Source organism: Gossypium hirsutum, chromosome D11, assembly GCF_007990345.1.
Source record: "Gossypium hirsutum isolate 1008001.06 chromosome D11, Gossypium_hirsutum_v2.1, whole genome shotgun sequence".
In the NCBI taxonomy this organism is placed as follows: domain Eukaryota; kingdom Viridiplantae; phylum Streptophyta; class Magnoliopsida; order Malvales; family Malvaceae; genus Gossypium; species Gossypium hirsutum.
The window spans coordinates 63,339,042-63,411,130 of record NC_053447.1 but is presented as its reverse complement, the minus strand read 5'-3'; the positions used below and the strand labels follow the sequence as shown (position 1 = coordinate 63,411,130).

Here is a 72,089-nt window from a genome sequence, read left to right as displayed (position 1 = left end):
AGCTGTAACGGGCCATTTTTGCCCGGGCCCAACAAAAAACAAACCAAAATAAAATAACAGAATCTGTTACAGTCCAATTACAAATTTAAAAGCCCAAAACAAAAAAAAACCCAATGGCCCAGGCCCAATAACCTAAACAAAATTTTCAGTAAAGAAACCTAAAATCCCCAGTCGGGCAACAGCCTTCACGTAGCCATGGCAACGCGAACGTCGCCCAAGAACTGACGCCTCAGGAGTACCTCTCCCAACTGTCGGCCACCTACAAAATAGAAAGTAAGAGACAGAAGCAAACACAAAAGAATAGAACGCAAGGACACAAGAACAGTAGATGAACAATGGCAAAAACAGTAGAAAGAAAGTATGTAATCCGGCTATAAAGGCTGGCTTCGAAATGTAATTTTTTGGATACAGGAGAAAAATAGCAAGAGAAATACAAAAAACAAAAACAACAGAGAGCAAAGATCAAAGGTAGTCTATTTCTTTTATTTTCAAAAAAAGAAAAGAGAAAGTAATAAATAAAAATAGAAGTTTACCTGTCGCTCCGTCTCCTATTGTTGTCGAAGACCGATTGTTTTCTTCTTTTTTTGTTTTAGGGAATTTTTGGTCTTACATCGAAATTTTTTAGTTTTTCTTTAAAAAGGTGAGGGGTTAAAAAGGCCGCCTTTTTCGGCCACCGGAGGCGACGATCGTGGTCACCGATGACTGGTGGCCATGGTGGTTCACGGCGGCTCAAAGTGGCCGAATTTTGGAGATTTCAGAGGAAAGAGGTTTTTTGAGTTTTTTCATAAGGCTAGGTCTAAAATTTTTTGTTTCGAAAATTTTTTGTATTTATAGGGCTACCACACGACGTCATTTTGGGCTTGACCCTCAAACACCCAAAACGATGTCATTTTGAAGCATAAACCGATCCGATCCAACCCACTCGGATCCGCGTATTTTTTAAAGGGAGGTCTAATTGCGCCTTTAGCCCTTCCGCTTTTTCTTTATTTTTCAATACAGTATTTTTCATTTTTTTAATTTATACCCTATGATTTTAATTTTGTTTCGATTCGGTCCCTTAAGGAACGACGTGTTTTGGGACAGGGAATAATTTTCCAGTTAGTCCCTCCTCTTTTATGCGTATTTAATTTTAGTCCTTATTCAGTTTTATTATTTAATTTATTATAATTTATACCTTTAATTCCATTTAGATTTCAATTTAGTCCTTTCATTCAATTAATTTCATCCTTTTATATTTTTTTATCTATTTATTTATTTATTATTATTTTACTTTTCAAATACCTAAATTTAATATTATTCATATTTGTTATATCTATTTATTTGTTTATCATTCTTTTACTTTTCAAATACTTAAATCTAATTTTTTATATTTTTTATCTATTTATTTATTATTCTTTTACTCTTTAAATATCTAAATTTAATATTATTTATATTTGTTTATCATTCTTTAAATTTTTAAATACTTAAATTTAATATTTTTTATATTTTTTATCAATTTATTTATTTATTTATATTCTTTTACTTCTAAAATACTTAAATATAATATTATGTATATTTGTTTTATCTATTTATCTATTTATTTATTATTCTTTTACCTTTTTAAATATTTAGATTTGATATTACTTATACTTCCCTACCTTTCATTTTCATTTTTTATTTTAAGTTACGTTATTTATTTTGTTGTTAATGCCATGAACTAATATTCTTATTAGTGCTATATTTACATTATTATTGTAGTATTTATCCATTTATTTGATATTTATTATTCTAATATAAATGTTATACCCACATGGTCATCTTATATTATTTCGCTGTCACTATATCATACATTAAGTTTAAGCATTTATCCATGTGTATATTATGCCTGAATAAATTAAAAACACGTCACTTTAAGTGCTGCGTTTGTTTTTTTCACTCGATGCATGAAAAAGGAAAACTTTTAAATCTAGCCAAATATTCGTTATTTTGAATTTAGAAAAGTCATGTTCCTAACTTACGGAATATGACTTCCTTCTAAAACCGAGATAGTCGAATATTTACTTTAAAATAAATAAAAATGAGATTTAAGTAATGATCAATTGGTGTTTATTCTCGTTTTCGAGGATTTAATGCATTGTGTCCTAACTTACAGGACATGATCATCTTTCTCGCTTAACTAGAACTAAGCCATTTTCGTGAATATTACTTTAGTTAGGTGGTGTCTTAATACAAAAAGGATCCTGTTTTTAAACTCTTTTCAAATTTTTAATTCGCGACACTAAGACATTAATTAATCAACTAGGTATCAATTTTGGGCGTTACGAGGGTGCTAATCCTTCCTCGTGCGTAACTGACTCCCGAACCCATTTCCTAAATTTTGTAGACCAAAAAATTATTATTTTAGTTAATCAAACCGTTTATTAAAGCGATCAAATTACGAGGTGACCCGATCACATCTCATAAAAAAGATAGGTGGCAACTCCCATTTTTCGTTTTTTTTAATAAAAGTCGATTTCAAAAAAGTCTCAACAGCTATTAAATGGATTGATTTAGCCCTATACTATTAAAAAGAATAAATTAAGTCCAAATTGTAACAGAGCTAACATTCACTGTATAAAAAATGTCTTGAAAAGTATTATTTTTAATTGCAATCCAATTCCAAATAAAATATTTCATTTGAAGAACCATAAAAACTTTATAAATATCAACTTTGTTAAACAATGAATAATATTTTGATATAGTGAATGTTAACTTTATTCCAATTTGACTCTCTTTGATTCTTTTGAATAGTAGGACTAATTTGATCAAGTTCTTATAAATAGAGGGACCTCTAAGATAGGTACATTATCTGTTAAACTATGATTTTGGTCTCTTTACAATACTAAATTTAGGAATTTCTCTTCTATACAATATAATTTGACCCTCTTACTTTGTATATGATTATTAATTAGTCCAACTTGTTTTTGTCTCAGCCAAATAGTTTGAGCAAGAGAGAAGGCATTCTGCATCCGCTGTTGAATGCTACATGAAAGAATATGGAGTTTCAGAACAAGAAGCAAGCATTGAATTGAAGAAGCAAGTGGAGAATGCTTGGAAAGATATAAACCATGAGTTGATGTTTAGTGAGACATCCAAGGCTGTTCCAATGTTGGTTCTTATGCGAAGTCTCAATCTTACAAGGGTGATTGATTTTCTTTACAAGGATGGAGGAGATCCGTACACACATTGTCGAAATAGAATATTGATACTCGCAATAAAAGAGAGAAAAATAGAACACAGAGATTTTACGTGGAAACCCTTTCAAAGAAAAAACCACGGGTAGAGTAGAAGAAAATTCACTATGTTGAATTTGAATAATTACATTGAGTATAGATTGCGTCTATTTATAGGTTTAGAAAACCTTATTCTAATCAACCTCTCATAGAAGTAATGCAATAAGGTTGAAACACCTTATTTAAATCAATATCAAACAGAGAAAGAAAACACCTTATTCACCCTCTTGGATCCCTATCTTGCCACTTGTATTTTATTTTAATAAGAATTTGGGTCACAACTCTAACACACATGTTGAAAAATTTTCTAAAGATTAGATCACTTCTTTGCTCATTGATCCAGTCTCACTCTCAGCTTGAGGAATTAAGAATTTTTCTTATCTCACGATCCCTTTTATGTTTGGGTTTCGTTTAAGTGACTTATACTTCTGTCATGTTGTAAGGTGATTTATAGATCTTGATATTTCTTTTAAGTGTATAGCTTTGTGTTATTGGTATGTGTCATATTCTATTTAAGTTGTTATATAGATCCTAGCATCTCAGTACTCTATGGTATATGTTTATGTTATCATATTTTGTTTAAGGTGTTTTTTAGAGACTGAAACCTCAATAACTCTTGATATATGATTGTGTTATTTTTACATGTCGTATTGTATTTAAGGAGTTATATAGATCTTGGCACCTCAATATCTTTGTGTTACTTTTACGTGCAATTATGTTTAATAGATTATGTAGCTCATCAATGTGTCGTTACATAATTTCATGACAGATGATTAAAATCATCCACCTTTCTTCCCATCTTCGAAGGCCACTCTACCCTCCAATCATATTCCCTGAGTAACCATTACCAAAATGCCATAAGGTGTTGGTAGATGCATTCAATGCAATGTGTGGAATGAAAAAATATTCTCTTTCCTTCTTTAATTATCTATTGAAATAGATCATTTGATGGGATTGGTCCAAGCACCTCACAAAATGCTTCAAATTTGACATATCTCCAATCATATTCCCTGAGTAACCATTATCAAAATACCATAAGGTACTGTTGGTAGATACATTCGTTGCAATGTGTGAAATGATAAAAATATTCTTATTCTTACTTTAGTTATCTGTTGAAATAGATTAATCGATCGGACTAGTTGAATCAACTAATTATATTAAAATTTTAATATTAAATATAATAAATATTAGATAAATATGTATTTGATTAACTACAATTGAACTGTTTGTCCACTATGGGTAAAATTAAAAAACTCTATATTGTGGTTAGACAGCTGTTTTGTCTTTATATTATATTAAAAACTAAAAATTAACTAAAGGTTAAAAGTTGAAATCTAATCACATATATTATTTTTTTGGTTAAAATATGTCATAAATTCTTACATTTCATGAATTTTTAATTTAGTCACTATCTTTTTATATTTAGAAATTTTGTTCCTCTATTTTTCATATTTCAAAATTTTAGGTCCAAATGTTAATATTGTTAAAGTTATTTTGTTAATGGCTACTAAGTGAATTTTTTTTTTTCAAATATCACACCAACAAATTTAGCTAAAAGAAAAGATTAACGGTGTTAACAATTGGACTTGAATTTTGAAATTTGAAAGTAAAGGGAATAAATTCCTAAAAAATAAAAGTACAGAGATTAAATTTTAAATTTATGAAAAGTACAGGGACTTATGACATATTTTAACCTAATTTTTATTGAAATTTTAAAATAAAAAGGTTGAAAATCTCTTGTTGTTTCAGATTTTAAGTATTTTTTGGTTGATTTTTTATTATTAGAAAATCAAGCAATTTGATGATTATTCTGGATGGAACGAACTACAAATTCTTAGATCAAGAGGTTGGACAGACTACTATGATTCATTTTTTCAACATAAATGAGGCCATCCTTAAATAGTGGCATCCAGCTATATATTATTTTAAAATTTAAATGGTTTAAATATACTAAGTCTATATATTATTTTAGAATTTAGTCCCACAAATCATTATAAGACCAACGTGGATATCAAGCAATCCGAGATAACCAAACCAAGATAGCAAAAACCATCGTGGCTGCATGGACAACAATAAAAACCACATCGACTAGCACAAGACCATCCTTGAAACAAATATTGGTTTATAAAAGTTGTATAAGCGGTGGGATTCATGTTTATGATGGGCCTAGAGATTTGATATTACTGCTTGGTTTAGGAGTAAGGAGTTTTATTTGTACGTGTGTTTCGCATTTGGTCTTGGTGTGTTTTGGAGTTGTCTTAGGTTCGTTTTGTTTCGGGAATACGTTAGCTTGGATTTTGGCATTTTCTTGTGTTTTGCTTTAATCTCGTTAACTTTATGCAAGCTTTGTAACCTTTGGGTTATAAATAAAATTTTGATTTAACCAAAAACAAAAACCTAATATACTTTATTTCCTTTAATATTAGAAACAAAAATACATCTTAAAACACATCTTAAGACCACAGAGGATTAGCTAAGCATCGCCTTCAGTACCTCCAATAGAAACAAATCTAGCCTTCTCATCCAACAAAAACCATCAAAAACAAAAAGCATCAACTTTTATTAATACAGAAGAGACAATACATAATAAAACAAGGAGCTCACTTTTCTTGTTTTGGATTTGGGAATTAAATCTGATAATGCACCTTCATTAAGTTTTATTAATACAAAAGAGACATTACATAATGCAAACTTAAACAACTGGAGCTACTTGAATTTAAAGCAACATGACCAACACTAAAACACAACGACAATGGACGCAAACACAAACACAATCCCAGTGACACTAGACAGCTCTAAAACTCCAGCACATGCCAAGAGATTGAAGAGCACCATAAAACAAAACACTGACAAATAATTATTTATTTTACAAATCAGCTGACAATAACTTGAGTATAAGAGAATAATCTTCTGAATGTCACTTTTCAAAAGTGAGTACATGTTCATTTCAACCTTAAATTCTTGATCAAATTGGGATTGTATCTATCAGCAAAGCAGTGATGCTAGTTTTTGCTGACTCCCCAACTTCCGTATAAGCATCTTCGCCCGTGTAAAGGAGATCAATGACCCTTGCAAGGTTTAGAATTCGATTAAGAGCCGATGTTGGTGCTGCTGTTGGTTTCAAAAACTCTTCATTTATATCCTTCCAAGCATTGTTTATTTGCTTGTATAACTCATCGTATGCCTTTTGCATTGACACCCCATATTGTTTCATGTAACACTCCACTGCCGAGGAAACATGTCCTCTCTCTTGCTCAACCTACAATAAACATAAATTAATTTGGCTTAACGTAGAGCTGTCCATGGTTAGATTGAGCCAAATCAAACTCAGATAATAAAAATAAACAAATAAATTATTGTACCTTGTGGCCAACAATATCACTCATCAGCCTACAAATAATGCTTGAAGCTCTGATAATCTTAGGGTCATTAAATGCCCAATTGAATGTCTCTTTTGTTATGCTCTCTTCCATGCCAACAAAAGATGAAATCGTTATAAACCAATAACCACAGGAAACTAATGCAATCGGCATATACTCCTCCATTGTTGGTATGTAATTTTCATGCAACCATTTGGCCTCAACAAAGTAAACTTGAGATTGTCGTTTCATCTATTAACAAAAAAAAGAAACAAAAAGTTAACAAAAACCAACTAATGTAGCTGATTAAGATTGCAAAATAATATTTTTTTTTCAAGAAAAAAAAAGTAGAGATCATATATACTGCTTCTATGGCCAGTTGGACTCGATATGCTTTTCCTTCTTTGGACATCAAATCTTCCATATCTTTATAAACATTTAAGGTTTCACTATACCACAATTTCATGTAGTTTGGAAGTTGATCAATGCAGCTAGTATCCCACCTACAATATATCATTCATGCAAATGGTCAATTCTCTCTATTATTCAATAAAAAACATTTACTTTTAATGATTTGAAGTAAAGGCGGATATATGTTTAGAATGACCTTTGGATTGCTTTTGTAAAGATTTCAAGTTCTTCATATGTGCCATATGCATCATAAATATCATCCAAAATTGATACGAGGCATGTCACTTTGGTCACAAAAGTTCTAGCAATGGCATAGTGGGGTTCAAAGTATACACCCAACATCCAAAAATAACATTCCACACATCTATCCCTTATAAAAGGAAAATTGGTTGCAACATCTAAACCTTTCCACCACCTAAAACAAGAAAAAGGAAGAAATTATGATACATATATATTATTAGTAGACCTGTGTATTGGCTAGGCTATGAATAAGGGTTTTATTGGGCTTCACTTATGGAAACCTCTAGTACTATCGATTACCTGTTTATCTTGTTTATCTCCATCTTGTGTAAATGTTGTAAGATTTTGAAATCTAACTTTGCAAATTTCATCAAATTTTCATCTTGGGCACCGTATGCCTCATATATGGAAATGTAGCTCCTAGCAATCAACCTCGGCAAGCTCTTGCGAAGGGGTCGCTTTAGAGCATTAGCAATTTGTGTGGAGAGAGGATAGTCTACCGTAGTTTCTACCAACTTCAGATGAAATGTAGTGAAGGAAAGGGCTTCTTCTAATATATTTTCCCCATGCAGTTGAAAGTGTGCAGCTTCATACAATTCTAGCATGCCTTTCACATCACCAATTAAAGATTCTTTGAAATTTCCTTTCTCATCTTTGAATTTGTTAAATGTCTCTGCTTAATCGTCAAACAATTTTGAGACGCAATTTGTAAATGTAATTTTTTTTTTTAGTGAAAGAATGCTTATGAAAATAGAAATAGAAACAGAAATGAATTTTAAACTGAAAATTATTATTGCTTAACCTGAATGAACATTAAGATGATGTATTTATACTCAAATAGAACAACTAGTTATGAAAATTGTTTAACAGAAGTAGTTGTAACAGACTAACAGTTCACAACTTCTAATAGGAAGGATTGCGACTTTAAAATCTAATCATCTTTTAATTCAATTATAATTTTATTAAAAATATTTTGCAAATTTGAGTTGTCAAAATCAAATTTGTATTCGATAATAAAATTGGTTCATTCAATTTTACAATAACTTTAAATCTAATGCTTGGTTCAATTACAATCTAATATTTAAAATATCAAGTTGAGTCAAAATGGTGTGTTGGATTCAACAATTTCAATCCATAGACTGGTTAAACCAATTGATTATATTTAAAAAACTTTAATATAAAATAAGTATTAAATATAATAACCATACCACAGTGAACATCGAAACCATGCTCTCTTAGCAGGCGAAATCGAACAGCAGTAGTGTAAAGATCATCACCATCAACCTCAATATGATTGCAATGATGATGGTATATAATTTGCAAGGCCTCTTCTATCTCTTTCTCGAAATGGTAAGCCACACCTAAGCGTTGGACTGCATCAATTATATGCAACTTTTGGAACGATTTATCCATATTTACCACTAACATTCTCCTCACTTCTTGCTTCAGTTCTTCGTACTCTTGTTGAGTTCCAGCATCCAGTTCCTATTCAAATCAGAAGCTTTATATTAATTTTAAATTATTCACATGCATGTATCCGACACATTGAAATGAGAACAGATGTATGTCTCTTCAATTACGAAAATAGTTTTTAAAAATTGAATACATTTGTATGAAACACAAATTAGAACTTACATCAAATATAGGTATATGATGTGACACAAACACAAATTAAAAGTGATTATCATACGTCCGAACATACCATTTCAGAAGTAGAAGAGAGGAAAATGTCCCCCCAAAAGCTAGGTCTAAAGTTGGCCAAATGACGATTTTCCTTGGACGTGTTACCATCATGAGATGGAACAAGATTCGAAGAAATTTGAGAAGACATTTTTGTTTAGTATGGTAAAAGCAAGTTTGAGTTTTGTGTGATACAATTGCTTTTATGAGCAGCTTGTATTTATAGGCACCATCCTTTGAGTTCTTTCACCTTACTGCATATTGATTTTAGATTTCTAGATGACTTGTGATTTTACTTTCGAAGTTGATGACTTGTTTGTTTTGGTTCTACGTAATATTCTTTTACTTTATTGATTACGAAGTTAGACTTATTAAGTACAATGTGAAGATTTTCAACATTCAAAAGTTTTAGGTTTTATTCAACATTGATAATGTAATTTATTTATTGCGTATAAAACTTATGCAGCATCATTATATTTAAATATAATATTTTTTAAGGGAAAAAAACAAGGGTTTTACTAACTCAAGTCATTAATCAGCAATTACACGCTGCCTTCACGTGGTTTTAATGAAAGATATCGCTTTCAAATTGCACGACAGTTTTCACGTGGTTTTAATGGAAAATATCGTCTTCAATTTGCTTTAAACGTATAATTTTTTTTGGTATAATTTATATTAGAATATTTTAAAATATTTAATTTTTAGATATCAATAAAATAATACATCATCAAATTTTAAGGGTATATAAATATTATTTTATATTCAATCACATATAATATCATCTCTAATTTAATTTAACTTTAATTAAAATAATTAAAATTTTAGAGAAAATGTTGAAACTATATGCCAGAAAAAAAACTTAAATCAATAATTAAAATTTAAAAAATGATAAAAAAATCATATGCTCGAGTTGAGAAAAAAAACCCTAAAATCAACAATTAAAAATCTAGGAAAAACACTTGTAAAAAAAAATCAAAATTTGAAATATTATAGAAATTAAAAGAATTAAAAGTTGACTACATAAAAATAAAACGCGATTTGAAAGTAAAGAAATAAAAGACGATTAAATTAAAAAAAAAACCTAAAATGATTTAAAATTTATAAAATGAAAATTTTATTCATATATGCTGTTAACACTGTATCCTCTTGTTTTGTTGAATGTATATAGCACTTACTATCACTACATTGACTTATAAACTTCTTGTTTTGCTTTTCTTTTTCCTATTTAAAATTTATATATAAAATAAATAGTGTTTAAATATATTCAAATTTATATTTTAAATAATAAATAACATTAATATTGAATCAATTTATGCTTTTACTTTTGTTCATCACAAATTAATAATATATATAATTTCTTACACTTTTTCATGAATTAAGTTGGATCACAACCTGGTTTCAAGACATTAATTAGATACGCACAAGATACGCGTAAGGCTCAAACATATTAAAGTTATCTTTTTATATTAAATATTTTTTCTATTATTTAATACGAATTTGAGTAATTGCAATGCCCCTAAAATTTTTGTTTTTGAATTATTAAAAAGAAAAAGGTAAAGTGATCTCAATTCATTCTAAAAATCACATTATTAATTGTATTTTAAGGCTATACTTATAATCAATTTCATATTATGTTGCTCAACATTTTCAATTTTTTTTATCTAACATTTATGTCAAATACAGAATGAAATGAAAATAAATATATAATTTTCTTTTGAAAGAATATATAATCTTTCAAATATATATATAAAAAAACCTTTCAAATGGTAAAAGTATCATGGAGTCCCTTGTACTAGGAGTGAGATTTCATTTTGCACCCTCTACTTAAAATGGACAAATCAGTCCCTATACGTTAGATTAAAGAGCAAATCGGGCCTTCTGTTAACAAATTTATCCATTTTTACTGTTAAAAATTGATCCCTATACATCAGCATGAGGTATATGTGGCATAAGTGTCTGGTTGTTTCATCAACTATGGCAGTTTTTAACATAAAAATAGATAATTTTTTAATGTGAAATGACCAATTTGCTATAATTTTAACATAAAAATATATAATTTTTTAACATGAGGTATATGAGGTACAAGGGAATTCACATCATCTATACATCGATAATGACGGTAGAACGATCACAAAGCAATAAGAACGATCGGCCTTTCGCCCCCACAAATTTTCTTATTTTTTCACTATATTTATTTTTTAACAAAAGACGAGATTCAGATCACACAATTTCAAACAACATCATTTCGACATAAAATTTTATTAATACAATAGAAAAAATACATAGTCAATACCTAAACAACTCAAACTAAACAAGCACTCAAACATAGGAAAAGGTTGCCAAGCAGAACATTATTTATTTTACATATGAGGTGACAACCCGATAATAAGAGACTAAATTTCACACGGATACCACTTTTCGAAAGTGATTTTGGGTTTATTCAAACTTTTAAATTCCTGAATCAAATTGAGATTGGATCAATCAACAGGGCAGTGATGCTAGTTTTTACTGAATCACCAACACGCGTATAAGCATCTTCATCCTTGTAAAGGAGATCTATAACCCTAGTAAGGTTGAGAATTCGATTAAGAGCAGATGTCGGCACCACCGTTGGTTTCAAGAACGCTTCGTTCATATCCTTCCAAGCATTGTTTATTGGCTTGTAGAACTCATCGTATGCCTCTTGTGCTGATACCCCATATTGTTTCGTGTAACACTCCACAGCCGAAGGAACATGTTCTCTCTCTTGCTCAAACTGCAATAAATATAAGTTTTAAATAAATGCTTTAAAAAAATCGAATCGAAATCAACCCGAACACTACAATGATGAAAATAAATGGCTAACAACATCATCCATCAGCCTACAAATAATTGTTGAAGCTCGAAGAATCTTTGGTGTATTAAATGCCCAAGTGAATGTCTCCTTCGTTATGCTATCCTCCATGCCGACAAAGGATACAATTGTAAGCATTGGATAACAAGTAGAAACAAATGCAACAGACAAATACTCCTCCACCGTTGGCATATAATGTTCATGCAGCCATTTGGCCTCAACAAAGTAGGCTTGACATACTTGTTTCATCTATTGACAAACAAACAAATAAAGAAGTTAGCAAAAACAAATTAATTTAGTTTATTGAAATTACAAATTAAGAATGTTTGATCATATATACCGCTTCTTTTGCGAGTTGGACACGATATGATTTTCCTTGTTCGGACATCAAGTCTTCCATATCTTTAAAAACTTTTAAGAGCTCACTGTAGCACAATTTCATGCAGTCTGGAAGTTGATCAGGGCAATTGATATCCCACCTACAATATGTCATCAATTCAAATGGCTAGCTCTCTCTATAATTCAATCAAAGAAATTTTACCTTTGCCTGTTTAATTACCTTTGGATTGCTTTTGTAAAGATTTCAAGTTCTTCATATGTGGCATATGCATCATAAGTATCATCCACAATTGATGTCAACGATATTACTTTGGTCATGAAAGTTCTAGCAACAGAGTAATGAGGTTCAAAGTATACTCCCAATATCCATAAGTAACATTCCACCAATCTATCTCGTATAAAGGGAAAATTGGTTTCAACATCTAAACCTTTCCACCACCTAAAATAAGAATAAATATATATTATTTATAAACCTGTGTATAAAAGGTTCTTATTTGGATGAAAACCTTGTGGCACTATAGATTACCTGTATATCTCACTTATTTCCTTCATGTGCAAATGTTGTACCATTTTGAAATCTAACTTTGCAAATTTCATTAAATTTTTGTCTTAGGTACCATATCCTTCATATATGGAAATGTAACTCCAAGCAACCAACCTTGGTAAGCTCTTAAGAAGGGGTCGCTTTAGAGCATTAGCAATCTGTGTGGAGAGAGGATAGTCCACCGTAGTTTCTGCCAACTTTAGATGAAAAGTGGTGAAAGAAAGAGCTTCTTCTAATAGATTTTCCTCGTGTAGTTGAAAATGTGCAGCTTCATACAATTCTAGCATGCCTTTCACATCACTAATTAAGGATTCTTTGAACTTTCCTTTCTCATTTTTGAACTTGTTGAAGGTCTCTGCTCAATCCAATCAAATTTGAAACATTACTTTCCTAAATGAAGTCATGAAAACTGAGAAAAACATAAAAGCAAGTATTCCAACTTTAAAATTATTGGATTTCACCTCTTAAATATAGTTGCATGTATGAAATTTTTATAATTATATATATAATAAATTAAAGCATACCGCACTGAACATTGAAGCCATGCTCTCGTAGCAAACGAAATCGAACAGCAGTAGTGTAGAGATCTTCATCATCATCAATCTGAATATGATTGCAGTAATGATCATATATAACTTCTAGGGCATCTTCTATCTCTTTCTCAAAATGGTAAGCTACACCTAAGCGTTTGACTGCATCAATTATGTGTAATTTTTGGGATGGTTTGTCCATATTTGTCACCAACATTCTCCTCACTTTCTGCTTCAATTCTTCATACTCTTGTTGAGTTCTGGCATCCATATCCTATTTAAGTGTGAAAAGTTTTCAATTAAATTTAAAGTATACATTTTCATTCGTCCATCATATTAGAATGAGAATAGAGATGAGAGAGTTGCAAAATTCAACTCTAACCTTTGTGAGTGTTTTATTTCTCAATGTCACCCACAATATTGCAATGACTAACAGTCAACAATTTTGCTACCCATTTCAGGTTAATTTTATAAAAACAAATTATATATATATGTATATATATATATCAAAAAGAACTAATCAAGAGCTTCCACTAAACCTTAACCGAAACAACCTCGGCACTAGCTAAACCTAACATGTCCTAGATTTACCACCATCACTAAAACTCAGTATTAGATTTATTTACGGGTTGAGTTATTTGTTCAGGCCTTCAGGCCCATCCAAAAATTGAGAGAGTTTGGACAAAAAAATTAGATCCGTTTAAAATATGGGTCGAGCTCGGACCTTAAATGTTCGAGCCCGAGCCCAACTTGGCCATGCCCTTTTTTAAAGTTTGTAATATGTTATGTTATTTTTATATATTATGTAAGTTATAACACATAAAATTAAATCTATAGTAATATATATTACTACTATAATATAAACATTAAAAAATGTTAAGATAACTATACCTAAAATTTTAAGAAATAAAATATTTAAATATTAAATATTAAATATTAAATTAAAATAAATATATTTTTAAATAGAAGCAAGTTTAAAATGGGCTTGAATTTGTCATTTACAAATATAAGCGGGTTTGAACAAAATTGTAAGCCCATAATTTGGGCCAAGCTTAGGCAACCATGTTTAGGCCTGACCGGAATCCAACTCAGCCTGGCCCGGCCCATAAACACCTCTACTCAATACCAAATGGAGCCTCCACTTTCATATTTTTTTAAAAGCAAGATAAATAAATATTTTTAAAATTGTTGATAAACTTTTTAAGAATTTATCTTTTCTTAATTTTAATAGTTTTTAATTTTTTTTAAAAATTTATATATTTTTATAATCTTTGAATTTTTAAGTTTAAAAAAAATTAATGTCAAATCATCAATGCCATATCATGCTACATTAGTAGAGTTATCAACTTACGTTGGATAAAATATTGATTATTAGCTTACTAATGGTTTCCATTACTTTTGGACTTAATTGAAAATTTTTGCAACAATGAGGGTTAATATGAGGAAAAAAAAGTTAAGGGCTAAAGTGAAGAAATCCTCAAAGGTTAGAGGCAAATCTAACAATTCTGCTAATTATAGTAGACATAAGATAAAAAAAAATCATAATGGGTTAACGTGAAAAGACTAATTCAAGTAAATAGATGGAGTTTTTTATAAATAGTGAAATGAATAGAATTATTGACGTGGAGAGATTATAATTCAAGCAATTAAATAGGGACACATCATCACTTAACAGTGGAAACAAACAGAATTTTTAACGTATAATGATTGATTTACCTATTTTTTAGTAGAAAATTCAACTCGTAACATATAAATTTTCATGATAGTTTTACCTTATATCACTAATAAATAAATAGAGAGACCAAGTCCTAGTAAGGTAGATAAATGTCTAGTCTCATACAAAGAGGTTTTCACACGTAGAAACATACCATTCCAGGAGGAGTAGAGAGGAAAATATCCCCCCAAAAGCTAGGAACAAAATCGGCCAAATGGCGATTTTCCTTGGACATTGATGGGACAAGGTTTGCAGACATTTTAGAAGACATCTTGGTCTGAGTTTTGTATGATCCAAATGCATTTATGAGTTGCTATTTATAGACATCGTCACTGATTAATCGATAATGCATGGTTTTCAGGAAACTTAAATTAATATATAGTAGATCCTTGGGTCGATTTGATTGATATCTTTGTTGGCGTTTAGTGTTAAAATAATGTAATTAAAATTTTTGTATTAGCACAAATAATTTGATCTACTATTGTTTAAGAAATTATTGTTTTTTTAAACCAGTCCATCCGTCAAGAATTTTTATCTTATTTTTAAAGTTGTAGCCGGATTGATCCGTAAACTATGGCTGTATGATTCTTTAAATGTGTGAGTTTAAATTTCTATTTTATCAAAAAAAAATTGTTTTTTAATCACTGTACCGTCACACCAATACTAATTTCCACCTTTTTTTTTCTTTTTAAACTTTTTAATATGTTATTCTAGATCTTATTTTTCATCAACTTCGTTTTTATTTTTTCCATTATTTTTTAATCTTTGTACCACTGACAGATTAATTGTATCTATATTAAATAAATATTTAAGTTTAATTTAAAATATAATAACTTAATTAAATAAAATAATTGAAACGATAATAATATAAAGAAATTTCAAAAATCATGTATTTAAATTAGTTATTAAGAGAAAAAAAAGTACAATAAGAGATCAAAACCTGATTATTAAACTAACATCAAAATCACAATTTTCATTAAAAATTGAAAAATTTTCTATTTTGAAATAAAATATCTTGAAATTCAAATGACAAAAAAAAGGAAATAGTTATTTTAAATTTATTTGATTAAAAAAAGTGATAATATAATTTATTTTTAATTTTAAATTGTGATCATTTAAAGATTAAATAAAATTTTGATTTTGATTTTTTTAACAATTCATTCTAATATTTAATTAAATAAAGAAAATAATGTTAAAAAAATTTTGTCTATCTATTGAAAGGTTTGACTTTGGCTTCAAATTTTATTGGATGAAAAAATATAATTGTGTTATAATATAGTAGGAAATTGAATCACATGCCTATGTGTGGAAACTATATATTTAGAACACAAAGGTTTGTTTAATAATATACAATAAATAATGAAACATATGGTTTGAAACTAAATAATAACATATGAAATATGTACGATATTAAAAATGAAAGGAAATAGATTAAATTGTGAGTAAAACATAATTCAAATACGTAAACACATCATATTAAGAATATTAAATGCACTACAATTGTTTATCATGGTGTTGTCATCAATTTCGAGTTATGTTGAGTTAACTTGTGGCACCAACTCAATCAACAATATTTTTAATATATGCAATTGATGGAGATAATAAAATGTATATAATAAAATTAAAATGTATAAAAAATATCAAAATAAAACTTTAGTTATGTGATATATAAGTTCAAATACCACCATATGTATATTTTTACCCCTTTTTTTAAATAAAAATCTATAATATCCTTAAATAATATAATTTAACATAAATACAATAAGATATAAATATAAGATCTCTAATTGGTGTCAATGTGGACCGACATGACACCAACTCAATCATAATATAGCTACTGAATGGAATTCGCATAATGTGTGTGAGATATACATTCGGATTTGATACTCCATACCCGAAGGAACTTCAGACTTGGTCTAAGTTGCCAACTGGGCTTTTAAAGCCCAAAAAAGGGTTCCAAGGTGCTAATGCCCGTCCCCTGCCACCAATCCTCTGTGTTTCCGCCGCCCTTTGTTTTTAGTTTTCTCTTTGCCAAACAGAAACTCCATTTTCTTTGCCAAAAGCCGGAAATCAAACCAAACCCTTCCAACTTTCCGGCTAAAAGCAAATTCAGTGGAGAATGGTATCACCTGAAAACACCAATTATTGGTCTAGCTTTGATTATGCAACCTTGATCAATGATATCCCTGCCCCTAACGGACCTTATTCCGGATTTTCTTGGCCCACTCGGCCAATCAATGCATCTTCTAATGTTTTCAGGTATGCCCAAAAAAATCCCTCCTTTACTCTCTTTTTTCCCCTAATTCAGTTAGGGTTTTGAAAAGCTTATTTGAATCTTTGATCGATTGATGTTGTTTTTATATATATTATTTTGATCATCTAGTGTGATTTCATTTTGTTCAACCTGATTTGGGTTTCTTCGAAATTGTGATCAAGTTTTTTTTTTTTTAATTTTCCACCGTTTCTTTCACGTTAAAGTTATTGCTTGTAAAATAAAGTGAGGGTTTCATTAAAAAAAATCGTATAGCTCTATATTTCTTAGGGAATATGATTGTTTAGGTTAGCTTGGTGTAGTTAAAATAAGGTTATTAGCTTATTTTTCTGTATATTTAGTGTCCTGAGAATTGATTTTTTAAGTATAGGTTGTAAAGTTCATCAAATTTTCATCTTAACCGAAGGTTGTTAGTGTTTTTAATCTAGACAAGGAGATGGTATGTGTTTCAAACAAACTATTAAGTTGGGCATTTGGTTAAGTTATGGTGCCTGTTATGCTATCCAATTTGACAGTACGCAGCTCGAGTGCTCAAGTTGTCATTGGTTTTATGGCGTTGTGATCTCTGTAGTTGTAATTAATGACCATTCATGCTCTCTTGGGTCGTAGTTCATACATCCTACCTCATGTTATTTTTCAAAGTATGGATAAATAATTATTATTTAGACACTTTAGGTACATGCCGACACATTTCAAAAGGATAAGCATAACCACATTTGAGTTCAGGATCGTTGTTGGATGTTGAATCGGAGATTAAAATTAAGTACCTAAAAACAAAACCATACCCTAAGTAAAACTCAGTGGTATTTTTATAATCTGAATATTTAAAGACAAGATAATATAATATGCACATTTTAATTATAAGTACAATTGAATATTAAAAACCACATTTATTCATACAATGACATTAGTCATTCAATGTTCAATTCATAAATACATCATTCATACCATACTCAATTCTAATCATTTGCTATATAATAACTTTTCACAATATGATACACATATCATTTAAACAACAATATTATTCATTCCATATCCAATTCATGAATACACAATTCATGTGTCTCAATCATTTCACATACAATATCATCTAATATCAATCACAGTGTCATTTCAATTAATTACCCCTATTAACATGACTCGGACTCGGACGGATATAAGGATCTAACTAAGCACACCAGTTTGGCACCCAGTGCCTTATCGGATAATTTAAAGTAGTAAATTGACACCCGGTGTCTCATCGGTTAAACCGAAATAAATTGGCACACAGTGTCTCATCGAATAAATCCGAAGTAATAAATTGACACCCAGTGTCTCATCGACTCAAAGTCGAAAAATTCCTGAACTCTTCCAATCCTATGGCATGCCATCTATATCCCACTCAGCCTGATACAGTTAATAGGGTTTCAATTCACTTATCAAATACAACCAATATTCATTTCAATTCAAATAATCAATATATTCAATTTATATATACCAATTCAATCCATTCAATTAACTTAAATTCAATTCAATGACAGAGTGTCAAATACTCATCTCAATACTTACGATATGCATTAAATCAAAAATACAACAATTAATAACTAAGTTCGGATTATAAAAATACAAACCGAAAATTCTGAGCTATTCCTCGTCGATTTTATCCTTTCCCTTTTTAGTTGAAGATTCCAGTACGACTTTAGCTACGGAATTAAAATAATTAAAATTCATCAATACAATACAATTCAATTTCATATTGAATATTTTAATTTTTTTATTCAATATTTTCCTAAATTCCAATTTAGTCCCTAAACCGAGACTAACTTTTATTCTTCACATTTAATTCTTTATTTCATGAAATTCCACTTTAGACTAAATTTAACTCCCTATTTCACTTAAAATCCCTAATTTTTGATTTTTTGCAATTTAGTCCCTATTTCTCAAAATTTACAATTTATTCTACAATTTAATCCTTTTTCATTTCTAGCTTAAAAATCTATCAATTTAATCCCTAATACTAAAATTATTCAACATTAACAACACTTAAAAACTCAATAATTTCTAAAATTTTGGCATGAGTCGGGTAGTATTTAACACCGGGATTCCAAAAACATAAAATTACAAGAAAAATGGACTAAATTAACTAACCAATTGAACTTTAAATTTTTGAAGCCCCCAAAGCCTTCGTCTCCTTCTTTCTCCCTTTTCTTTTTTCTCTCTTTCTTTCTTTTCTACTTCGTTCTTGCTTTGTCTCTGTTTCTAATTCTTTTTTTTTCTTTTATTTATTTTTTTGTTATTATAATATAATATATATACTGAAATATTAAGTAAATCTATTATAATATATATTTTAACTTTAAATTTTATATTAATTTTCACCTTATGCCGCCTCATTTTAAGATAATGGCATAATTGCTTTTTTAGTCCTTTTACTTTTTCTTTAATCTACAATTCAACTTCCACCATTTATACAATTTAGTCCTTATACCTAATTACTCTTAATTCATGGAAATTCACTTAACCGAAACCTAATTCACTTCACAACTAGCTTCGTAAATATTTTTAATAAATATTTACGAATCTGATTTACGAAAACGGAGTCCCAGTAATGCATTTTTTGACACCCGCGACTATCGGGTCGCTATAGTTCACCTAAAATTAACTTTGTACAAAAAAGCATATATTTACATATCATGCATATGCAGTAGTAATCATGCTATAACAGATCAGTACGATAGCAATAATCATGCTTATAACAAATATATATAGTAGTAATTGTCATGCTTTATAACAGATCATAACAACACCAATATCTTGCTTATCATGTGTTCGGCCTAACGGTAGCAATAGGCATGAATATCATGCAATCAGTAATACAGTGGTGGAAACAACAATGGCAGTTCATCATAAATTCGTTGACAGTAGACACGTAATATTTACATATCATGAATATACAGTAATAATTTCAACAATCAGATCTTGGATTCCATCATTATCCATATAATCAAGGACTCAATTGAATTAAATAAAGCTCTAAAAACCTTTCGAGAACTAATCAGGGGCTATATTGAATATATCATAATTTTTCAGGGAAACTAAAAAATTTGTAAAAACAAGGTCACATGGTTGTGTGGCCAAACCTGCACGGCCGTGTGGTTCATGGACGACACTAGGATTTCCATGGCACATGGTTGTGTGGCCCACACGTGTGGCAGACCGTGTAGCCCTAATCCTAGGCATAGTTTGCCTCGATTCGCTTGTAAAAGAACACATATCTTTTGTCGGAGGTCTAATCAACGTTCTTCGCGCTCAAATCTGGTCTGATGCACATAAAACGAGTCCTTCAAACGATAATTTCACACGGGTTAACATTTGTTTTCTGAGATTTACCAAGATTCAATGATATTAATGAAAGATTTGTTAAGAACCATGAAAGATTGGCTAATTGGTTTGAAAGATCAATATTGTATAGAAATTCTATGAAATTTGGGGTCCTAGACTTTAGATCGGGATGCACTTACCGCACTTGTTGGAATTACGAAGGTTATCGATGTAGAATTTCAACAATCGGTAGAGAATCAATTTAACAGGAATTGGTTTGATATGGTAAGCAAAATAATTTCAACAGCAAAATATGTAAAATTTGATTAGGCCATGGCCTATTTCTTGTTTAATTTCTACTTTAAATAATATTTATTTTAGTATGACTTTTATCTTAAGTTGCTAAAAAAGAAAAAAGAAAAAGGAGAGAGATATGGTTTGAACCTAAAAAGACCTCTAAAAAATATACAAATTACTTATCCATCAAGACTAAAGTTTATTTCTCTTTTAGCTATTTCAACTAACTTCCTATATTTTAAAGGTTACAGACCTTCTAATATAATACAATCTATTAAGTTACAAAGAGGCTTAATTACACTCATACATTAAAAGTTACAAGTTTGAGAGTTAACATTCATAATAAAATATTATTTCTAACAAAAACCACTTTATCAATAACATAATTATTGTTTAGGCGGCTTTAAATTAAACTTTAAATGCGAAAATTTTTGTACATTTAAGATTAAATTTGTTTCATACGTAACTTTAATAAAAAAATTTAAATATTGCTTTTTAAATTTTTTAAAACAAAAAAGAAATTTAAGGTGTTAAACGTTTATAAAAATTTAAATTCTTATTTAAAAAGTTATTAATTTTTTTATATATATTTGACGCCAATAAAAAAAATAAAACATGGTTAAAAACAACCAAAAAATCGAAGATTTTGAATATTTTAAATGCTATTTTATTATATTTTTCTTACATTTATGTTTTAAATATTGTTTTATATTTAATTCTAATTAAGAATCTCGAAAATTTTTAAAATATGTTATTTATATTTGTTTAAAATATAACACTCTTTTGTTGATTGAGTCTTAGTTTAATTGGCATTAATTTTTTTGTTAGTGTAGGAGATCGTGGGTTTGAGTGCGCTAAAATGTATTTTCCTCCTATTTAAGAATTACGTATGATAAGATTACCAATATACTTTTTTATTCAACAAGAAGCTTTGAAAAATTGACAAGTGTCTTTTTTTTTAAATGTTTATTTTTTTTAATATTTTACTACAACCCTATAGGACAATTGTCAACCCTTGTGGAGTCTAAAAGCTCCATTGATATTATATCAAATAATTTCTCATATATTTATAGTAACATATTCAATATTAGTAGAGTTTTTAGAAAAATAGATATTTATAAAATAAAAAAACATATTAATTTTTTAAAATTATTTATAGAATAAAAAATATATATTACCAGTATAACAAATACTATCCTTAAATATATATTATAGAGGAAGCATATTTAGAGAATAAAAATACATTTGCGAGTGAGTTATGACTATCATTCTTTTTTTTTTATAATTTAATTTCATAGCACTCAAAAATAGGAGCACAACAATTTGGTGATTCAACATTAAGGCCTCCTTTGGATCCCAATTTAGCATCAATTCAGTGCATTTTTTACTGATTTCTGTGCAACCGCAGCACAAAACCTTCTTTGGATGGTCAACTTCCAGTGAAGTGGAAGGGAGTTCATCGCACCACACCCCAAAATTTCCACTGCTCCATTTATGGCCAATTGAAAATTTAAAACTACAAACGCAGCTTACATGCCTTTTTTGTCCCTTTTCATTTATTAATAAATTGAATAAAGAAAAGTAAAAAAAAAACTTTGATGGAAAAAATAGAAAACGTTAATGGCTAAAGAAAAAAATATTTTTTTATAAATTTATATTTTAATATTTTATTAAATAAATTAATAAATTCACATATTTTAATAATTTTAAAAAAGTAAAAAAATTTAAAAAAATTCTATTATATATCAATTCTAATTTGATGTCCTTAATAGTCATTTTTTATTCTTACCTCACCACTACAGCTGCGTTTGAATCCAAACACACACTCCACCGCTGTTCCCAATCTCACTGCTACAGTATCCAATCTCACCGCTACAGTAACTAATCTCACCGCCATCGCTGTTTTTAACCTCACCGGAGCTAAACACACCGCCCATCCAAACTAGTCTTAAGTTCTACCTAACAATTGAAAAGAATCGAATTATACCTTTTTTTAATTTTATTACTTTATAAATTATTTAATTTTTTTCTGTCAATAAGTTATCTATTTTTTAATTATTAAAATTGATTACTACTTTTTTATGAAAATTTGTTTGCCAATTTTTTATTTTCAAAATTATATTTTTGTGTTAATATATTATACTTAAAAGTAAAATATGAATTAATTAAATATTTTAAATATAACACATAATAAATTCGTACATCACGCAGGTATAAAAACTAATATATATTGCAAAATATTTGGTAAAAATATCATAGTAATCCCTTTATTATATTTTAGATTACATTTGATTATTTTATTAAAAAAATATGTAAATTAATCATTGTACATTGGATAAAGCAGAAAAATAGTTCATTAGTTAAAATGATGCCATTATAAGTTTATTTTGATACTTTTTACATAAAAAATAATAGAAATTTTAGCCCTTAATTTTTATTGAATTTTACTTCTACTCCTTTTATTTAGTGTCAGTAGGCCCTCAACGTGTTATTTCTGACATAGCATTGTTCTGTTGTTGGCAAATAATTTCAAAGTTCCCAAAAAAAATCATATAATAATAATAATAACTCTTTATAATTAATATATAAAGATTATTATTACAATTATTGATTTCTTCTTCCTCGAGGGACCCACCTTTTTTGGTCATCATATCAATCATGGGTTAGAATTATGCACTACCTCCTTTTTTTTTTACGCTTTTATAATTAGGTTTATATTTTAGCTATATGTATTTTGTTTCTTTATTTGTTCAATTTGAAAAATATAAATATCAAAAAAATATTAAATACGTTGAAGAAAGATATGTTAAAATCTTAAATATTCCTACATTACATGTTTTTTATAGTATTTATTACATTGTTTTTGTATTTAATAATTAAAATATCTAAAATAATCGAGTTTACTTTTAATATGTTCAAAAAAGTACATAGATCATGAGGTGTAGCATAGTGATTGCACAGGGGAAAAGCAGGGAGGTTGGCAAGCATTGAACCCCTTAAAATGGAAAATTTTATAATTTATAAAATTTTAAATTAATTATAGTAAAATTACACTTTGACCCCCAAAATGATAAAAAATTAATTTAGTCTTTTAAAATTTTTAAAGATATAGACTATATTTTTTTATTTTTTAATGTATATTAAATTTAGCTACAGCTTGTTTGAAATAGTGATTAGAACTTTCACCTTACACTTCGGTACGAGTTTAAAGATATAGACTATATCTTCTTCCTCCTTCTTTCAATAGTGTATTGATAAGAAAATTATTATTTTTAAAAATATTTTTCCTCGTAATAAATTCTAGTAAAAAATTAGAAAGACTCAAATGCTCGATTATAAACAAAAGAATGAATAGATTTTAGAGGAGATACATTGTATCATGTATATTGGATCTTGATGGGCATCAAAGGAGGTGCCTATAAATGCATGCAACTTAGAAAAGCATTTGGATCACACAAATCTCAAATAGCTTTTAGCACACAACAAAAGAAAAAATGTCTTCTCAAAAGTCCGCAAATCTTGTTGCAACTCAAGATAATAAAATGTCAAAAGAAAATCGCCATTTCGCCGATTTTAATCCCAACTTTTGGGGAGACATTTTCCTCTCTTCTCTTACTGAAATGGTATGTTTCTTATATGTGAATATCTTGTGTTTATTTGTGTCATGTATTTCATAGATAGATTTTAAAGAGTAAAAGTATAATGACGCTTCTGTATTAAGATTCAGATCTCATTTTCTCCCCTTTAATTAAAAAACAAGTAAATTATTTCTTGTATATTAGATTAAAGAGCAAATTGGTTATTTCACGTTAAAAAGTTATCTATTTTTATGTTAAAAACTGCCGTAATTAACGAAACAACCATACACTTATGCCACATATACCTCATGCTGATGTATAGGGATCAATTTTTAACAGTAAAAATAAATAAATTTGTTAACAGAAGGACCGATTTGCTCTTTAATATAACGTATAGGGACTGATTTGCCCATTTTAAGTAGAGGGTGCAAAATGAAATCTCACTCCTAGTACAAGGGACTTCATGATCTTTTACCATTTTAAAAGTTTTTTTATATATATATTTGAAAGATTATATATTCTTTCAAAAGAAAATTATATATTTATTTTCATTTCATTCTGTATTTGACATAAATGTTAGATAAAAAAAAATTGAAAATGTTGAGTAACATAATATGAAATTGATTATAAGTATAGCCTTAAAATACAATTAATAATGTGATTTTTAGAATGAATTCAAAAGGATTCAAACATGAACAGAATATAGATGCTAAAGCTCATCTACAATACGAAGCATTGAAGCAACAAGTGAGGAGGATGTTGGTGATAAGTACCGATAAACCTTACCAAAATTTGGACATAATTGATGCAATCCAACGTTTAGGTGTGGCTTATCATTTTGAGAAAGAGATAGAAGATGCTTTACATATTATATATCATCATCACTGCAATAATGCTCAGATTGATGATGACCTCTACACTGCTTCTGTTCGATTTCGTCTACTGAGAGAGCATGGCTTCAATGTTTGTTGTGGTATGCTTTAATAAAGATAGTGCTCTAGATAGATATTATAAAAATATTTAATCGATTAAAAGTTTATATAAATGATAAATATATCGTTTATATTGATAAATTCAATTATTTAATCGATATAATTTAAGTGGATCCCTTTTTATATATATAAACTAAAAAAATTCACAATCTAGAATATCAAAAGAGGTTGCAAATCTTTAGGATTCAAACTCATTGCTTCCTCTATTTTTTTTATGTTTTCAAATTGTGACTTCCTTTATACCAAATTAAGGAAAATAATAGTTCAAATTTATTTGGTGATTGAGAAGAGACGTTCAATAAGTTCATTGATGAGAAAGGGAAATTTAAAGAATCCTTAATCAGTGATGTGAAAGGCATGCTAGAATTGTACGAAGCTGCACACTTTCAACTGCATGGAGAAACTATATTAAAGGAAGCTCTTGTTTTTACTATGTTCCATCTAAAGTTGGCAGAAACTACGATGGACTATCCTCTCTCTGCACAAATTGCTAACGCTCTAAAGCGACCCCTTCGCAAGAGCTTGCCAAGGTTGGTTGCTAGGAGTTACATTCCTATATACGAAGAATATGCTACCCATGACAAAAATTTAATGAAATTAGTAAAGTTAGATTTCAACATGGTACAACATTTACACAAGGAGGAGTTAAGCAAAATAAACAGGTAACCTTATTCATAGCCAGACCTATACACAAGCCAACTATTAACATATATTTATCGTTATTTTTTCTTGTTTTAGGGGGTGGAAATGTTTAGATGTTGCGATCAATTTTCCTTTTATACGAGATAGATTGGTGGAGTGTTATTTTTGGATATTGGGAGTATAACTTTGAACCCCATTACACCATTGCTAGAATTTTCATGACCAAAGTAATATCGCTCACATCAATTTTGGATGATATTTATGATGCATATGGCACATATGAACAACTTGAAATCTTTACGGAAGCAATTCAGAGGTCACTTGAAGCATTTATTTTCACCTTCTCTTCAAACTCATCAGAAGTAGTATGTTTTTGATTGAATTAAGATAGAAATAACCATTTAAATTGATGACATATTGTAGGTGGGATATCAACTGCATAGATCAACTTCCGGACTACATGAAAGTGTGGTATAGTGAAGTCTTAAATGTTTATGAAGAAATGGAAGATTTAATGTCCAAAGAGGGAAAATCATATCGTGTCCAATTCGCGATAAAAGCGGTATATATGACCTAATTTGTTTTCTTTTTTTCCAGGAAACTACTTAATTTGCAATCTTAATCAACTACATTAGCTGGTTTTTGTTACCTTTTTGTTTGTTTGTGAATAGATGAAACAACAAAGTCAAGTCTACCACGCTGAGGCCAAATGGCTCCATGAAAATTACATACCAACAATGGAGGAGTATATGCCAATAGCATTAGTTTCTTGTGGTTATCGGCTACTTACAATTGCATCTTGTGTTGGCATGGATGATAGCATAACAGAGGAGACATTTATTTGGGCATTCAATGACCCCAAAATTTGTAGAGCTTCAAATACTATTTGTAGGTTGATGAGTGATATCGTTAGCCACAAGGTATACAATTTATTTACTTACTGTTTATCGCCATAACCCATAAAACAGAAATGGATGAGTAGCTCTACATTAGCCAAAATTAAACTATGTTTTATTGTAGTTTGAGCAAGAGAGAGGACATGTTTCATCGGCTGTGGAGTGCTACATGAAACAACATGGGGTGTCAATGCAAGAGGCATACAATGAGTTCTACAAGCAAATCAACAATGCTTGGAAGGATATTAATGAAGGGTGCTTGAAACCAACAGCAGCAGCACCAAGGTCGGCTCTTAATCGAATTCTAAATCTTGCAAGGGTTATGGATCTCTTTCACAAGGGTGAAGATGCTTACACGCATGTTGGTGATGCAGCCAAAACTAGCATCAATGCCCTGTTGATTGATTCAATCCCAATTTGATTCAAGAATTTATAGTTCAACTGCACTCGAGCTCACTTTTGAGAAGTACATCCTAAAATATCAGCATTTGCATGAAATTTATTCTTTTATCCTCGTGTGGTCAGCTCATTCGTAAAATAAATAAGCATGGTTCTACTTGCCAACCTTTTCCCGAGTTGAGTGCTTTATGTAGCTCGGGTTGTTTAAGTGTTTATTGTGTATTATCTCTCTTTTATTACAAAACTTCATGCTTTTAAAAGAAGTGGTGTTGTACTTTAAAAGAATAAAAATAATCAAATATTGTTATTATTTTTGAAACATTTTCAAATTATATATAGTATTTATCAGCAGCAAATGACAGAAACTCACATAAAGAAACAAATCATTTTCTTATCTTGATTATCACAAGTCATTAGCACCCTTTTATACTGCATTGAGTAGTAACTATCATAACAAAGTAATAACTACTTAGCTAACAATCAATTGACTTGACAAACCAACTAACTCTAGTTATCTAACGGTATTCCAATAGTTGCAAATGAAAAATTATAAGTAACCAAAAGTTGTCACTATTTATAGTGATGAATTTTGTCTTTTAAATTCAAAAGTTATATCCCTATTAATAGACATGGGACCTGTGGAATTTTATGACACACCCAAAAAGATGGGAACAAAGTTTCTTATTTGTCAAAACTGTTGACACCATTTTTTGATAAATCGGGGTCGACTTGGATTTTAAAAATAAAAACAAAAAAACGGGAGTCGCCACCAATCCTTTTTGATAAGGTGTGATCAGATCACCTTTAAAAGTGGTTGTTTTTAATAAACGATTTAATTTTTATTAAAACAACGATTTTGGTCCACAAAATTCAGAAAAAATAGGTTCAGGAGTCGGTTACGTACGAGAAAGAATTAGCACCCTCGTAACGCCCAAAAATTGGTACCTAGTTGATTGATTAATGTCTTAATGTCGAAAATTGAAAACTTTGAAGAGATTTAAAGTACGATCCTAAAAAACTCGAACGACATGGATTGAGATTTAAGAGGATATTAGGCTATTTGGTTCAACGAGAAATCGAAACCCAGCACGTTAGGGCACGTTTTCTCGAATTTCCAAATGCAAAATATTACTTTATTTTGAAATTTTAAAAGGATATTTTAGTTATTTGGTCGAACGAAAATCAAAACCCAGCACATTAGGGCACGATTTCTCGAATTCCCAAACGCAAAATATTGCCTTATTTAGAAAAAATTTCCTTTTGATGTATGGTGTAAAATATGCATAGCACAACAGTAATGAATATGATGGCGTAAAAATAACACGAGCAATAGCAACAAAAATAAGATAATAAAAGGGACCAATCAATAACATACAAAGTGACAAGTACATAGGCAAATAAAATTGAATCCTTCTTTCTAAATAATGATGAAAATGTAAATAAATAAATAAATAAATAACGAATAGATGTAAAAACGTATATACATGAATGTACACAAAATTATGAAAATATGAAAAATCTATGTATGTATACATATTTTAAAATCATCAAATATAAAAATATGTGTAATGATGTATATATATGTATATGTATATAAAAATATGAAATGTCTAAAATATAAGAGTATGTGTATACATGTATATTTATAATAAAGCTGAAAGATATAAGTATGTATATTATAAAATAAAACAGTGTAAGTATGTACATATATGTATATATATAGAGCATAAATAATGTATGTAAGTATGTATATATATATATAAATAAAAATTATAGGCGTATATATATATAATTTATAAAAACGTATGATGGATATAGACATATATATATATGTATGTATAACAAACGTATGTATGTATATAGGTTATAAAAATATGTTTATAAAGAGATATTTATATATATAATAAGATATAAAGATATATATAAATAGTTATAATAGTAATAATAATAGGACAAATATATATAAATTTAAATAAGTAAATTTAAAAAAATATGTATAACAGTAATAATATAAAACTAATGGCATAATAATAGTAATAGTAAAAATATACATATATATAAAAATAAATTTAATAATAACGATAATAATAATACTATATTAATGATATAATATAATAGTAGTAATAAGACTAAAATAGCTAGTTTAATAATAAAATAGTTGAAATAACAAAAGGGGGTATTAAATTGAACATAAATAAAATCTTAGAGGCAAAATCCAAGAAAAACAAAAAAAAAACAAAGAAATAGATCGAGGCATGACTCGCGTGAAAGGAGGGGGACCAAAGTGGAAAATATCCCAATCCACAAAACACAGCACTGCGATGCGGACTAAAATGAAATCGGTAGGAAAATAAGCGGCTCAATTTAAAGAAGCAACAGAAACTAGATTGAACCAAGGTGCAAAAGTGGAGGACCTGGCACGCAAATAATCCTCCCCTACCAAAACGCGCGGATCTAGCCGCGGTTGGATCGGGTCATTGGGTTACAGGCCTCATACGACGCCGTTTTAGAGCCACTGAAGTAAGCTCTATACGGCGTCGTTTAATCCCCTTTTAAAATCAACTCAGAAAACCCTAAGTCCTATCCATCTTTAAACAATACTCAGAAACAGAAACTGGAGGCACCTAAGAGTGCCGTTTCGGCGCAAAACCTTCCCCTTTCTCTCCGATCCGAGTAGAGGAGATGATGGCTTCGACGGCGCACCAGTCCAGGTAAGGTTGCTTCTCATTTTTTTATATGTATTCTTATATACATATATATATACATACATAATAAAAAGAGAAAGACAGAAACAAATCATAAAAAATGGAATGAAAAAGAGAAAAAAAACCTTCTGTTCAAATATTTTCGACTTTATTGATTTAGCAATATTTTTTCAATCCCCCCCTTTTTTACATTTGTTTGATTCGGTTTTTATAGCCGTTTTGGATTACAGTGCATTCTACTGTTCTATATTGTTCTTTCCTTTTCTTCCGCTGTTCTTGTTTCTATTTTGTGTCATTTGCAAGTATCGACGAAGGCGGAGTTCGCGGCTTTTTGCCGTTTTGGTGCAAGGCGGTGGCTAGGGAGTCAGGTAAGCCTCGGGACGAGGCGCGGATGGTACGCCCGAGGGAGCAGCGCACATGGGCAGTAGGGGCTACGGCACGAAAGGGTTAGGGAAACCCTAGGTTTTCTCTGATTGTGTTTAATTTTTGGGCTTATCGGGCTTTATTTTTTTGGGCCAGTTGGGCCATTTGTAATGGACTATAATTTTTATTTTTTTGGTTTGTTATGCTGGTATCACTACACCAAAACAGGCTTTTAGCGGCATTTTTAGCGGCGTTTGAACAAAAAATGCCACTAAAAATCGAGCATTAGCGGCGCATTAAGTAAAATGCGGCTAAAGATAGAGCATTAGCGGAGCTCCTAGGAATGCGCCACTAAAAATGAGCATTAGCGGTGTTTTTTGGAAAAACGCCGCAAAAAACCTAAGCACAACGACATCGTTTTCTACCTTTAAGATCTTTAGCGGCGTTTTTTAAAAAAGCGCCGCTAATGCTCAAATCTTTAGTGGCATTTTTAAAAAAGCGCCGCTAATACTCAGATCTTTAGCGGCGTTTCTGAAGAAGCGCCACTAATGCTCAGATCTTTAGCGGCGTTTTCCAAGAAGCGCCGCTAATGCTCGAGGCTTTAGCGGCGTTTTTGAAAAAGCGCCGCAAAAACATTTTATCTGCTATTTACTATTTAATTTATTTTTAATTGAATATTTTTTAAAAATGGATAAATTTGAAATAATGACAGGTAAAAATAATTTGAAATAAAAAAAACATAGAAAAATATTTGTTAAAAATGAAGAAATTAATATACTATTATTTAAAATAATTTTTAATTTTTTTGTGTACATGATTGATTGATTTTTAATTTATATATTAAATAATTTCAAATATAATTGTAAAAGATATGATAGTATTAATTTTAAAATATTTAATTTAATTATCATTATAGTTTAGGGTTTAATATATATGGCTTAGGGTAGATATATGGTTAATTTAGGATTTAGGGCTAGTTTAAAAGTTGCAATTTTAAGGTTTATAGATTATAGAATTAGGGATTATGGATTAGGGATTCTGATTTAAGGGTTGTGATTTAAGGTTTATGGGTTAGGGGTTAGGGGTTAGGTGTTAAGGGTTAGAGGTTAAGAGTTAGAGATTTAGGGTTTATAGATTTGGTGTCAAGTTAGAGTTTAGGGTTTAGATTAATTAGTGTATTTTAATTTATATATTAAATAATGTTTAGGGGTTAGGGGTTAGGGATTTGGGGTCGGGTTAGGGTTTATGATTTAGATTAATTAGTGTTTTTTAATTTCTATATTAAATAAGGTTTAGAGGTTAGTGGTTTGGGGTTTGGGGTTAAGAGTTAGTGATTTAGGGTTTAGAGATTCGGGGTCGAGTTAGGGTTTAAAGTTTAGATTAATTAGTATTTTTTAATTTATATATTAAATAATTTCTTATATAATTGTAAAAGAGAATTAATAAATTGTAAAGATTATTAGTTTAAAATTGATATGCAATATACAATAATTGAATATAAAAAATTGTAAAATATGCGAGCTTTTGAGGCGCTTATAGCCAAAACGCCGCTAATATGATTTAGAATTTTTCAAAATGGTGTCGTTTCATTACAATAATTTAATTTATTAGTGGCATTTCTTCTGTAAACGCCGGAAAAGGTAACATTACCGGTGTTTATGACTAAAAAATATTTAATTTAAACCATTTGATATATTTAGATATTAGATTTAAAAAAATTAATAAATAAAAAAATGTAACAAATTGATACGGATAGGTAACTATCTATTTTGGATATATAGGACTAAATTATAACAAATAAAAATAAAATACAAAAACTAAAATCATTCCACATCGAACATCTACGAAAATAATTATATTTTAGTTAGGAAGAAATATCTCTAATAAAATGGAGATTAGATCGGAAATGAACAATATAAAATCATAATTAATGTCTAAATCTTTAATAGAAATTTGATATGTGAGAGATTAATTGCTTACATTGGATAATTATAACTTAATAATTAATTACAACCATTCAATCATTTTTTTCTTATTAAAAAATACGATATTTATTTTGAGAGTACTTGATTTTTTTTATAAAAATTAAATATATAAAAAATAATAATAAATATTTTATAAAATCACTTAACTAATAATTTTTAACAGACAAAATAAAATATTTTTAGCATAGCAAAACAGTGTCGCTTTATTCCAAATGAAATAATTTTTTGCGGCGTTTTAAATAAAAACGCCACAAAAAATAATTTTACTTTAAAAAAATAGCGCAGCAAAACATTTAGCGGCGTTTTTATAAAAAACGCCACAAAAATAATTTTACTTTAAAAAATATAGGAAAATATTTAGCGGCGTTTTTATAGGTAAGCAATAGCGGCATTTGCAAAAAATAATTTTACTTTAAAAAATAGCCATTTTATATAGCAAAATATTTAGCGGCATTTTATAAAAAACGCCACAAAAAATAATTTTACTTTAAAAAATAGTCATTTTATATAGAAAAACATTTTTTATAAAAACGCCACAGAAGGTAAGCAATAGCGGCGTTTTTATAAAAAATGCCACAAAAAATAATTTTACTTTAAAAAATAGCCATTTATATAGTAAAGCATTTAGCGGCGTTTTTATAAAAAACACCACAAAAAAATAATTTTATAAAAAAATAAAGCCATTTTATAAAATCCCCTCCCCAAAATCCCCAACTTTCCCTCCTAAAATCCCTAATTTCCGCCCTTGAAACCCCCAACTTTACAAACATACCGTCCTTTAAAATTTTTAACTCCATGCCCATTGCTATCTTTTCTTCCTCAACCCCAATTCTTAAACGCCCAAATTTAAAAAGCTATTTTTTCTTTCTCTGCAGAACTTTTAAAAAAACCTATCGCGATTCATACACATATAACAATAACAGTCCCGCTGGACTTTTAGAAAAATCCAGGGGCTTTGGGATGTAGAAAGCGACAATGATGGCCAACAATTAATGGTCTTTATTCTCATTTGTCTGAGGTAATTCTTCTTGTTCTGTATTGATGAACAAAGTTCTGAGGCAGATTATGAGATGAATAATAAATTGTGAATATATAATATGCATTTGTTTTACTTAAATCAAGTTATGCTCCATAGCTTATCGTTGTTTCTTTTGCTTTGCTCTTTCTTTATTTTCTTTTCCATGCTGTTGAACTAATAGAAAAACATATTTATGTCTGCAGATTGGCATTTTTAAAACGTGGAGTTGGTATGTTTATGATTTCTTTAAAATCTTATGAATATGATTTTGTTTTAATTACTTGTATTTGCAACAGTAGATTTTTTACAATATGTTAGAATCCCTTCTCTTCTCTTCTTTTATTTTTCTTTAAAAAAATCAATATATTTTCATGTGTCAAAATAAATGTGATAGCTTCCCTTCTCCAGGAAAATGGAAACCTTCTAGTCAAAAAGCAACAGATAAGTTGGAGTGTGTTTCAAATAATTGAAATGTCAAATTCTTTAGGATTGATCTACAGAATAGTTCTCAGGTCAGCCTTATATCCTAGATTCCAAAAGTGTTAACGTGGATTTTCTTTCTTGATGTTATAAATATATATGTTATTCAATAATTTTTTAAAGGACCTGGATTTATGGTATATCTTTCCCTTTCCACTGTTCTCAATTTCAATACCTGGATTTATGATATATTTATATATGTTATAAATATATATATGTTATTCAATAATTTTTTACGTTCTTCAACTGTTCGATTAAATGTCTCTTAGAACCCCTGTCTTCTAAAGTTACATATGTTTCCTTACACATCTATTGTTTCATTTAAAAGAAATACATGCATATATATGCTAGTTCGTCTATTTTTCTTAGTTTGGAGTTATTTTAACAAAAAAGGAAATGGAAATTTAATTAACATAGTTTTTTGTCATTAAGTGCGCAGTAGCAAAAGTTTATAGCTATTGCTGGTATAAATTGAATGTATGATCTAGCTTCCTTTAATGGATAGGTACGTAGAGGAGCATCCTTTGTCTGGTTAAAAGGATGGTGAAGTTTTAAATAAGTAAATTTAAAAAAATATGTATAACAGTAATAATATAAAACTAATGGCATAATAATAGTAATCATAAAAATATACATATATATAAAAATAAATATAATAATAACGATAATAATAATACTATATTAATGATATAATATAATAGTAGTAATAAGACTAAAATAGCTACTTTAATAATAAAACAGTTGAAATAACAAAAGGGGGTATTAAATTGAACATAAACAAAATCTTAGAGGCGAAATCCAAGAAAAACAAAAAAAAACAAAGAAATAGATCGAGGCGTGACGCGCGTGAAAGGAGGGGGACAAAAGTGGGAAACATCCCAATCCACAAAACGTAGCACTGCGATGCGGACTAAAATGAAATCGGCAAGAAAATAAGCGGCTCAATTTAAAGAAGCAACAGAAACTAGATTGAACCAAGGTGCAAAAGTGGAGGACCTAGCACGCAAATAATCCTCCCCCTTCCAAAACGCGTGGATCTAGCTGCGGTTGGATCTGGTCATCGGGTTACAGGGTTACAGGCCTCATACGACGCCGTTTTAGAGCCACTGAAGCAAGCTCTATACGGCGTCGTTTAATCCGCTTTTAAAATCAACTCAGAAAACCCTAAGTCCTATCCATCTTTAAATAATACTCAGAAACAGAAACTGGAGGCACCTAAGAGTGCCGTTTCGGCGCAAAACCTTCCCCTTTCTCTCCGATTCGAGTAGAGGAGATGATGGCTTCGACGGCGCACCAGTCCAGGTAAGGTTGCTTCTCATTTTTTTATGAATATTCTTATATACATATATATATATATACATACATAATAAAAAGAGAAAGACATAAACAAATCATAAAAAACGGAATGAAAAAGAGAAAAAACCTTCTGTTCAAAGATTTTCGACTTCATTGATTTAGCAATATTTTTTCAATCCCCCCTTTTTTTACATTTGTTTGATTCGGCTTTTATAGTCGTTTTGGATTACAATGCATGCTACTGTTCTATACTGTTCTTTCCTTTTCTTCTACTGTTCTTGTTTCTATTTTGTGTCATTTGCAGGTATCGACGAACGCAGAGTTCGCGGCTTTTTGCCGTTTTGGTGCAAGGCGGTGGCTAGGGTGTCAGGTAAGCCTCGGGACGAGGCGCGGATGGTACGCCCGAGGGAGCAGCGCACATAGGCATTAGGGGCTATGGCGCGAAAGGGTTAGGGAAACCCTAGGTTTTCTTTGATTGTGTTTAATTTTTGGGCTTATCGGGCTTTATTTTTTTGGGCCAGTTGGGTCATTTGTAATGTACTATAATTTTTATTTTTTGGGCTTGTTATGCTGGTATGGGCTTGGGCAAAATATGGGCTTTACAGAAACCATTTTTATTTTTGAGAGAAAAAACAAAAATTAGTTGTCGATGAAAATTGGAGTCGCCACCAATCTTTTATTAAGGTGTGATTGGGCCACCTAAAACGACTTTGGTCTACGAGTTTTAGAAAAACGGGTTCGGGAGTCAATTACGTACGAGGAAGGATTAACATCCTCGTAACGCCAAAAAATTGGTACCAAGTTGATTAATTAGTGTCTTAATGTCGAGAGTTGATAAATACGATCCTTAGTTAAATTAAGCTTATTCGTTAAGAATTCCTCATTTCGGAGAAAAAATGTCACACCTAATGCGTTAGGGCACGATATTTTATTTCTTCAAAAATGAGTTTGTCCAAAAGATTCATGTAATAAGACTTAAAAGAATATACAATTGTTTGAGATGAAGAAATCGCTACCCAATATATTAGGGCATAATTTCTCAAAACCCTAAACGTTGAATATTTCCTTTATTAATTTTTAAAAAAAATCTTTGTCTCGAGAAATAAACACGTCACATCCAATGCATTAGGACACAACATATTAAATTCCCGACAACAAGCTTTTCATTTTATTTTTTGATTAAAGAGCAATTCTCGATTGTTAGATTTAACAAAGAAAATTGGAACCCAATACGTTAGGGCTCAATTTTCTTGAAAATCCTAAATACGAGTATTATCTCTATTTTGCAAATTTTCTATTTTTAAATTCGAGGAAAAAGATGATGTAATGTTATATTGGATGTATGTATAAATGCCGCTTTAACAAATAACAATAATAAATACAACAATAGTATAGAAATAATATAAACAGTAAATAAACAAAATTAACATAAATAAAGAAAAAATGGGCAATTTGCCAAAAAAGCCCATTTTTTTCAAAATTTACCGAAATGGGCCCTTTATTTAATTATTTACCGGAATGGTCCATTTTCTGCGAAATCGCATCCACGTCAGCGCGATGTCAGGGTACACGTTAGGAAATCGCATTCACGTCAGCGCGATTTGCTTACGTGGACACAAATCGCACCTACGAGGACGCGATTTGCTGACGTGGCATGAACAATTTATGTTTTTTAGCTTGGAAAACTTTGAAAGGCCATAACTTTTGGCTGGGATGTCCGATTGAGACGAATTTTTTTATTTCGAATAAATTTTCGAGATCTACGCGGTGACAAACTGCCGATGGTGGTTTGCCGTAGTTTTCGGCGAAAAAGATCCTCTTTTGCCCCTAAATTTCGATTTTTTCGGTTTAAAATTGAATTTTGAAACATTCAAATTATTATTTTCCTTATTTATTTGCAGTAAACACCGATTTTTTTTACAGAATTGTTGTATTATTTTTTCTAATTTGACACGTGTATGGAATAGGTCCGATAAATCGTTAGAACGTAAGTAATATAATTAAGATAATAACAATATTTTTATAATATGTCAATTAATTAGTTTAGCTTAGTTGGTTAAGATGCTTGCTCCTTTCCCTTAGTACCTTGGTTCAAATCTTGTTGGTAACAATTTTGAATCTTTTTTGTACTTGTTGCTATTGATGTAATATTAAAGAGTTAATTGATTCAAAAAAAAATTTGTTACCAGCAAGATTTGAACCAATGTACTAAGGGAAAGGAGCAAGCATATATATATACATGTACACTTATAAAAAAAATAAATATATACATATATATAGATAAAAATAATAATTACATATATATAAATAATTACATTATTGAAATTAATTAATTTTAAAAAAATAAAAAAAAAAGACTAAATTGAACTGAAGATGAAAAATCTGGGGTAAATCCGCAAATAAATAAAGCCCAAAGGACTTAATTGAACACGCGAATTACATAGAGGGACCAGAAGGGAAATTCTCTCATTTCCTCTAAACGGCGTCGTTCAATCAGGATCAAATTGAAATTGAAAATAAATTGGAAGGGTAAATTTAAAAAAAACTTAATTGTAAAAACATTAAAAGGTGGAGGGGCTAAAAGCGCAATTCGCCCCTCTGCATAAAAACACACGGATCCTAGGCCGGGTCGGGTCTATTTTGAGTCGATTCAGGCCTTAAACGACGCCGTTTTCAGTAGGCTATTTAAGCCAAATTTAGTTCAAAAAAATCATTTTTTTCACTTCTTAAAAAAAACCCTTAGACCGCTCAAAAAAACTCTCCCCTTCCCCTGTTCGTCCGACCAAGGTCCGGGCATCAGCTGATCACCGACCACCGCGCCGGCCGCTGGTCTTCGGCACCGGCACCGCCATCTGTGGTGGCCAGAAAAAAAAAAGAAAATCCCCTTTTCGGCCCTTATGACTTCCCTAAACCCAAATCTGGGTTCGAAATTTCAAAAAAAACAACAGAAAACGGGAGGAAATCTCGAAACCTTTCGATTTTCGGCCACCGATCCTCGGGGGTGGCTCCCTCAATCGTCTCACGGCGTGACAAACCCACACGAAGGTAAACTTCTCTACCTTTTTCTTTTATTTTATCAGTATGTAAAAAATAAAAGAAAATAAATAACAGAAACAAATATATATATATACATCAACCTTTGTGTTTTTGATTGATTCTCCGATTTAATTTCCAGTTCTTTTTTTGTGTGAAATGCTGCTCTCTTTTTCTTATGTACTTTTTTCATCCCTTTTACAGTACATCCATGGCTTTTTTATAACCGAATGAAACAATATAAAGAAGAAACAAATCTATTTTTTATTTGATTTGCGAATCTTTGATTCTCTTTCCATTTTTGCTGTTTATTTCTTATAGGTGAAGGCGTGGAGATTCAAGCTTGGCTGCGGCACTGTTGATCCTTAGAAACCCTAGGGTTCCTGCAATTGTTTTGGGCGACCGAATTTTGGGCCTCTTGTTTTATTTCGGTTTGGGCCCTTATAGGCCCGTTTGTAATTTGGGCCTTTTACCCGGGCCAAAATCGGGTATTACATTATTATTCTTCCACCTTTTTTATTTTCTTAGATAGTTTTATAAAAAATTATTATGGAAATTCTTTATAGAAATTGATATTCTTACTATGCTCTGCTTAGTGCTCAGTGGATTGTTTCTGTCAGTGCAAAACATAGACAATCATTGGGCTTTATTGTATACTTGAGGTTCATTTGTCAGTAACTCTTTTTCACACCATAAAATAGGTTAGGGGGAATAGAACCTTAAACAAAGTGACATTGATACAAATCATGAAGCCTTTATTAATTTATCATAAATTCATTTTCATCCCCCACACACCGACAATTTTATAACTTTATTTTGAATTGATTTTTGTTTTTCAATACCGTGATATCATATCAAGGTAAACTACTCATTAATCACTCTAAATAAGGGTTGTTCCAACTTTGATTACCCCAAACTTATTTTGTTAAGTTGGTCACCCAAAAAAGAAATTGTTCAAATTGATTACTCTACTATTAAATGATAATGGAATGTGTGCATTTCCATGTTAGCTAATCTAAATTTAGGATAAACTACCTATTAGTCACTTTAAATAGGAGTTGTTCCTATTTTGGTCACTATAAAACAATACATGAAAATGTATCATCTTTCCACTACCATTTAACGGTAAATTGTAATCAATTTGATCAATTTCTTTTTCGGAGTTACCAAATTAACAAAAAAAAAATTGGAATGACCAAAATAAAAATAACCAAATTAATACTAGCAGTATATTTTTCTATTTCATAAGAGTTTAAAATATTAACATGTATTTTCATTTTTTAAAATATCTATTTTTTCAAAAAAACTTCACTGATAGTGTACTAAATAATTTCTCATATATTTATAGTAGCATATTCAATGTTAGGGAAATTATTTGGTACAATACCAATAGAGTTTTTAGACTCCACAAGCATAATCAAAAGGTTTGACAACTGTCTTATAGGGTTATAGTAAAATATTTTAAGAAAAGAGACACTTGTTAATTTTTCAAAGCTACTTGTAAAATAAAAAAATACAAGTGTACTAAATACTAACCCCTAATATTATTTTTATTATTCTATTTTTTAATAATTGATTCAAGAAAATTGAAAAGAGTGTTATATTTTAAACAAATATTAATAAGTTATTTTAAATTTTTTTAATATTCTTAATTTGAATTAAATATAAAACAATATTTAAAACATACATTAAAAAAAATTAGCATTTAAATTTTTCAAAATCTTTTGATATTTTTTTAACCATGTTTTTTTTATTATTATGATTTAAAAAAAAACTTTTCAAATAAGTATTTATGTTTTTTGTAAACGTTTAACACTTTGAATTTCTTTTTTGTTTTAAATTTTTTAAAAAGCAATATTTAAATTTTTTTTATTAAAGTTACGTATGAAACAAATTTAATCTAGTACAAAAATAAGTGTTTTTTAGTACAAAAGTTACGTATAAAACAAATTAGTAGGTTCCATGAAATGAAAAATTCCTCAAAGAAATGAACAAGAAATAAATATGGTCACATGTTAAAGAAGGCACATGCTCATGAAGAGACCAAAGACATAACTTTTGGGGCACGTTTGGTTCGCTGTATTGGATTAGAGGTGTATTGGATTAGAGGTGTAATGGATTAGAGGTGTATTGGAATAGAGGTGTAATAGCAAATCAACTGTTTGGTTGAATGTAATGGAATAGAGGCGTAATAGTAATCTTATGTTTGGTTGAATGGAATAGAGGTGTAATAGCATAATGGAAAAAACTAAAATGACTAGAATACCCTTAGCATAAATTTGTTTTGGTAAATGATTATTGTTATTGTTATTTAAATTTTAATAAGATTATTAATATCAATAATAAATAATTTAATCATATTTAAACATAATTATTATTAAATATATTATAATTAAAATATATAATTTAATAAAATTCTTAATAATCAGTATTCTTATATGAATTTACTCAAATCATAATATATGATACTATAAAATTTAAATTAACATAATTATTATTAAATATATTATAATTAAAATATATAATTTAATAAATTCTTAATAATTAATATTCTTATATGAATTTACTCAAATCATAATATAAAATCGTGTTGAGAGGTTCAAATCTTATAATTACAAAAGAAATTGTGGAAAATTAAAAATATAAAACCAATTTATTTATTAGTTGTGATTTTATATCGATTCAATTGAAATATAATACAAATGACAATCTAAAATTAAATGTATTATTTTCAACCTAAAACATTAACTTGAAGCTTCAATTTTATTATGTCAATCAAACCTTCATTTTGTTCTTATATAAGTTATTAATAAATATAATTATTTTGGGATGTAACATAATCTAATAGATTATAAAACCTGTAGGCTTTATCATTATGTAGTTTTTGTATCAATATAATCATGAAATTTACAGACTACATCGTGGGAAGTTAGCCATATCAATGGTATCATCATCCCTGCCTCACTCACTTATCACCCCAGCACTACTGGAAACAGTTCACATAGAAAGTACATGTTTTCCTAATCCCCCGACCCACCGTTTCATCGAGTCGCGATAATCAACTTCAAGTTGGATTTCTTTGCATGTTTGGATTAACAAGTGCAAGATCAGAGCTAAAGTACCTTCACCTTGACAAATTTCACTGTGTTACATTAGCAAGATGTCCTTGGCGTGCTGAAATCATTTGCCATGAGAATGTTGTATGCCAAAAACGACTTCTGCTTGCTCCTTTCGGCTAACCCACATCCTGATACCAACCAAAATAGAACTGTCGGTTTAGATTCGAACATCTATATTTGAAGAAATATGATGTATCTTTATTCTTCTCTAGACTGATAGCAAGACTTGTGATTATTTAGCATGGGTGCATATTAAAATGATGAAGATATCGGTATTAAATATCAACTGATGCATTTTGTGTTTGCTAGTAATGACTCGAAGTCGAAGATTCCTTTTACGACATAGCAGGAAAAAAAGGAAAAAGGAAAAGCTTCAACATGTTTTATCTCCTACCTTTCAAAGACATATTCTCTAATAGGTTTCATTTGAAAAAAAAATCATCCAGAAACAGAGATAGTGAGACTACTCCTCACCCAATGGCTGTATGTATGCTGGAACAGCAATAAAGAAAATGACACAAGTGGCAAAACAGAGAAACCATGTATAAGGCAAATCAACTAATCTGGTGGCACAGTGAATGAAGAACAGATGGCTCAAATATATATATATATATATAAACTCAAAAAACTACAGCTCGAGTGACCAACCGATTCCAAAGGCCTCTGATGCATCAGTGGTGGAACAATGGCAGCGCTTTGATTCATGGAACCGTCAATTTGGCAGGGTCTGGAATGTACTTCACTATCAGTGGTGCCAACACCTGACTGCTGGATCCCGGAGAACATTAGTTAATCACAATGCAATGAATGAAAAAAAGAGCAACCCCCCCTAAATTAACACATATACACCAAGAGATTACACAGAATAATTATAAATTAATCATACTTTTTATAATCCATGACCACTAAAAGAGTTTTTTCAGATTAGAACTTTCCTAAATTTTTCTATTAGGTAGTATGTACAAATGTACAAGTTATATCAACTGCAAGGCACAATAAGCAATTAAGTCCAAACTTCTGCTCCCTTCTAATGAATATTGACAAACTACTGAAAGAGAGTATGTGTTTGTTCTTACAATGAACAGGAGCTTGGGTGATAGTTGGTGCCTCACGAGTAACAGTTTGAGTTTGTCCTGATGCACTGCAAGTTGCATTCTGCTGGAAAAAAGGAAAAATCGAGTATAAGCACGCGCAAAGCACACACAGAGCCATAACATACGTGCAGGCATGTAATGATTTGTTTCAGTAAATCTACTATCAAGATTTAATACCGTTTACATTGACAAAAAGATGAGCAACAATTCTCAATTTCTTCTGTAAAAATAAAAGTAAGCGATTAGTTATGGCGACAAAACGTACCAAAGCAGTTGCGGTGCATGCAATGGATGAAGATTGTTTTCTACTTCTTCCTACACTAGGTTGTGATTGCAAGCCAAGTTCCCATGGCCTAATCCGAGTCGGAATTCTAACCAAGCCACAACGGCTACTGCATTCAATTCGTGACTCTAATCAATGTCCTGGCGAAAACCAATAGCAAATTTTATCATCATTAATCTAAGAAAAATTTGAGAGGTATGTCCCCAGAACAGAAGGTGAAAAAGAGAGAAAAAACTGACAAAACATAAGGTAACCTATTAATCGTATTGCAAGGCAACCTGGAAAACCAATGGTATGAGATGAATGAAGAAACAAAACAGAAAATACTATATGGTTTGTACTCACTCTCAAATTTGATTAGAACAGCCATTATCCACCAGTGATATCTTGAACTAAAGTAGCTCAGAAGACTACCAAACGAAGATGACAATGACAATAGAAACAAAGAATATAAAGGTAATAAAAGACATTCATGCTCGACACATTGTAACGCTGAAAAACCAAATACAGCACAAAGAAGCACTAATCAGGAAATGGAATCGCATTCCCCCTTTTTTAGAAAAGAAAAATGAATAAGATTCCTTAAACTCGTTTACAGTACAGAAACAAATTGAAGAAACAGATCTTCAACCCACAAGCATTATATTTTCTTAAAAGCACAAAAATAATTTTCCATTCTTCTTTAACAGAATCATTTCTGCAATTCCAAACATTACAACCACAAATTTATATCACATGCACAAAATCATTAAATTGTACCTGGTGCAACATTTTTATACTTGCTGCTCCACATGTATACATTAGAAATGTTCGACAACCTCCACATATGAGTTGAGCCATTTCCATCCCTGCATGCTTATTTACAAACTTGGTGATCAAGCCATAATAATTTGATTCAACTTATTTACATATCGAAACACAAGGAATATTACTGACCACCCCATGTTTAATTTTTCTTTCACTTAAATTTTCTTATTTCTCTAATAAATTCTAGATAACAACACCATAATTAGCATTAACAGATGGTTTCGAACTATCTATCAACAAAGGAAACCGACATGAAAAAGGAAAAAGAAGATTCATCAATTGAATGCCGAAATAAGATAACTTCCCAACCAAATAAAAAGAAAAGAAAAATACCTGCGTGAGTGATTTGGTGTTAGAAAATTGATGGAGGTGAGAGAAGAAGAGAGTCGTGGTGAGGCTCTCACAATTGCAACAATCCTTCCAGTCGTTGCATAATTACTGTCCAAATCAAATACCCAGAATCAATACTTTATCACTCTATCCTTAACATTAACAAAATATAAACAGATAAAAGAGTACTGAAAAAGAGAGAAAGAGGTGAAAGTAGCCATAGATTTGAGCGAAACAAAACAGCAGCCTTGAGAAGAGAAGATATGCGACGGACAAAGCTAAAGGAAAATTGGAAATAAAAGATGAAGAACGGAAGAAGTAGAAGGAGGAAAGTTACCTGGATGAAGAAGGAGAAGAAGATGAAGAACGCAATAAGGAGAATGAGGAAAAAATAAAAATTACCTTAAATATCTAGGTCTCCTCTGCAATCAATGGAAAAAAAGGGAAACGTAGAGATGGTTGGAAAGAAAGTTACAAAAGCAGAAGATGAAGCTGAGGGCAAAAATTGAAAAAGAAAATCAAAACAGAGACGTAATAGCTAATCTTTGTTTTTGGAAGGGATTAGAAATCGGCGCTGAAGCAGAGAAAATGCCGAATCCGTCCGCAACGTAATAAGCCTGTATTACGGCAATACAGCGAACCAAACGCTGTATTCAGTGGGGCCACCGATTCGGGGTGTAATGGATTAGCCATTACACCCAACCAAACAAACCCTTGATAAAACCTCATAGAAGGTTCAAGTACCTGGATTTATGAATATAATAAGATATTTCAATAAGTTCTGTCACAATCGAAGATGATTGATCTAACAAAAAGAAATTATGTTCAACAATGACAATATACATAGAATACTTTAATATTATGGAAAGTGAGAATCTTGAATGAAAATATATTTGAAAGCATACAACTCATCAAAATAAATAGACACTTCCTTATAACTTACGAAATGTTTCTCGGGCCTGAAGTCCAAACACAGGATGGTGTAAAGTCAAGTGGAGTACATGTTAGTATAATAGTGAAAAATGCAAGTCATAATATATACATATATATATGACTTGTAATACAAACTTTCACAAGACACTTTGTTTTGACTATGAAAATAATTTGTGGTGGATGCAATAGTTTGGTACTAGATAAATTTATTTATTTACGTCTAGTGAATTTGTATTCAACTGATATAAATTATTTAGTAATATTATAAAAATAAAAATCCCTAAAGAATGCAGAAAGTATAAAACTCAAGTTTCATCAAAAAATCATTAAATGAGAATATGAGCTTATTCACGTGTTTTTATTAATTAATATATTTATATATATATATAGGTTATTATTGTTGTTGATATTATTATATCAAATACTATTGGAGTTCCTGAAAAATTTCCAAGAGCAATAATTATTCGGTAGATAAACTTTATAATTAAAGTATATCTAAAAATAAAATTTTGCCTCAATCCGAAGGTCGAGCGTTCAATAAGGACAAATGATCACATAATAACATTACAAAGAATTTAAGTATCCAAATAGTGTTTATATAATTAAAATTAATCAAGATCATTTTTTTCATGTAGATTGGAGATATTGAAAAGGAGTACAAATGGTCATACAATTATATTATAAAATGATGGTCCTGAAATACCATTTCTTTATGTATCCAATACACTCATTTTTTTTGGTAATAGTGAATAATACAATACATCATGCTTTACAAAATTGTTGGCGACATCTAATGCATGGGAATGCAATTGAATTTATTGCTATATTAATACGCATCAACAGAATTTGTTGTATATGGTTATGATTTACTATTGATAAATAATATTGAACGTCTCAATATTGAGTTATAAAATGATGTTCAAATAAGGGGTAGTATAATAAGCATTGTTTTTTTTTCCTTGACGAGGTTTTATCCCATTGGATTTTACACGCAAGGTTTTTAATGAGGTAGGTTTGTTAAAGTGTACTATTTTTTCTTCACTGGGATTTTTTTCTATAGGGTTTTCCCTAGTAAGGTTTTAACGAGGTATAATCATTCATTGTTAATGGACATCTAAGGGGAATGTTATAAATATTACTTTATTATGGATGTCCATAACTTTCAAAGTTGTAACCCACAATGGAATTATAAAGATTTTATATTATAATTAAACCTCTGTCTATTCTTTATAACTTAAGGGTCGTATTATATTAAAAGGTTTATAAATAGAGGCATGTACAAGGCTTGTAAAGATACTCAGAAGGAATAAAATAAAAAAAATCTCTCATTTATCTTTCAAGTGTACTATCTCTTTGTATTGATATTTTTTTTATCTTTCTAGTGTATTATCTTTTTATATTGATATTTTTTCATAAATTTGTTCTTTCTTTTCATTATTTTATAATATATATATAATTGGAAATTTTTGGTAAACAATTAGTAAAGATAGATTTACGGACTAAATTGACAAAGTTCAAAGCATAGATAATAAATGTACTAAATCATCAATTTAGTCGTTCAAAAAGAAAAACTTTACCCTTCTATGAAGATGCTTCTTCTCAGAAGAAAAATCATTAAAACATTACATTCATTTCTTGCCTTTTTCATCATATGTCGTGGGAAACATTACCTCTCCATTTTCTCAACATCTTTTTTGAATAATCCTTTTATTTTCTGAAATTGGCCTTCAATTTTTTTAAAAAAATTTAATTCCATTCCAATTTATACATGGAAGAAACCCCCAGAGATTCTGGGTTCGGTCTCCAGTGGAGTCGTCAAGCTGTCGAAACCATTTTTTGAAAACAAAAATAAGTTATCGACTTTTTTTAAAAAAAAATTGGAGTCGCCACCGACCCTTGATTGAGGTGTGATCGGCTCACCTTAAAAACGATTTTGGTCTACGAAATTTGAGAAAACAAGTTCGGGAGTCAGTTACGGACGAGGAAGGGTTGGCACCCTCGTAACACCCAAAATCGGTACCAAATTGATTGTTTAATGTCTTGGTGTCGAAAAATTTGAAAAAGATTTTAAAAGAAAACTTTTTACCTTGAATGAATTTTAAAAATAAGACATTCTAATTTCAAAGAAATAAAATGTCACACCCAGTAAGTTAGGGCGAACATTTTTAATCTTCAAAATTAAGCTTGTCTTTTTTAATTTTTAAAACTCATACATTTAAACTTAAAAATAATATTCGATTATTTAGGTCAAATGAGGTAAATCGATACCGAGTAAGTTAGGGCACAATTTCTCAAAATTCCAAATACCAAATATTACATTTATATATTTATTTAGAAATTCTTATTTCGAGATGGCAAAATGTCGTGACCAGTAAGTTAGGACCCGACATTTTTGAATTCCTGAGAATAAGCTTTTATTTGAAATGTGTACAATTTCATTGTAAAATAAATACTTGGCCCTCTAAATTCATCGAACAGAATCGAAGCCTAGTAAGTTAGGATACGATCTCTCTCGAAAAACGTGAATGCCAAATATTTAAAAATTTAAGAAATAAAGTGATTTTAATGCTTTAATAAAAATAAACATTTTTGCAAGACATATATACAAACACACATATTTATAAAATGTTTAAAATATATATATAAATGTATATATTTATAACAATTTTTTAAAAAAACGTATATATGTATTATAGGAAATGTATATATATATATAAAATATAGAAAATTATTTTCACGTATTGTTTTAAAGCGACCTAAATAGAAAAAACTCCTATTTAAAGCGACTAACAAATAGTTTACCCTAAACTTAGAGTGACTAACATAGAAATGCGTGGTTAGAATTCTATTTTCCTTTAATGATGGAGTGACCAATTTGATCAATTTCTTTTTTGGGTGACCAACTTAACAAAAACAAATTTCAGGTAATCAAAATAGGAACTGTAAAAATAGAATGTCGATAATAATATATCACAAAGAAAAAAAAAGAGAAATAAAAATAAATAACACATAGATTTTACGTAAAAACCCTTTCGGGAAAAAACCACGGGCAGAGGAGAAGAAAATCCACTATGTCGAATTCGAATAATTACAAGAATAGACTATGTCTATTTATAGGCTTGTAAAACCATATTCTAATAGGAGTGTAGTAAGATTGAAACACCTTATTCTAATCAATATCAAATAGATGGAGTTTAATAAGGTTTGGAAAACCTTATTCTAAAAATAAAATAAAATAAGTATAATTCTGTAGGGATTTTACTTTTATTTTACCACTGTATTTTATTTAAATAAGGATCCGGGTCACTTAATTCTAACAATCTCCACCTTGACACGAATTCTTAATGAACAAGTTCTTCATCGCGAACTCTCAGCGAACAAGTTCTCCACCTCTTTCATAAAACCCTTAAGGGTTTAACTTCAATAATGAACACCAACCAAGTCTAAGCAGTGCTCAAACTTGGTTATAGGAAGTGACTCAGTCATCATATCTGCAGGATTTTCATGAGTTCTATTATCCTTTAATGATGAAGTGACCAATTTGATCAATTTCTTTTTTGGGTGGCCAACTTAATAAAAGCAAATTTGAGGTAATCAAAATAGGAACAACCCCTATATAGAGCCTTAATATAATTTCTAAGTACATAGTGAACATGTATTTTAATCTATTATGAAAAACAAAGATCAATTCAAAATAAAGCTATATAAGTGTTGTAAGCACTAAATTTTGTCCGGGTTTTGTCGTGTTTATATATATATTTAAAAAAAATTCAAAAAAAATTTCAAAAAATAAAAATTCAAAAAATACATTTTGACCCCTAAACTTTTTGAAATTACATTTTGACCCACTAACTTTTTGAAATTACATTTTGACCCCTAAATTTTCTCAAAATTCATTTTGGCCCCAAAAGTTTTACTGCAGTTGCAATTTAGTCCTTCTGGCAGCAACTTGCACACCTACCCCCGTGATTTCCAGCCACCGGCCTAAGGCATGGCCTCCCTCTCCCCTAGCCACCTGCTCCCTGCAAAAAGAAGAAAAAATCATCTATAAAAGGGGTGTTTTACCCCTAAAATCGGGGACCCCACCCACGAGTCTCAAAAAAAAATTTCAAAGAGAAAAAAGCTTCCAAAATAAGAAAAAAGGGGAGAGAAAGGAAAGGAAAGAGAAAGGTCCGGTGGAGTCGACGGTGGCAGCTCGAACGGCGGCGTGAAAGAAGCGACGGTGTGGTGGCTCGGTTTTGAAGAAGAAGATAGAAGAAGAAGAAGAAAGAAAGAGAGAAGAAGAAAGAAGAGGGAAAGGAAAAAGAAAAAAAAGAAAAAAAATTTAACAGTCGGGTCAAACCGACCCGACCCGGGTCTGACCCGACCCGATCCGGTGACCCAACCCGACCCAGCAAGCCCAATAGTCAAGCCCAAAGCAACTCAAAAAAAGCAAACAAAGCAAAAAAAAATAAACAGCAAAAAAAAGAGGGAAAAGAAGCAGCCCAAAGCCCAACGCACCAGCCCATCAGCCAGGCCCAGTGCCCAGGCAGCCCAACAGCAGCAGGTGTGCAGGAGGCCTAGCAGGCCGGCCCAACAGGCCAAAAAGAAAAAAAAAGAAAGAAAGAAAAAGAGAAAGAAAGCAAAAAAGAAAAAAGAAAAAGAAGGAAAAAGAAAAAAAAAAGAGAAAAAAAGAAAAAAAAGAGAAAAAGACAAAAAAAGACTCTAATTTGTGTTACCCGTTCGGCGAAGTTCGTGTTTCGAGATTTTTTCGGTAATTTCGTTTTTTATTTTAATTTAATGCTTGTATTTTTTCGTTTTAATATTATTAGTATTTTATGCATTTTTATATTTTGGCATTTATATTTTTAATTTAATTTAATTCAATTTTAATTTTAATTCTATTTTAAATACTTTTAATAAATAAGGCAACGGATCGATTTATCATAAAATCATTGCTTTCATCGCTATGTTGGGTGAATATCACCGGTTTGTGTTAAACTCGATACGCCCTTTTAAAAAAATAAAAAATATTCAAAAAATTCGTATTTTCAAAAAAAATCCTCGGGTTTCAAAATTCTCGTGTCTTCAAAAAAATTTCTCGTGTTTTCAAAAATAAGGTAACGAATCGATTTGACACTAATTCGTTGATTTCATTGCTATGTTGAGTGAATATCATCGATTAGTGTTAAATGCGATACGTGCTTAATGAAAAATCAAAAAAAAATTCATGTTTTCAAAAATTCTCGTGTTTTCAAAAAATTCCATTTTTCAAAATTTTTCGTGTTTTCTAAAAATTTCCATATTTCTAAACTTTTTTCTCGTGTTTCAAAAATTGTCGTGTTTTAAAAATTTTCATGTTTCTAAAATGTTCGTATTTCAAAAATTTTTGTGTTTTCAAAATTTTGCGTATTTCAAAAATCCTCGTATTTTTAAAAATTTTCGTGTTTTGAAAATTTTCGTGTTTTCAAAAAAAAAATCTCGTGTTTCATAAATTTTCGTTTTTTTTTTAAATTGTGTTTCCAAAATTCTCATGTTTCGATCGGATCGCGAGTAAATATTAAATTGAACTCGTATTTTTTAAATGAAGACAACGCGCGTTTAACAAGATACCAATTTTGGGCGTCGCGAGGGTGCTAATACCTTCCTCGCGCGTAACTGACTCCCGAACTCTAATTTTCTCTGAATTTTCACGTAGACCTAAAATTGCCTCTTTTTTAGGAAAATTTAAAAATAAATTTTTCTTCTAAAAAGAGAATTTATTAGGTGTCCGATCACACCTAGAAAAAAAAAGATCGGTGGCGACTCCTTTTCAAATAAAATCGAGACACTGTTTTTAAATTTTCAATAATCACTTCAATTAGCGCCCGTGCCAAATTTTTAGGTCGCTACAAGTGTTGTTGTGAGCGGATAAAAATGAACTTATTGGAAATTAATAAAGGTTTTAAGGCGTGTACCAATGCCACTTTCTTTAAGGTTTTATTCGCCCTCACCTATATTATGGTGTGCAAAAGAGTTATTAGCAAATGAACCTCGAGGATACAATGAAGTCCAATGATTGTTTATGTCTTGCATTGACGGAAACAATCTACTGAGCAATGAGCAGAGCATGACAAGGATATCAATTTCTACAAAGAATTTATGTAATAATTCTTTATAAAACAATCTAAGAATCTAAAAGATGGTGGGAGAATAGAAAAAAATTGTTTTTATTTTTTTGTATACCATACAAATGAAATTTCACACCTATTTATAGGAGGTTTTATGTCTGTTCGTAGGAACATAATTATCCAAATGGATAGGCATATCTTTAGCAATAAACATAATTATTCAATACATATCTACTTAAATAATTATGACTATTTGTTAATAATCAAGTGATATAACTTTTGAATTTAAGAGACATAGCTAATAACTATAAATAGTGAGATAACTTTTGGATACTTATAACTTTTCATTTACAACTATTGAAACACTATATATTTTGGAAATGTTACATCCACATTGATAATTACATCATTCCTTTTAAAAGCATAAAGCTTTGTTAATAAAAGAGAGATAATGCACAATAAACACTTAAACAACCCGAGCTACTTAAAGCATTCAACTCGGGAAAAGGTGGGAAAGCAGAACCATGTTTATTTATTTTACAAATGAGCTTACGACTCGAGGATAAAAGAATAAATTCCATGCAAATGCTGATATTTTAGGATGTACTTCTCAAAAGTGAGCTCGAGTTCATTTGAACTTTGAATTCTTGAATCAACCAACGGGGAATTGATGCTAGTTTTTGCTGCATCACTAACATGCGTGTAAGCATCTTCACCCTTGTGAAAGAGATCCATAACCCTTGCAAGATTTAGAATTCGATTAAGAGCCGACCTTGGTGTTGCTGCTGTTGGTTTCAAGCACTCTTCATTAATATCCTTCCAAGCATTGTTGATTTGCTTGTAGAACTCATTGTATGCCTCTTGCATTGACACCCCATGTTGTTTCATGTAGCACTCCACAGCCGATGAAACATGTCCTCTCTCTTGCTCAAACTACAATAAAACATAATTTAATTTCAGCTAATGTAGAGCTACTCGTCCATTTCTGTTTTATGGGTTATGGCGATAAACAATAAGTAAATAAATTGTATACCTTGTGGTTAACGATATCACTCATCAACCTAAAAATAGTATTTGAAGCTCTACAAATTTTGGGGTCATTGAATGCCCAAATAAATGTCTCTTTTGTTATGCTATCATCCATGCCAACACAAGATGCAATTGTAAGTAGCGGATAACCACAAGAAACTAATGCTATTGGCATATACTCCTCCATTGTTGGTATGTAATTTTCATGGAGCCATTTGGCCTCAGCATGGTAGACTTGACTTTGCTGTTTTTGTTAACTAAAAAGCAGCTAATTTAGTTGATTAAGATTGCAAATTAAGTAGTTTCCTAGAAAAGAAAACAAATTAGCTCATATATACAGCTTTTATCGCGAATTGGACACTATACTACACTTTAGACATTAAATCTTCCATTTCTTTATAAACATTTAAGACTTCACTATACTACACTTTCATGTAATCTGGAAGTTGATCTATATCCCACCTACAATATGTCATCAATTCAAATGGTTATTTCTATCTTAATTCAATAAAAGACATTTACTTCTGATGATTTTGAAGAGAAGGTGAAAATAAATGTTTCAAGTGACCTCTGAATTGCTTCCATAAAGATTTCAAGTTCTTCATATGTTCCATATGCATCATAAATATCATCCAAAATTGATGTGAGTGATATTACTTTGATCATGAAAGTTATAGCAATAGTGTAAACGGGTTCCAAGTATACTCCCAATATCCAAAAATAACACTACACCAATCTATCCCGTATAAAAGGAAAAATAGTCTCAACATCTAAACATCTCCACCACCTAAAACAAGAAAAAAAATGATAAATATATGTCAATAGTTGGCTTGTGTATAGGTCTGGCTATGAATAAGGTTACCTGTTTATCTTGCTTAACTCCTCCTTGTGTAAATGTTGTACCATGTTGAAATCTAATTTTGCAAATTTCATTAAATTTTTATCAAGGGTAGCAGATCCTTCGCATATATAAGGAATGTAACTCCTAGCAACCAACCTTGGCAAGCTCTTGCGAAAGAGTTGCTTTAGTGCATTAGCAATTTGTGTAGAGAGAGGATAATCCATCGTACGTAGTTTCTGCCAACTTTAGATGGAACATAGTCCAAGCAAGAGCTTCCTCTAATATAGTTTCTCCATGCAGTTGAAAGTGTGCAGCTTTATACAATTCTAGCATGCCTTTCACATCACTGATTAAGGATTCTTTAAATTCCCCTTTCTCATCAATGAACTTATTGAACGTCTCTGCTCAATCACCAAATAAATTTAAAATATTATTTTCCTTTGGTATAAAGGAAATCACAATTTGAAAACATAAAAAAGGAGAAGAAGCAATGAGTCTGAATCCCAAAGATTTGCAACCTCTTTCGATATTCTAGATTGTAAACTTTTTCTTAATTAGTTTTTACTTAAATTATATAGATTAAATCATTGAATTTATCAATATAATGGTATTTATCATTTATATAAACTTTTAATCTATTAAATATTTTTATAATATCTATCTAGGGCACTCTTTTTATTAATATATATATACTGCTTGTAACAAATTAAGGCATACCACAAAACATTGCAGCCATGCTCTCTCAGTAGACGAAATCGAACAGAAGCAGTGTATAGGTCATCATCAATCTGAGCATTATTGCAGTGATGATGATATATAATATGTAAAGCATGTTCTATTGTCATGGGTTGCGCATGGGAGCACGCAACCATGACAAACTTGTGCGAACCATCGTATTTGAGGGAGGTCACTTGGCCCAATCACACTGGCCCACTGCTTGGAGAGATTAAAAGCCCACCTCAAGAGCCTGGTAAAAACGGGAAGTGATCTAGAAGATATAATTATGGAATCTTAGAGTTCTAATTGTATATAGCTTATTATGTAAGCTTAGAGTTCTAATTGTATTCAGCTTTTAACTGTAGCCATTGATGTACTTTAATCTACACCGTTGATTTTAGGGAGGCTCAACTATAAATAGAGACCTTTTTGCTTATTGTAATTCATTCAGTTGTTAATAAGAATTTTGAGAGTATTCACTCAAACTTTTCTCTCAAGTGTTTTTACTTTTGTTCATCTTTCAAGGCTCGTTCTTACTTCGTTCTTCTGTTGTTCTTCGTGGAAACCTTAAAGGAATTCTGTTGAATCCTTTATCATTGCGAGTTAAGCTGACTTAGGCGTTTTTACTGTTGAATCTTTTATCATTGCAAGTTAGGCTGACTTAGGCATTTTTAAGCAAAGAAATTGCCTAAGGCCGCACGGATCTGTGGGAAAGCTCTAAGTCCGTGACAGTTGGTATCCGAGCCAGGTTCGAAGCCACCGTTGAAAGATGTCGAAAGAAGTTGAGGGGGTGGAGACCCGTGAGAGGGCTAGGAAAGCCAGTCGCTCAAGGGACATATTGTTAGCTTTAGAAGATCATGTCGTCACTCTCGAGAATTTCGTGGGGGATACCAAGGAAAGGATTGATGATGTCGATGATAGACTCCATGATGGATTGCAGTCCATGCAGGAGCAGCTCAAAGTATATGTGACGGATAATGTGGAACAGTTAACTGGTAGAGATGATGCCATTGAGGCTATGGTGGCGGCCTTGAAGGGAGAGATTGCGGAGCTCAAGGGTGAACTCATAATCTACAAGGCTGCTTTGGGCAATGGTGGGTTAGCGGCTGTCTCACCCAAGCCCAATATTGATGTTTCCAAGCCCAAGGAGTTCAAGGGAACAAGGTCCGCAAGAGATGTGGATAACTTTTTGTGGGGAATCGAGCAATACTTCTGTGCCAAAGGCATGACGGAGGATGTCACTAAGGTAACTACTGCTACGATGTATTTCTCTGACGTTGCTTTGTTGTGGTGGTGTCGCCGGTCCACTGATGTGAGACGTGGTGGGACCGAAATCGGAACATGGGAGGAGTTTCAATGTGAGTTCAAAGCACAGTTTTACCCAGAGTATGCCGAGGATGAGGCTCGGGCAAAGTTGCGTCGGCTTGCGCAACAAGGCACTGTGAGGGAGTATGTGCAGGAGTTTAGTGAACTTATGCTCTAAATCTCAGATATGGGGGAGAAAGAGGCATTCTTTTCCTTCATGGACGAATTAAAACCGTGGGTGAAGCAAGAGTTGCAACGTCGAGGAGTTCAAGAACTCACCAAGGCTATGTCCGTAGCAGAATCGCTTGCTGAATTTGGTGGGAAGAAAGACAATCCCAATTCTTTTAAGCCCAGATTTAATAAAAAGGGTAACAGTGGGGGAGATAAAGAAAAGCTCACTAGGAACGACAATGGCAAGAAGCCTTGGGACAAGAGAAAGAGTGGGCCTATAAGATGCTTTCACTGTGATGGTCCACATATGATTAAGGATTGCCCAAAGAAGGCCGCTCTCACGGCTATGGTAGCAAAGGGGGAGTCTGATGTGGAGGACAACAATCTTGGTTCGATACTAGGGGGTGTCGAAGATAGAATGAGCCATGGGTTGATGTTTGTAGACATCATTGTGGCTGGCAGAAAATTGAATGCACTCGTTGACACAGGGGCTTCTGATTTGTTCATGTCCGAGGAGGCTGCTTGTAAATTGCGCCTCAAGATAGATAATGAAGTGGGTCGGATCAAAACAGTAAACTCAGAAAGTGTTCCAATCAAGGGGGTTGCAAAGGGAGTGCATCTTCAGCTCGGTAAATGGTCCGGGAAGGTATCCATTAAGGTAATACCACTTGATGATTATGATTTTGTGGTGGGACTAAGCTTCCTTAATCATGTTAATGCTCTTATTGCCCCTTCGAGCAATTACATGGTGATTTCAGACGCGAAACATCAATGCATGGTGAAAGTGACAAGGAAAAGAAGCCTTGAGGGAAAAACACTGTCAGCAATTCAGTTTGCTAAAGGTGTACGTAGAAATGAAGTTTCATATCTAGCCACCTTGAAGATCGAAGGGACCGCTGAGTCTGTTAGTGAGACCCCGAAAGAAGTGGGTCAATTGTTGCAATCATTCCGAGATGTAATGCCTGCACAGTTGCCTAAAAGTTTGCCACCCAAGAGGGAGGTGGACCACAAAATCGAGTTAATGTCCAATGTGGTGCCGCCAGCAAGGGCCCCTATCGTATGTCTCTGCCAGAATTAGAAGAGTTGCGGAAACAATTGAAGGAACTTTTGGATGCGGGATTCATTAGACCATCTAAATCCCTATATTGTGTGCCAGTGTTGTTCCAAAAGAAACATGATGGGTCCTTGAGAATGTGCATCGATTATCGAGCTCTAAACAAGATCACTATGAAGAATAGGTACCCTATTCCTCTTATTGCAGATTTTTTTGATCAGCTTAGTAGTGCAAGATGGTTTACCAAGTTAGATTTGAGATCGGGGTATCATCAAGTTTGGATAGCCTAAAGGGACGAACCAAAGACAGCTTGTGTGACACGGTATGGTTCGTATGAGTTCCTTGTGATGCCTTTCAGACTCATGAATGCCCCAGCTACATTCTGCACCCTAATGAATAAGGTACTTCAACCCTTCCTTGATCGTTTTGTGGTTGTTTACCTTGACGATATTGTGGTGTATAGCAAGTCTCTTGAAGAGCACATAGGACACTTGAGGGAGGTGTTCCAAACTTTGAGGGAAAATGAGCTATTCATTAAGGAGGAGAAATGCTCATTTGCCCAACAAAAGGTGTCATTCCTAGGCCACTTTGTGGGAAGTGGTAAGATCCGAATGGATAAGAGCAAGGTTCGAGCCATTTCAGAGTGGGAGTCTCCAACCAAGGTAACGGAGTTGAGATCTTTCCTTGGGTTGGCAAATTACTATCGACGCTTTGTCGAAAGCTACTCCAGAATTACCACTCCCTTGACGGACATGTTAAAAAAGGGGAAGGTATGGGATTGGAATCCGGAATGTGAGAAGGCTTTTAATCAATTGAAGCAAGAAATGACAAGGGAGCCGGTACTTGCCTTGCCAGATTTTTCGAAGCCTTATGAGGTACGCACGGACGCATCAGATTATGCTATTGGGGGAGTACTGATGCAAGATGGGCACCTAATTACTTTCGAGAGTCGAAAGCTTAATGAGACAGAGCGTAGATATACGATCCAAGAGAAGGAGATGACTGCGGTAGTATACTGCTTGCGCACATGGAGACATTATCTATTGGGTTCCAGGTTCGTGGTCCTCACCGATAACGTTGCCAATAGTTATTTTCTAACACAGAAAAAGTTGTCTCCCAAGCAGGCTCGTTGGCAGGTTTTACTAGCGGAGTTTGATTTTACAATGGAATATAAACCAGGAAATGCCAACATTGTGGCTGATGCACTCAGTCGAAAGATGGAATTTGCAGCAATTAGTCAACCTGAGGGTTCTTTGCTGGAACGCATTCGAAAGGGATTGTCCCATGATCCCACGGCCAAAAATTTGAGTGAGCTTGCCAAAGAGGGAAAAACGAGAAGATTTTGGCTTGATGGGGAGCTGTTATACACTCATGGACACCGCCTCTATGTGCCCTATTATGGGAAACTCCGTAAAGAAGTCATGAAAGAGTGTCATGACTCGAAATGGGCGGGTCATCTAGGGATGCATCGCACTTTGGCCCTTTTGGAGGATCGATATTATTGGCCTCACATGTGTGCTGATGTGGAAACTTATGTGAAAACTTGTCTAGTGTGCCAACAAGACAAGGTTGAGTTAAAGACTCCAGCCGGTTTGCTTCAACCTTTGCCAGTTCCGGAAAGGCCATGGGAGAGTTTATCCATGGATTTTATTATTGGTTTGCCTAAGTCTGACGGGTTCGCGAGTATTTTGGTTGTGGTGGATAGGTGTTCAAAATATGCGACATTTATTCCAGTGACCAATGAGTGCCCTGCTGAGGAAGCAGCTCGGTTGTTCCTTAGACATGTGGTGAAATATTGGGGAGTGCCACTGTCTATTATCAGTGATCGAAATGGGCGATTCACGGGCCGATTCTGGACGGAGTTGTTCAAGTCAATGGGCTCAGATTTGAATTTTTCCACGAGCATGCATCCACAAACCGATGGGCAAACTGAACGAGTAAATGCATTGTTGGAGACGTATCTTCGACACTATGTGAGTGCCACACAAAAGGATTGGCCAAAGTTGTTGGATGTGGCCCAATTTTCATATAACTTGCAGCGAAGTGGGGCCACAAATCAAAGTCCATTTGAAATAGTGACGGGTCAACAGCCACTCACACCCAACGCTGTTGTGACCCATTATACAGGACCAAATCCCGCAGCCTATCGATTCGCAAAAGATTGGCAAGAAAAGAATGACTTGGCTAGAGCTTTTTTACACAAGGCAAGTAAGCGTAGCAAGAAGTGGGCCGATCAGAACCGAAGGGATGTGCAATTTCAAGTGGGTGACTCTGTCCTTGCTAAACTACACTTGATTTTACGATATACTGGCTTGCACAAGGGTCTTGTGCGAAGGTATGAAGGGTCGTTTAAAGTTGTGAAGAGAGTAGGCAAGGTGGCCTACAAACTGGTTGCCAGCAAAACATAAAGTCCACCCAGTTTTCCATGTAAGCATGCTTAAGCCGTTTCATGGGGATCAAGAGGATCCAAATCGAGGCAAGTCTGAACGAGCACCGATGGGGGTAAAGGTGTCATACGATCGTGAAGTCAAAAACAATGAGGCAGATCTAGTAATTAAACAAAAGTACCACCGACCACGGCATGAGTACTTAGTTCGATGGAAGGGACTTCCTGATAGTGAAGCAAGTTGGGAACCTGTCGAGGCATTATGGCAGTTCCAAGAAAAGATTGACCAGTTCCATAAGGAGGATGTGACAAGGGCGTCGCTAGAACAAGTGGGGGAGAATGTCATGGGTTGCGCATTGGAGCACGCAACCATGACAAACTTGTGCGAACCATCGTATTTGAGGGAGGTCACTTGGCCCAATCACACTGGCCCGCTGTTTGGAGAGATTAAAAGCCCACCTCAAGAGCCTGGTAAAAACGGGAAGTGATCTAGAAGATATAATTATGGAATCTTAGAGTTCTAATTGTATATAGCTTATTATGTAAGCTTAGAGTTCTAATTGTATTCAGCTTTTAACTGTAGCCATTGATGTACTTTAATCTACACCGTTGATTTTAGGGAGGCTCAACTATAAATAGAGACCTCTTTGCTCATTGTAATTCATTCAGTTGTTAATAAGAATTTTGAGAGTATTCACTCAAACTTTTCTCTCATGTGTTCTTGCTTTTGTTCATCTTTCAAGGCTCGTTCTTACTTCGTTCTTCTGCTGTTCTTCGTGTAAACCTTAAGGGAATTCTGTTGAATCCTTTATCATTGTGAGTTAAGCTGACTTAGGCTTTTTTACTGTTGAATCTTTTATCATTGCAAGTTAGGCTGACTTAGGCGTTTTTAAGCAAAGAAATTGCCTAAGGCCGCACGGATCCGTGGGAAAGCTCTAAGTCCGTGACACTATCTCATTCTCAAAATGATAAGCCACACCTAAACGTTGGATTGCATCAATTATGTCCAAATTTTGGTAAGGTTTATCAGTACTTATCACCAACATCCTCCTCACTTGTTTCTTCAATTCTTCGTATTGTAGATGAGCTTTAGCATCTGTATTCTGTTCATGTTTGAAACGCTTTCAATTCATTCTAAGAATCACATTATTAAATGTATTTTAAGGCTATACTTATAATCAATTTCATATAGTGTTACTCAACATTTTCAATTTTTTTTATCTAACATTTATGTCAAATACAGAATGAAATGAAAATAAATATATAATTTTCTTTTGAAAGAATATATAATCTTTCAAATATATATATAAAAACCTTTAAAATGGTAAAAGTATCATGGAGGCCCTTGTACTAGGAGTGAGATTTCATTTTGCACCCTGTACTTAAAATGGGCAAATCAGTCCCTATACGTTAGATTAAAGAGCAAATCGGTCCTTCTATTAACAAATTTATCCATTTTTACTATTAAAAATTGATCCCTATACATCAGAATGAAGTATATGTGACATAAGTGTTGGTTGTTTTGTCAACTACGGCAGTTTTTAACATAAAAATAGATAATTTTTAATGTGAAATAACCAATTTGCTCTTTAATCTAATATACAAGAAATAATTTACCTATTTTTTAATTAAAGGGGAAAAAATGAGATCTGAATCTTAATACAGAAACCTCATTATACTTTTACTCTTTAAAATCTATGTATGAAATACATGACACAAATAAACATAAGATATTCACATATAAGAAACATACAATTTCAGCAAGAGAAGAGAGGAAAATGTCTCCGCAAAAGTTGGGATTAAAATCGGCGAAATGGCGATTTCCCTTTGACATTTTATTATCTTGAGTTGCAACAAGATTTGCAGATTTTTAAGAAGACATTTTTTCTTTGTTGTGAGCTAAAAGCTATTTGAGATTTGTGCGATCCAAATGTTTTTCTAAGTTGCATGCATTTATAGGCACACATCTAAAATCTATTTGTACAGGCCCATTTTAACCTCAACACAAACGGCCAATTAAATGGACCAGCCCAAAGGCAAAGCCCAAAACCCGAATGGCCCAACTCACCAACCCCAACAGTCAAACTAGGGTTTCAGCTTTTCTGAAACCCTAGTACTGTCGCCACCAACCCTTCTGACTTCGGCGCCGCCTCCACTGCCACCACCGCTACTGTCCTACCGCCACCTACTCCACCTGCAAACAATAAAGAAAAACCACAACAGCAAGCAACATGGGGCTTTATTTTTTTTATATATTCGGTATAAAAACCGATGAAAAACAGATTGAAGGGGGGGACTTTGTTTTTGGAAATCAGTGTAAAATCGATTAAAAACCATTGTAATAAAAAAGAACGGTTCAGAAGAAAGAAAAGATTGAAGGTTATTTTCTTTTTTTCTTTTTTTTCTTGATTTTTTATTTCAAAATATTAAACAAAAAAGAAGAAATGAGGCATCTTTACCTTGTTTTACCGACACCGGAGCGATTAGGGGAACGAAGAGACGATTCAGTGAAAAAAAAGGGGAGACTTTTGGCCTCCCCACGGCGGCGCCGGCGACCGGCGCGGCGGCCAAAGGCCGGACTGATGGCCAGTTTCTGGGAAAGAAAGGGGGAGTTGAGAGAGAGTTTGGAATTTTTTTTTTTGGAAAACAAGGAAGGAATGAATTTTTTGAAAATTTTTTAAAATTTATAGGGGTACAAAACGGCACCGTTTTGGCCTAGCCCCAGAACGCCCAAAACAACGCCGTTTAGGAGGCCGGCCCGCAATCTGACCCGACCCGCACCCAAGGATCCGCGTGTTTTCGTCGGAGGGGCTATTTGCGCAATAGGCCCCTCCGCATTTGCGGCATAGCTTAATCCAATCCCTTTTGTTTTTTTTTATTTTGCTACATAATTTTATTTTGATTCATTTTGGTCCCCATCAAAGCGCAGTGTTTTGGGATATTTACTGTTTTGGTCCCCCCTCTTTTGGCGCATGTCACAATCTAGTCCTTTCTGTTTTTATTTATTTCGAATTCGCCCAGTATTTTTACTTTTACTTTAATTTAAGCCCTTTTGTAGCATTTTTATTATTTTGTTCATTAGTATTATTATTATTATTATTTAATATTATTTTTATTATCATCGTATTTCCATTTACACTTATTTATGTAAATTTTTTTATATGTTTATCTTATTATAGTATTATTATTTTAATTACTTATATTTATATACATACATGTGATTTTATGATATACATATGTAATATGCATATTTTTTATAATCTATCTATATATACATATACGTACCTATATATATATATATTTATATTTCACAATTTTTATACATATCTATATACTTTACTTTCATAAATATATATATATGTACTTACATATTCTTCATATTTTAAATACGTATTTTATATATGTTCTTTATATTTTTATGATTCATATATATACTTATATATATACTTTTTATATTTTATATATATATATACTTTTTTATGATAGTTACATATGTATAGATGTACATGCTTACTTATATATATTTTATATAATAATTTTAAAATACATATATACATATATTTTTCATATTTCCGTAATTTTATGTATATACATACATGTATATTTCCCTTATATGCACACATATATTTTTTTATATATTTTATAATTTTCATGTACTTTCATTTTTTTTATGTTCATTTATGTACTTATTCACATGTCCATGTTTATGCTTTAGTTTTATTTATTTATTTATTTGCTATGGAATATGTATGATTGATTTATTTTATTATTCGTTTTTGTTCATTTTTTTATATTCACATTATCATGTTTATTATTCCATTATGCATATAAATATCATATTTCAAAAAAGGAAAATATTTCAAATTGAGGCAATACTTAGCGTTTGGAAATTCGAGAAAACGTGCCCTAAGGTGCTGGGTGTCGATTTTTCTCGCTTAACCAAATGGCTTAATATCCTTTAAAAAATTTTAAAATAATTTTAAAATAAGGCAATGTTTTGCGTTTGGGAAATTCGAGAAAACGTGCCCTAAGGTGCTGGGTGTTGATTTTTCTCGCTTAACCAAATGGCTTAATATCCTTTAAAAAAAATTTTAAAAATAATTTTAAAATAAGGCAATGTTTTGCGTTTGGGAAATTCGAGAAAACGTGCCCTAAGGTGCTGGGTGTCGATTTTTCTTATTTAACCGAATAGCCAAACATCATTTTAAAAATTTTCGAAATAAGGCAATGTTTGCGTTTGGAAAATTCGAGAGAACGTGCCCTAAGGTGCTGGGTGTCGATTTTTCTCGTTCAACCAAATGGCTAAATATCCTTTTTTTTTTAAATTCGAAATAAGGCAATGTTTTGCGTTTGGAAATTCGAGGGATGTGTCCTAAGGTACTTGATTTCGATTTCTCGTTTAAACCAAATTGCCAAATATCCTCTTGAATTTTAATCCATGCCATTCTAGTTTTTTTAAAGGATCGTATTTTAAAGTTCTTTAAAGTTTTCAATTTTCGACATTAAGACATTAAGTAATCAACTAGGTACCAATTTTGGGCGTATCGAGGGTGCTAATCTTTCCTCGTGCGTAACCGACTCCCGAACCCGTTTTTCTGAATTTCGTGGACCAAAATCGTTGTTTTAATAAAATTAAATTATTTATTAAAACAACCACTTTTCAAGGTGATCCGATCACACCTTATCAAAAAAGGATTGGTGGCGACTCCCGTTTTTGTTTTTCAAAACCCAAGTCGACCCCGTTTTTTCAATCAAAAAAATGGTGTCAACACTATTTATTCTTTTCTTCATCATCGAGCATTTGAGCCTTTCTAATCATACATTATTTTAGAAATAGTAATTTTCTTACCATTACACCATGAGGAAGTAGAGAGATGAGAGAGTTTAAACTCGTACTATCAAAGTGTCAGATAAAAATTCTAATCATTATTTCAAACAAGCTTCGATTAAATAATATATATATTTAAGAAAAAAGGTAATTATATGTGGAGAAAAATTATAGTAGTAATTAACTAATTATAAATAATAATGTGTAATAATTGCTTGACTATAAAAAAACAATAGAATTTAGTAGCAAACAAAAATATATAATTCCCATATAAAAAATCGTTAAGTTAATTATAAATATAGGTATAATGAGTCATAGTTCGCATACCGAAACAAATGGTTTTTTTTCTTTATGGAGAAAATCTCTGCTTGGAATTGGCAAAGAGTTGCAAATGTCAAGATTCAAATCCCATATGAATCAAGGATTAAATAAAATTGGGATACCATCAAACTTGTATCTCTTTTCAATAATTTAATGTTATTTTAGTATTTTCATTTAAAAAGTTGACACATTATTTTGAATTTGATTTCTTTCGTAATGAAAATATTAAAATGACATTAATTATTGAAAAAGGATACAAATTTGATGGTATCCCAATTTCATTTAATCCTTAACCCTCTACTGCACTTGAGAATTCAAAAATGTCTGAAATAATAACACAAAAACTTTACCAAGGCTTGATTCTAAAAAAACAAAAAAAAAAACTTACATTGTGCCTACAAACGCTATTTTTTAAATCGAATTTTTTATTATGATAAGCCATAATTTTTTTAAAAATTTTAATAGTTTTTAAAATTTTTAAATTACATTATAATTTTAAAAAACTATATTCAAAATGGATTTGGACTAATGGTTGTTTATATTCAAAAAGATATTTTACATTTAAATTTTTATTGTAATTTAAGCTTATATATTTCATATACCATAATAATAATGAATTTGAGTTTATATGTTACATGTATTCCATATATCATAATATTATTTACTTAATAAACTATTTTTAACTTTTAATTATAATTTAAGTTTATATGTTCCATATATTATATATTAATAAATTTAAATACATATTTTTTACTTTATAGCATCAAGTCTAAAATAGACCTTTTATCTTCTCAAATACACTTTTTGATAATAATAACTATCAAACTTTTGAAAAACATTTTTCAAAAAAATTAAGGTTACCTATTATATAGTTATGGTTTCCACATTACGCATAACCTAACTTTTTTCACATCTATCTTCAAAGAAGAGAGATGGTCGCCTTGTCTAAAAATTACGATCTAATTTGAAATTTTCAAACTTTTTAATATATCAATGGATTCAAATATACTTTCACCTCTAACTTTTTTTCTTGATAATCTAATATGACAGATCTATAAATTAAGTTCTCTATCGAATTTTTACTAATTTTAATAGACAATTGTACTTTTATTCTTTACCTTTTCACCATTTGTTGAGGCTTTGCTATGTCGTACGTCAGTTAAAAGGCCCTCCAGAAGATTTTTCTACAGCTGTTCTAATTTGTGCTTTTATTATAAACAAAATTAATAATTTAACTCTAGATTTATCTTTCTATGGTTGTATTGTTAGGGAGACCTTAGGTTCTTGTGAGTCCTTCGTTGATTTTAGTTTTTTTTTTTACCCATAGATAAGCTAATCATGTTGCCCATTGTTTGACACATTGATTGAAGCATGGGAATGATGTTCTTGATTTCAATCTGGACTACCCGAATTTCATCCACCGATTGGTGTTCGATGATATTACTTAGTTTATACAGATTTGTCCTTTATGAGCGTTTACTTTAAAAAGTTCTAGCTGTTGCCATCTTCAAGGGAATTCACATCATCTATACTGATATTATTATCACATTGATTATTCCATCCGAGTACATTCCCAAAAAAATTGTCTACCATATTTGTTATAATAAACGTCGATAATGACGGTAGAACGATTGCAAAGCAATAAGAACGATCGGCCTTTCACCCCACAAATCTTCTTATTTTGCCACTATATTTATTTTTTTAATAAATGACAGGATTCTAATCACACAATTTCAAACAACATCATTTCGGCATAAAGTTTTATTAATACAATAGAAAACATAGTCAACACCTAAACAACTCAAACTAAACTTGAAGCACTCAAACGTAGGAAAAGGTTGCCAAGCAGAACATTATTTTTTTTACATATGAGGTGACAACCCGATAATAAGAGACTAAATTTCACACGGATACCACTTTTCGAAAGTGATTTTGGGTTTATTCAAACTTTTAAATCCCTGAATCAAATTGAGATTGGATCAATCAACAGGGCAGTGATGCTAGTTTTTGCTGAATCACCAACACGCGTATAAGCATCTTCATCCTTGTAAAGGAGATCTATAACCCTAGTAAGGTTGAGAATTCGATTAAGAGCCGATGTCGGCACCACCGTTGGTTTCAAGAACGCTTCGTTCATATCCTTCCAAGCATTGTTTATTCGCTTGTAGAACTCATCGTATGCCTCTTGTGCTGATACCCCATATTGTTTCATGTAACACTCCATAGCCGAAGGAACATGTTCTCTCTCTTGCTCAAAATGCAATAAACATAAGTTTTAAATAAATGTTTTAAAAAAATCGAATCGAAATCAACCCGAACACTACAATGATGAAAATAAATGATATACCTGGTGGCTAACAACATCATCCATCAGCCTACAAATAATTGTTGAAGCTCGAAGAATCTTTGGTGTATTAAATGCCCAAGTGAATGTCTCCTTCGTTATGCTATCCTCCATGCCGACAAAGGATACAATTGTAAGCATTGGATAACAAGTAGAAACAAATGCAACAGACAAATACTCCTCCACCGTTGGCATATAATGTTCATGCAGCCATTTGGCCTCAACAAAGTAGGCTTGACATACTTGTTTCATCTATTGACAAACAAACAAATAAAGAAGTTAGCAAAAACCAATTAATTTAGTTTATTGAAGTTACAAATTAAGAATGTTTGATCATATATACCGCTTCTTTTGCGAGTTGGACACGATATGATTTTCCTTGTTCGGACATCAAGTCTTCCATATCTTTAAAAACTTTTAAGAGCTCACTATAGCACAATTTCATGCAGTCTGGAAGTTGATCAGGGCAATTGATATCCCACCTACAATATGTCATCAATTCAAATGGCTATCTCTCTCTATAATTCAATCAAAAAAATTTTACCTTTGTCTGTTTAATTACCTTTGGATTGCTTTTGTAAATATTTCAAGTTCTTCATATGTGGCATATGCATCATAAGTATCATCCACAATTGATGTCAATGATATTACTTTGGTCATGAAAGTTCTAGCAACAGAGTAATGAGGTTCAAAGTATACTCCCAATATCCATAAGTAACATTCCACCAATCTATCTCGTATAAAGGGAAAATTGGTTTCAACATCTAAACCTTTCCACCACCTAAAATAAGAATAAATATATATTATTTATAAACCTGTGTATAAAAGGTTCTTATTTGGATGGAAACCTTGTGGCACTATAGATTACCTGTATATCTCACTTATTTCCTTCATGTGCAAATGTTGTACCATTTTGAAATCTAACTTTGCAAATTTCATTAAATTTTTGTCTTGGGTACCATATCCTTCATATATGGAAATGTAACTCCAAGCAACCAACCTTGGTAAGCTCTTACGAAGGGGACGCTTTAGAGCATTAGCAATCTGAGTGGAGAGAGGATAGTCTACCGTAGTTTCTGCCAACTTTAGATGAAAAGTGGTGAAAGAAAGAGCTTCTTCTAATAGATTTTCCTCGTGTAGTTGAAAATGTGCAGCTTCATACAATTCTAGCATGCCTTTCACATCACTAATTAAGGATTCTTTGAACTTTCCTTTCTCATTTTTGAACTTGTTGAAGGTCTCTGCTCAATCCAATCAAATTTGAAACATTACTTTCCTAAATGAAGTCATCAAAACTGAGAAAAACATAAAAGCAAGTATTCCAACTTTAAAATTATTGGATTTCACCTCTTAAATATAGTTGCATGTCTAAGATTATGAACTTTTATAATTATATATAATAAATTAAAGCATACCGCACTGAACATTGAAGCCATGCTCTCGTAGTAAACGAAATCGAACAGCAGTAGTGTAGAGATCTTCATCATCATCAATCTGAATATGATTGCAATAATGATCATATATAACTTCTAAGGCATCTTCTATCTCTTTCTCAAAATGGTAAGCTACACCTAAGCGTTTGACTGCATCAATTATGTGTAATTTTTGGGATGGTTTGTCCATATTTGCCACCAACATTCTCCTCACTTTCTGCTTCAATTCTTCATACTCTTGTTGGGTTCTGGCATCCATATCCTATTTAAGTGTGAAAAGTTTTCAATTAAATTTAAAGTATACATTTTCATGCGTCCATCATATTAGAATGAGAATAGAGATGAGAGAGTTGCAAAATTCAACTCTAACCTTTGTGGGTGTTTTATTTCTCAATGTCACCCACAATATTGCAATGACTAACAGTCAACAATTTTGCTACCCATTTCAGGTTAATTTTATAAAAACAAATTATACTTTTTAAAAACAAATTATATATATATATTAAAAAGAACTAATCAAGAGCTTCCACTAAACCTTAACCGAAACAACCCCGGCACTAGCTAAACCTAACATGTCCCAGATTTACCACCATCACTAAAACTCAGTATTAATTAGATTTATTCACGGGTTGAGTTACTCGATCAAGTCTTAAGGCCCATCCAAAAATTGAGAGAGTTTGGAAAAAAAAATTAGATCCGTTTAAAATATGGGTCGAGCTCAGACCTTAAATGTTCAAGCTTGAGCCCAACTCGGCCATGCCCTTTTTTAAAGTTTGTAATATGTTAGGTTATTTTTATATATTATGTAATTTATAACACATAAAAATTAAATCTATAGTAATATATATTACTACTATAATATAAACATTAAAAAACGTAATATTAGTCCTTGTACGTTAGATCAAAGAACAAACTAGACATTCTATTAAAAATTTTATTTATTTTTACTATTAAGTGTTGATGCGGTTGATGGAATAGCGAGATAGTGATGCATGGCAGGCCACATGTATCTTATGCTGACGTGAAAAGACTAATTCAAGCAAAATAGATAGAATTTTTTACAAATAGTGAAATGAATAGAATTATTGACATGGAGAGATTAATTCAAGCAACCAAATAGGGACACATCATCACTTAACAGTGGAAACAAACAGAATTTTTAACATACAATGACTGATTTATCTATTTTTTTAAGTAAAAAATCCAACTCGTATCATATAAACTTTCATGATAGTTTTACCTTATATCACTATTAAATAAATAGACAGACCAAGTCCTAGTGAGGTAGATATATGTCTGTCTAGTCTCATACAAAGAGGTTTTCACACGTAGAAACATACCATTCCAGGAGGAGTAGAGAGGAAAATATCCCCCCAAAAGCTAGGAACAAAATCGGCCAAATGGCGATTTTCCTTGGACATTGATGGTACAAGGTTTGCAGGCATTTTAGAAGACATCTTTGTCTGAGATTTGTATGATCCAAATGCATTTAGGAGTTGCTATTTATAGACATCGTCAACCTTAAATACTATGTTATATATAAAGTGAGATGTTTGAATAAAATGATGTCCATCAACCACAAATGCATGTTATATATAAAGTGAGATATTTGATAATGGCATGGTTTTCAGGAAACTTAAATTAATATATAGTAGATCCTTGGGTAGATTTGATTGATATCTTTGTTGGCGCTTAGTGTTAAAATAATTTAATTGCTCAACCTTTTCTACAAACATTATATTGTTTAAGAAATTATTGTTTTCTTTAAACCAGTCTATCAGTCAAGAATTTTTATCTTATTTTTAAAGTTGTGGGATGAATCCATAAACTATGCCTGTATGATTCTTTAAATGTGTGAGTTTAAATTTCTATTTTATCAAAAAAAAATGTTTTGGTACACCAATACTAATTTCCACCTTTTTTCTTTCTTTTTAAACTTTTTAATATGTTATTCTAGATCTTATTCTTCATCAACTTCGTTTTTATTTTTTCCATTATTTTTTAATCATTGTACCGTCACACTAGCACTGACTATAAATTAAAATATATTAAATAAATATTTAAGCTTATTTTAAAATATAATAACTTAATTAAATAAAATAATTGTTGTGTTATGATATTTCATTTTTTAACGATATGTAACAACCCCTAGCCTAAATCCGTCACCGAATTAGGGTTACGAAGCATTACGAATAAAACACAGATCAAAATAGTCAATTCATTTTCGTTTCATTCATTTTTTTTTCATTTTTTTTTGCCAACATTTAATCCTCAAAACGTCACATATCATAATAAGCATGCTAAACACAATTCTATCATATACATCATTTCCAAGCCAAATCATATGGCTAGAATTACATTTCAAAAATACACTAATAGTTCACTAGCCTATACATGCCATATGTCATATATATAAAGCTTCAAAAGTACCAACAAAATGATCGATAGTGTGATGACTTTTCCCAACGATCCTTGAATTTGAGCTAACTTCGATAATCTATAAAACAGTGGAAGAATGCACAAAGTAAGCTTTGGAAGCTTAGTAAGTCATAAGCAAATAAATCATTTCAATGAAAATTATAATTCAATTCAACTAAGCTGAACTCAAACATATGACAAACACATATACAATTAAATAACACATATGAACTCATATTATTACATTAAGTGCTAACTTACCTTTATATTTTATAAACATATACACTCACACATACCTGAACCATTCAGTTTAAAACCACATTTAGATTTGTTAAGAGCACATAGAAATCTTATAAAACTCGTACAATGTCATATCCCTTATATGGTCTTAAATGTTAACGCATTTTGATGCCACTGTCCAAGACAGGGTCTTATACAAATCATATACGATGCCAATGTCCCAGAAAAGGTCTTACACGTTTTCTTACTTTGATGCCAATGTCCCAGACATGGTCCTACACAAAAATCACATCTTGAAGTCCTATTATCATGTCATCAATTTCAAATACATTTTCTATGGTTCATTCAAAGCTATCGACTTCATAATTAAATTATTTCATACGCAAAATCAGTCATCCAATGCTCAAATCAATTCAAAATATATATTCATATACGAATCCAATTCAGCAATGAATATTGATATACCCAACAATTCGGCAATGTATAACCATTCACGAATCAAGTTCGGCAATGTATAATCATACATAAATCAAATTCGGCATCCTATATTCATAAACAATTCAATATTGACAATATATAACCATGTATGAATTAATTTCAGCAATGTACAACCCTGTACGAATCAATTCAGCAACTTATATCCATATACCAAACAATTTGGCAATGTATAGCCATACACGAATCAAGTTTGATAATGTATAATCAAATACAAATCCAATTCGGCATCATATATACATAAACAATTCAATATCGAAAATATATAACCATGTACAATTTAATTTCAGCAAGGTATAAAACATTTATATTTAATTTCAAAAACATTTATTTACTTATGAACTTACCTCGTATCAAAATTGGCGAAACGGATCGATTACTTGATAACTTTCGACTTTCCCCGATCTAACTCCGATTTCTTTCTTTCTTGATCTAAATCAATTCAAATTTAAATTATTTAAAAACATATTCATTCAATTTCATCCAAAAACACATAAATGGGCATTTTGCACTTTAGCCCCTTAAATTTCACATTTGTTCAATTTATTCCCTATTTCACAAAATCACAAATTACACAAAATTTCGATATACCCATGCTTAGCCGAATTCATTAGGGGTCCCTAGCAGCCCAAAACTTGCATTTATTTCACATTTCAACTACTCAATTTACACATTTCACAATTTAATCCCTAATTTGCATTTTCATCAAAAATCACTTCATAAAACACAATAATCTAACATCAAATATTTATTTTTCATCATCAAACAACAAAAACATCAAACTATCATCAATGAAAACTCACAAATTCATCAACCAATCCAAAAATTAAAGCATAGGTATTAAACCATTTTACCCTTGGTTATTAAACCATTTAAATCATCAAGTATAAGGCCATTAATGTCCATGAAAGTCCACTCACCTTATGAATGGTCTAATTACCCTTTAAGTACTTGTACATTTTAATTCCATAGCCATTTAAAACATTTAAACTATAGAACTCAATTTTTACGCTTTATGCGATTTAGTCCTTTTTACTGAATTAAGCATTTAAACTTTAAAATTTCTTAACGAAATTTTTATACTATCATTCTATCATGCAGAAAAATTTATTAAAATAATAAAATAAATATTTTAACTCGATTTTGTGGTCTCGAAACTACTATTTCGATCTGACTTAAAAACAGGCTGTTACACGATAATAATATAAAGAATTTTCAAAAATCATGTATTTCAATTAGTCATTAAGAGAAAAAAATTACAATAAGAGATCAAAACGTGATTATTAAACTAACATCAAAATCACAATTTTCATTAAAAATTGCAAATTTTTCTATTTTGAAATAAAATATCTTGAAATTCAAATAAAAAAAAGAAAATATTTATTTTTAATTTATTTGATAAAAAAGTGATAATATAATTTATTTTAAATTTTAAATTGTGATCACTTAAAGATTAAATAAAATTTTGATTTTGATTTTTTTAACAATTCATTCTAAGATTTTATTAAATAAAGAAAATAATGTTAAATAAAATTTTGTCGTCTATTGAAAGCTTTGACTTTGACTTTGAATTTTATTGGATGAAAAAAATATAATTGTGTTATAATATAGTAGGAAATTTAATGCGTATGTGTGGAAACTATATATTTAAAACTTGTTTAACAATATACAATAAATAATGAAACATATGGTTTG

At 31.1% G+C, this 72,089-nt stretch overlaps 3 protein-coding genes, 2 long non-coding RNA genes and 2 pseudogenes across 10 annotated transcripts; 2 read left to right on the top strand and 5 right to left on the bottom strand.

The window, feature by feature from the left end:
- Positions 1 to 5,885: 5,885 nt before the first annotated feature.
- Positions 5,886 to 9,148, bottom strand: LOC107929756 ((+)-delta-cadinene synthase isozyme A). Of its 2 annotated transcripts, none has more exons than XM_041104809.1 (7): positions 8,964 to 9,148; positions 8,470 to 8,746; positions 7,562 to 7,937; positions 7,218 to 7,436; positions 6,975 to 7,113; positions 6,614 to 6,862; positions 5,886 to 6,510 (listed from the first exon to the last, which is right to left on the bottom strand). In XM_041104809.1, the coding sequence occupies exons 1-7, from the start codon at positions 9,090 to 9,092 to the stop codon at positions 6,217 to 6,219; spliced, it is 1,683 nt and encodes a 560-aa protein (XP_040960743.1). In that variant the 5' UTR covers positions 9,093 to 9,148; the 3' UTR covers positions 5,886 to 6,216. The 2 variants fall into 2 exon arrangements, with proteins under 2 accessions (XP_040960743.1, XP_040960744.1); XM_041104810.1 differs by having other exon boundaries at positions 7,562 to 7,934; positions 8,964 to 9,146.
- A 2,058-nt stretch (positions 9,149 to 11,206) lies between these two features.
- On the bottom strand, positions 11,207 to 15,189 carry LOC107942994 ((+)-delta-cadinene synthase isozyme A-like; annotated as a pseudogene).
- A 1,570-nt stretch (positions 15,190 to 16,759) lies between these two features.
- On the top strand, positions 16,760 to 27,388 carry LOC121223406 ((-)-germacrene D synthase). Of its 2 annotated transcripts, XM_041104808.1 has the most exons (4): positions 16,760 to 17,160; positions 26,406 to 26,544; positions 26,654 to 26,902; positions 27,003 to 27,388. In XM_041104808.1, exons 1-4 carry the CDS (start codon positions 17,021 to 17,023, stop codon positions 27,297 to 27,299), a joined length of 825 nt encoding a protein of 274 aa, XP_040960742.1. In that variant the 5' UTR covers positions 16,760 to 17,020; the 3' UTR covers positions 27,300 to 27,388. The 2 variants fall into 2 exon arrangements, 1 of the variants encoding a protein (XP_040960742.1); XR_005920743.1 differs by lacking the exons at positions 26,406 to 26,544; positions 26,654 to 26,902; positions 27,003 to 27,388 and adding an exon at positions 17,544 to 17,851 and having other exon boundaries at positions 17,019 to 17,160.
- A 5,650-nt stretch (positions 27,389 to 33,038) lies between these two features.
- LOC121223405 (uncharacterized) lies at positions 33,039 to 35,776 on the top strand. Its single transcript, XR_005920742.1, has 3 exons — positions 33,039 to 33,348; positions 33,552 to 35,130; positions 35,429 to 35,776. It is a non-coding gene; the product is annotated as an uncharacterized lncRNA (long non-coding RNA).
- Positions 35,777 to 40,901: 5,125 nt separating this feature from the next.
- Positions 40,902 to 44,504, bottom strand: LOC121223404 (uncharacterized). 3 transcript variants are annotated; one of them, XR_005920739.1, is made up of 4 exons: positions 42,636 to 44,504; positions 42,353 to 42,434; positions 41,925 to 42,041; positions 40,902 to 41,404 (listed from the first exon to the last, which is right to left on the bottom strand). It is a non-coding gene; the product is annotated as an uncharacterized lncRNA (long non-coding RNA). The 3 variants fall into 3 exon arrangements; XR_005920740.1 differs by having other exon boundaries at positions 41,925 to 42,044; positions 42,636 to 42,814; XR_005920741.1 differs by lacking the exon at positions 41,925 to 42,041 and having other exon boundaries at positions 42,636 to 42,813.
- Positions 44,505 to 51,361: 6,857 nt separating this feature from the next.
- Positions 51,362 to 60,197, bottom strand: LOC121223219 ((-)-germacrene D synthase-like; annotated as a pseudogene).
- A 5,134-nt stretch (positions 60,198 to 65,331) lies between these two features.
- On the bottom strand, positions 65,332 to 68,767 carry LOC121223403 ((+)-delta-cadinene synthase isozyme A). Of its 2 annotated transcripts, none has more exons than XM_041104806.1 (7): positions 68,582 to 68,767; positions 67,224 to 67,503; positions 66,677 to 67,049; positions 66,371 to 66,589; positions 66,152 to 66,290; positions 65,812 to 66,060; positions 65,332 to 65,715 (listed from the first exon to the last, which is right to left on the bottom strand). In XM_041104806.1, exons 1-7 carry the CDS (start codon positions 68,696 to 68,698, stop codon positions 65,428 to 65,430), a joined length of 1,665 nt encoding a protein of 554 aa, XP_040960740.1. In that variant the 5' UTR covers positions 68,699 to 68,767; the 3' UTR covers positions 65,332 to 65,427. The 2 variants fall into 2 exon arrangements, with proteins under 2 accessions (XP_040960740.1, XP_040960741.1); XM_041104807.1 differs by having other exon boundaries at positions 65,332 to 65,709.
- Between the last annotated feature and the right edge of the window lie 3,322 nt (positions 68,768 to 72,089).

Bases quoted from the DNA above. Each gene is read 5' to 3' on its own strand.
- LOC121223406 (XM_041104808.1), top strand. From the start codon at position 17,021: ATGGTATCACCTGAAAACACCAATTATTGGTCTAGCTTTGATTATGCA. The intron at 17,161-26,405 runs GTATGCCCAAAA...GACATATTGTAG, and splicing joins GCATCTTCTAATGTTTTCAG to GTGGGATATCAACTGCATAG. The intron at 26,545-26,653 runs GTATATATGACC...GTTTGTGAATAG, and splicing joins TCCAATTCGCGATAAAAGCG to ATGAAACAACAAAGTCAAGT.
- LOC121223403 (XM_041104806.1), bottom strand. From the start codon at position 68,698: ATGTCTTCTAAAATGCCTGCAAACCTTGTACCATCAATGTCCAAGGAA. The intron at 66,590-66,676 runs GTAATCTATAGT...TTCTTATTTTAG, and splicing joins GAAATAAGTGAGATATACAG to GTGGTGGAAAGGTTTAGATG. The intron at 66,061-66,151 runs GTATATATGATC...GTTTGTCAATAG, and splicing joins TCCAACTCGCAAAAGAAGCG to ATGAAACAAGTATGTCAAGC.
- LOC107929756 (XM_041104809.1), bottom strand. From the start codon at position 9,092: ATGTCTTCTCAAATTTCTTCGAATCTTGTTCCATCTCATGATGGTAAC. The intron at 7,437-7,561 runs GTAATCGATAGT...TTCTTGTTTTAG, and splicing joins GAGATAAACAAGATAAACAG to GTGGTGGAAAGGTTTAGATG. The intron at 6,511-6,613 runs GTACAATAATTT...TGTTTATTGTAG, and splicing joins GTGATATTGTTGGCCACAAG to GTTGAGCAAGAGAGAGGACA.